Here is a 61,997-nt window from a genome sequence, read left to right on the forward strand (position 1 = left end):
AGGCCTCCTGGGGAGGATTCAAAGCTCAGATGAAGAGAAGAAAGCATGTTATGTTTGATTTATGACCGAAATTAAATGGTTAAACCCAGTAGTGCATAGGTGAAATTTCATGTTTTTTTGTTTCAGCCTTATGTCAATAAAGGCTCAGTGATTTGAAAACCACAAAAGATTTTGCATAAATGATTTCGGATTCAGATTCCTGAGAAAATTTGACCCTAAACTGATTTATTTTCAGTCCATAACCAAGAACTGGAACTTTTGCCCTTAATGTCACTAAAATGCAACTCAAACCTTGAACCTTGTCCTGTTTAACTCCAGAGGTGCACTGGCAGAGTCAAACTCAAACAGTGTTACACAAGTAAATACCATGGTTTTAATTTAACTCAGTGGTTCTCAACTGGTGGGTTGTGGCCTAAAAGTGGGTCGCAAACCTGTTTTCAGTGGGTCAGGGGCCTTTGTCTGTGCAAAAAATAATGTTAAGAAACCAATCCTGTGCTTTATTACCCCCCCCCCCCCCCCCGAAGGGGAGGTAAGGGGTATTGTTTTTGGTTTGGTTTAACACTCTAGCAGCAAAACTATTGGTTGAATTCATACCAAATTAGGTTTATAGATTGCCAGTGACCCAGAATAAATGTGATTGCATTTTGGAAAAGTAGGTCAAAGTTCTAAATTTTTATACATTTAAAAAAATGTTTTTCCCATTTACTCAGAACAGGCAATTTCACATGTCTGTAGCAGCAAAACTATTGGTTGAATTCAAATTAAATTGGGTTTGTAGATTGCCAGTGACCAAGAATAGACGTGGTTACATTTTGGGAAAAGTAGGTCAATGTTCCAATTTATTATGAATTTTTAAAAGATTTTTTTTCTCCCATTTACTTATAATGGGCGAAATTGCAAATGTCTATAAAAACATCAATTTTGTTTCAATTTACTTCAAACGTGGCACATATATAGAGGCGATTATATGCTGACATCATCACACACATAGACATGATGACATCAGCTGGATTGATGCCAAAATACGCTACAATACGTGCAAGGGGCGGGGTTTGTTGTGCCTGGCATGGAGCTGAGCACCGCCCATTCACACTCCTCAACAGTAGGTGGCGGTATTGCGCTGTATGCTAATTAACATTGGACATTTCACAGCATAAAAGAAGACCCAGAGGTTTCTATTCAGGTCAGGTATGACAGCGACTACATCAGATACGGTTTTACCTACATTGGACAAAAACCTCAGTGTGATTCATTCTTGAATAAGTGACTGAATGTGCACGTTTGGTTTTGGTTAAAATGTAACAAATTCAGTGTTAAAGGGAATATTTCCATATTTATCATCACATTAAGTTAGTCTTGTGTGTTTTCATTCTGTGATATTCTGTATGATTTCAGGTTCAAAACACCATCTTTTCATCAATTTTTAGAAGTTTGACTTTTATCAGTTTGGGTTGTGGGTTGTCATTGAGGGGTGATAGTGGGTCCTGAAGCCAGACCAGCTCAGAACCACTGATTTAACTGAATACACATCTGTAATTACAGTCAGATGTGCTCCTGTCTTAAATTTGCAACACTAGTAGGAATATTAAGTCCCACATTCACACAGGGATGTGTTTGGTTTGTTTTCCAGCTTTGGCTGCAGCAGCTGTTGCTTTTCGCTTCTATTATATTTTTAAACTTCTCATTCATGTCGGTTCTTGACTGAAGTATGTGGCTCTAGACCTGTCCATGTTTGTGATCGGTCATGTGGTGCTAACTCTGCCCTTTTTTCTTTTGTAAAATCACGATTACAGTCAGAAACCTTGAGCTGACAGAAGGAGTTCATGACCACTTTTGTAGCACTTAGTTTGTGATTGTTCGGTTTCGCCAAAAGAAGATTATAGGTCTGTTAAAGCTGCTTCATGATAGAGTCCCCAGGAAGGACAGTGACAGTTTTCATCATTTTGGCTCATAAACCACCACAGTGGATGTGAAACAAAGCAAAGTGTAGAGTGGAGGCGTTGTACACAGTCATTTATATCGAGTGGAGACTGAGGACAAAACAGGTCTACATATAGACCTCTAATCATAGAGGCTGAAACGGAACTAGCTTAAATTATGGAATTAAACTATTCTTTTTATAACTTGGTCGTTTGCAGTGAATGGCTGCCTGAAGTGTGAAACCTGGAGACCTCACCAGATGCCCAGTGTGTTCCCTGGTGATGCCCTTCCAGGCCTTTACTGCAGCTGTTTTCACTTCTATCCTTATCATGGTTTGACACAAGCGTTAAGATTTTCAAGACTTAGAAGTGCCAATTATCTGAATTCTAAGCCTCAAAAATGTATTTGATGATGTGAAGTTCATGTTATCTTCATAAAATTGCATTAACTTCTGCATTAATTTTTGGATAAACAAAACCACAAAACCAAAACAACACTGAATAGACAGACTAGCCTGATCAGAAATGAACAGTCTGTAACAATCTGCAGTGTAGAGTAGCTACTTCTACCAGTAATAGGTTCAGTTATTCATGTTTGTTTCATCTAATACGGATATATTCAAGTTCAACCAGATCCAGCTTTAAAACAGGAACGTAGCTGAAACTTGGTGAATGTCACAAAAGTCTAAAAAGTCTTAAATTTAACTTGTTCCACGCTGTAGAAACCCAGGAAATGCATCCTCCAATGATCTGGGTCAGGTGATTGACTTTGACTTCAAAGTCTTGGGTTTCTTTAGACTTTAGGTCGGTCCGATGTGTTCTGACACTTTCGGCCGTTTGTGATCAAACATCATGGCCCTGAACTCCTCACCATTCATCCGAATGCTTTTATCATCTGTTGCGTCATCAGTAAAAGGCACTGATTGGAACATTACTTCCACTGTGCTTCCACTTTTACACAGAGATCCCATAAAAAAAGGCATGATGGTGATCCTGCCTTTTTTCCACCACTGACCGATTTACACAGGAGTAACAGAGGTGAGACAGGCCGGACTTTTACACAGTGGACCTGTGTTCCAGAGTCCAAGGTTTGGGGTGACGCAGTGCAAGCGTATAGTGCGACATATAATGCCCCGTTTCCGCTACGTGGTATCGGCTCGACTCCACTTGACTCAACCTTTTTGCGTTTCCATTACGAAAAAGGTCCTGGAATCTGGTACCCGGCACTAGTTTTTTGGTATCACCTCTGCCAAGGTTCCCGGACTGGGGACCAGATACTAAAATGTGACGTGTAAACTCTGCAGACCACTGATTGGTCAGACAGTCGTCTCTGTGACCAACCGTTTTACAAATAACAGATGTGGAAGTTTACAGTAAATATAGCGGTAGGTTAATCCACACGTTGACAGCCCGCAAAACTACACCATGGTTTGTCAAGGAGGTTCGGACGTAAAAATTCAGCATGAGCTTGACAAGACAACACACAACGAGCGAGTTTATCAGCAACTCTCTCAGCAGACAACACGGAAGTAACGCGCCACATCGCTATGACGTCCAGGTACTCCTAAGTCGGTAGTATCCTGTAATGGAAATGGTCTCCAGGAATAGGACCTGGTACCAGAGTCGAGTCGAGTCGAGCCAGTTCCACATAATGGAAACACGGCATAAGTTGCACATCGGAAATACCCCGAGCATAGCGGTGTTGACTCTCGAAACAACAGTTGTTAGCATGGATAGAGTCCTCCGCCTGAAGTGACAACAGCTCGTAGATCTCGACATTTCCTAAGTTTGACACCTTTCTGGTGGCGTTGATATGTTTGTTTTCTGTACACGGCTCATTTTTAAATTCCCCCAGTGCAGGGTCGCACACGCAATATGTCATCAAAACGTCACAACTTGGTTGCGGAACTAGAGAGGTGTTCCTTTTACATAGCGTTCCAGAATCATGATCCCACCTTTATCTCGGCTCTGTTACTATCTCCAGAGGTATTACAGCAGTGGGACCAAATGATCCCACCATTTTGTTTACAAAGACATCGTTCCGGAATAATGGCAAAATATTCCCGCAACAGAAGTGCTGTGTAAAAGAGTCTAATGGTGTGGGTCTTGGTTGGTTTTGGATGATTTTGTAAGATATGCTTTACATGTCTTGATAATTCTTTTGTTTTCTGTTTTGATCTGGCCACCTATTGTGAGGAGGTTTTTCAGCAGCAAAGAAAGCCTTCTTTCATCATTCTCCATGAATGCTTTCTGTGGTCTTCCAGGCCATTTACAGTCCCTGGTCTCACCAGGATTTTTTTCTCCTTTTAAATCATGTACGAAATAGTTGATTTGGTCACAACTCATATTGCTTTCTCTTTGATGTAGTTGGATTTTTCAGCCTAATGATGGTTCGCTTCACTGGTAGTGACCGCCAGTTTGACTATTAACAACAACCAATTGCAGATGGAAACGTCCGGATTTAAATTAAATCTAGGTTTTTTTCTTTGCATATTTATAATCTAACTAATGACAGAAAAACACCTATTGTAAAATTACTTTACAAAATGGAGGTCTAAGTATAAAAACATTCGTAATTGCCTCCCAGTTTAATCAATATTTCTGACCAAGCCCATAAATTAAAGCCGACAGTCTGCACTTCATGCCCGTCTGGACTGCTTTAGCTCAAACCCACTGTAATGAATATGATGTAGACCACAGCCTACAGAGCCACAATGAGGAAAACTGCACCACTGTCCAAATACTCTTGACTGTGAAAACTCATTTATATCACAACGGTAAATACTGCTGATTTTTTAACAGAGAAAAAAAAAAAGCGTCATGATTTACAGTCGGCATGAGGAGAAGCGATGTGGGAGGTAGCACAAGCTCAAAATGTAACAGGAGTTTAACAGCAGAGAGACTCTGAACAGGGTCCAGCACTGCTGCGCAACTCGGAATCAATCTCCACTATTGGAGGGTAATTGGGTAGAAGCTCAAGGAAAAATAAGTTAGAGAAATTGGTTTTCCAGTGACGGATGACTGATGTCAGAGGCACTGATAAACAGATTGGAGAGCTCTTCAGTTTCTCTCATTGAGACATTTAAAACGCTCTGCCGCCCTCTGCTGTCAGACTTAAGTAGGTACAGTACACATCTCGCATCAAAATACTTCTACTTGTCATGGGTTTGTAAACTTAAACAATCAACCGTCGCAAATAATTTAACTGGCCCAAATTACTTGTATATACACGCAGCTGTATGAATCACCTGCTCAGTCACGTACGTAACCGATCCACACACACTCCACATTTATTGCTGAAGACCCAAGCAGCCCACTTCTTCACAGTAAGAGTTTAGCTTATAGTGTTTTTGCCTGGAGTTCTCTCAGAGGCAGCTCAAATACCAATGACTGAAAGCTGTAAACAACATCAACAAGTGGAGTTGATCGTTTCCTAAAAACTCTGCTCCGATAAAGATCATCTGCAGTTCAACTGTTTCACAGCAAAGGACACTGGCTGCTCTCTAAAGCAAAATTAAAACACATCAAAACACAAGAGTAAAACCCCACACCCTGTGAAAGTAATAATTGACCCTGACAGCTCCGCGACAGCAGAAGAATAACATGACAGTGCAATGAACTAGACCCCTTTTAGATCATTCTAGATTGTTCACAAAGAAATGAAGTTTTACATAAAAATCCACCGTTTGAGCCGTTTTTGTTGTTGGTTTTGGCGCTAACTCCTATCAGCTCTGATTACATTTTATTGCCAATTCATTACTGAAACGTGGGAAAACAGTGACCGCTAGTTACAGCTTTACAACTCAACTCCAAAAGAAAACCATAAGTGATAGGCCTTCAGATCCACATTGTTCCCAGGCAACATAAACCACTTGTTTGGAAGTCGGATCCACGATGTATTTATTACATAAAACGTCCTGTATCATGTTGATTATAGACTGTGTGTGGGGGGTTTTTTGTGGTTCAAATGGCAGAATGACTCTGAAAACAAACCCAGACCCGGTTCAGCTGACTCTCCATTAGGGATGTAACGAGTACTGGTATAATGAGTGAGTATTTAAAACGTTACTATGTTAAGTTATTTGATGGTGGGATTAAATAAGTTTTTCTTCCTCCCACTCCTTTTCGAGTGTAGATGAATGATTTTGGAATTTTGAATTTGCATGTATTCTGTAAATCCTCAAAATAAACCAGGGGTGTCAAACTCATTTTAGTTCAGGGGCCACATACAGACTAATATGTTATAAAGTGGGCCGGACCAGTAAAATAATATAAATAATAGATTAAGAACTTATAAATAATGTCAACATCAAAGTTTTCAATATGTTTTTGAGTGAAAAAAGTAAAATTCCATAATGAAAATGTTTACATCTACGAGCTCTACTTGAACATAACATGAACAAATATGAACAACCCGAAAATTCTTAAGAAAAATAAAAGTAATTTTAGCAATATTACACTTTAGTTTATCATTTATACATGTACATCATAACTTACAGATCACAGTGGATCTACAAATACACAAAACATGTAGTAACAGGCTGAATATTGGTAAAATTCTACATACTTCTGTTAAGACATTTCAGGTTATTGAAATTTTTTTGTAAAAGGCTAGTCTGTAAATGTAAACATTTTTGTGTAATTTTGCCTTTGTTACACTAAAACAAAGAGAGAAATTTGTGGGTTTCTTTATTTATAGGTTATTATGATAGTGTTTTACTGGTCTGACCCATTTTAGACTGAACTGACCTAAAATGATTTTAACACCATTGATTGCTGATATCTTCAGTGTACATTTTTGCATTTCATAAATTCACCCCACGGGCCAGATTGGACCCTTTGGTGGGCCGGTTTTGGCCCCTGGGCCGCATGTTTGACACCTGTGAAATAAACAAACGAATGAATGAATGAATGATAAACCGCAGTAAAATTCCCGATGGTTAGTATTACCGTTTCAAATTCTAATTATCATTAAAACCGTGTTTAATTACCACACTTTAAAAAACTTCCAGTGATACTGCTCACGTCTTGGAGAAGCAGCAGTACTCCAGGTACGTACACACAGTTTGCAATGTTTGGCTTCTGAAAACATGGCGGAAGGCACCCACCCTTATAGACAGCACTCTGGAGATTTTCCCCCCACTAAAAGATTTAATGTAGATAATGTCTCTGCCATATTACTTTGTTTAAAATGGTAGTGTTGCTTTTAAATGCACATTTGAATTCTAGATAAGTACATGAAACAGTGAAAGTGTTCTTTCTGTACCAGTTCTTAAATCTGTAAGCCAAGATCTAGTCTTGGGTGTAGGGATGTAACAACATGAAAATTTCATATCAGGGTTATTGTGACTAAAATTATCATGGTTATCAATATTATCACGGTATTGCTGAAATTGGCTCAAAATGTTCAAAAAGTACTGATACACACTGAAATAATTTAACCAAGTTGTGTTTTGAAAAAAAAAAAAAAAACAAAAAACAAAAACAAAATAAAATAACTGGCACAATGTACCTTCTGTTACAGAAACATTCAAATATTAACCCTTAGTGGTCTGAGCCTATTTTGTCCGTTTTTCAGTCCTTTTGATTTTGCCTTTATATACTATATAAACAAACGTTTACTATACCCATGTTTGGGATCTTTTTTTTTCAGCACAACTTCATTTATATCAACTGCCTATTTTTTTTTCACTTTAACCCACTATATCAACATAAAAATATATCAAACCCGATTTGAAAAATGTATATAATTTATTGCATAAATAACACACAGATGTTTAATGAACCTTTTCAAAGACTTGAAAAGTGAATACTGGTTCCAAATATTAGGTATATACAATTAAAAATGTAATAAATTAAAAAATATATTCAAATATTTGACATAAAAGCAGATCTTCACATAGGCGTCTTCTCCAGAAAAGTGCGGTAATCAAACACGGTTATCATGATAATTAGAATTTAAACGGTAATACTAACCGTTGGATATTTTACCGCGGTTTATCATTACACCGGTAATTGTTACATCCCTACTTGAGTGCTGAATGTAAAGAAAAGTATTCTTGATTCTCTTCTACAATTTGTATAAAGTGCAGTTACATCTTCTGGCCATAAGGTGCCATCTTTAATGCACATTTGTATGTTTGATGTTTACATGTTAATATTTGAATGTTTCTGCCAACAGACAGTGCATTGTGTGTGTTATTTTTTTTTGTTTGTTTGTTTGTTTGTTTTTTTTCAAAATAAAACTTGGTTAAATTATTCCAGTGTGTGTATCAGTACTTTTTGAACATTTTGAGCACATTTTAACAATACTGCGATAATAATGATAAGCGTGATAATTTTACACAATGACTGTATATATGAAATGTTCATATTGTGACATCTCTACTCTCCATGCTCTCACTCTCTGCCCTAACATATCACGTGCACAGTCCATTAAGCACTTTAAATCCCTTTTAAATTTGCTCTGGCTTTTAATACAAGTGTGTGCCTTTTTATTTGTTTTATCTTCTGGTTGTATTTTTAGACACTATTTTTCATATTATTGTGTATCCGTTTTATCAGTTTTAGTACATCCTATCATCTATATCTATATGTTTTTATTAGTTTGATTATATTTTTTATTTTTACTGATATATTTGGACACTTTCCATTGTTGTAAATGTGCTGTAGACCTCTCTCAGCCATATTGAGGCCAAAAAAGAAGTTCATTGCATTAATAGAAATCCATGCACATGGGCTCAATGATGTAAAAAGTCTCAAAAAATGCCTTGCTGTGCCATTTGCAAAGCCTCTTAGATATCATGATGGTTCATTTATTTAACAGCATGTACCACGTTGGCAGGGGGTAACTTTCTAAACAACTAATCCGCTCAGTGTACACAGTATCGCAGTATGCTGAGGTCATTCCTGTGTCTGTACAACCAAACACAAGCACTAGAAGGACAGTCAAGGACAGGCAGATTTGAACTGTGACTGTAGGTTGATAATTTGACAAAGCGTGGATTATCTTAACATTTATCAGAGCTGATAGGATTAATGCCAAAAACTAAAACTGTAAACCAGCCTAGTGGTGGCCAGACTGTTATCTACCTCTGTATCTTTGTGATATTCCTTGATGGAACTGTGAGTATCAACATGCACAGTTATTATTGGTGCATTCTCGTCTCTGTGAAACTGCATCCGAGTGCTGGGGGGGGGGGGTCTCAGTCCCATGAACATCACATTTACAATAATTAAAAGAAAGAGACCTGGATGAAAACAGCGCCAGATCCAGATAAGATGAGTGGAATGGAGAAACAATCGGCTAACGGCCAAGGTTTACAGGCTCCATCTGAACAATCTGCCCCTTTGTGACTGAAACAAACACAGTGGAAGGACACAAACGCAGGTGCTTAGGATGTACGAAGTGCACGGATGTTGATAGGTCTGAATGATGTGAAGTTATAGCAGATCTCTTGTTGGTTTTTTTGGGGTTGAGCAGCAGATAAGGTTATATTTCAATGATTCAAAACCAACAAAAAAAATGCCTGTAATTCATAGACAGCATGTACAGGGTGACCCAAAAAAACGGGAATTTTTGAAGTGCGTATTGGCAGACATGAGCAAGTGGCAGCACTGCGAGACAGTGACCTTGAGCAAGTAAACACACCCCCATTTTAGTAACCATTGGCAGCTGTGCGAGAATTGTTCGGTAACCGTGTGATCTCAAGATTCAGTAACGTTCCCTGGCCCCCTAGATCACCAGATTGGTGCGTTTGTGATTTTTTCTTGTGGGGCTATCTCGAGAGTAAAGTGTACACGACTCGACCAAGAACTCTGGATGAGTTAAAACAGAGAATTCAGGATGAAATTCACAGTATCCCAGCTGAGATGTTGCAGCGGTCAATGAGGAATCTCAACAGCAGATTTCAAGAATGCATTCGTACAGGGGGACGCCATCTACAGGAAGTAATTTTTAAAAAATGAAAATTCCATCATTGTTTCTTAAATGGCATGTTTTAAGGTTTCAATTACTATGAATAAAATATTTTTCTTCCATCACTCTTGGTTTTATTGGATTGTTAAAAAGTTCCCGTTTTTTTGTGTCACCCTGTATTTGAGTAATGTTTATCGTAAGATCTGCGGAAAAAAGTCAACAAAAACCTTGCTAGTATCATCATATAGATACTGCAACTGGAATTGGCCTGATAGGCATAAATCGGGCTTCTGTCGTCCTCTTCAGGAATCAGGTGTTTTACTAGGTCTAGTTTGTGCGTCTCTTGTTTCACTTTTCTGCACAGCATCGGCTTTGTACCAGACTTGCTGTTTTCCACTGCAGATATAAAAGCTGGTCATCATAGCGACAGCACACGGAACTGTCACGATGTATACGTCAATGCAATACACCGGAACAGTGCTTTATATACGCAGGAGCTTGAATATCGTTAGCCTCATAGCATATGGACAAAAGTATGGGGACATGTTGCATTCAGGTGTTTCTTTTCTAACAGGTCTGGGATACAAAACAATAATGACAAATGTCATAATATAGTTTTATATTGGAATAAATATCATATTGATTATTAATATTCATCTTACAGCTGTAGCCATGATGTGTCCTTATATTATTCTCTGTATCACAGGTGTCAAACATGCGGCCCGGGGGCCAAATCCGGCCCGCCAAAGGGTTCAGTCCGGCCCCTGGGATGAATTTGTGAAATGGAAAAATTACACTGAAGATATTAATCATTTTAGTTCAGGTTCCACATTCAGACCAATTTAATCTCAAGTGGGTCGGATCAGTAAAATACAATCAGAATAACCTATAAATACAACTCCAAATTTTTCTCTTTGTAAATGTAAACATTTTCATATCATTTTACTGTATTTACACTAAAACAAACTATCATTTCACAAACACATGAATAACCTCAACAAATATGCACATTTTGAAATGCCTGAGGTGTAATTCTAACAATATTCTGCCTGTTATTCAATGTTTTGTGTGTCTGTCGATCCACTGTGATCTGTATGTTGTAATTTACATGTTTAAATGATTAACTGAGACATAATATTGTTAAAATTGCACTTAGTTTTCTTAAGAAATTTCAGTTTGTCCATGTTATTCACATTATTTTAAAGGATAGTTGGCAGATGTGAACATTTTCATCGCATAATGTTACTTTTTTCGCTCTAAAACACAGAGGAAAGTTTGGAGTTGACATCATTTATATATTATTATTTTATTATTTCACTGGTCTGGCCCACTTCAGATCAGATTTGGCTTAATGTGGCCCCTGAACTAAAATGAGTTTGACACCCCTGCTCTATATAGTTTATAAACATCATTATTTCCTTAAAGTTTAAAAGGAGATTTTTCTTCCTCAGTGAGATGTGAAGAAAGTAAATGGTTAGTTGTGGTAGAAAATTAATATTTACAGTCAGAGCACTGAAAATTATTTAGAAATTTAGAGGTACAACATTTAAAATCATAGACATGGATTATCAAAGTTGAGAGAAATTAAGTAAAAACCATCTCAGGCATTTTGGAAGCAAAGATAATTTAACCCAAACTAACCAATGCTATGATATTTATCACAATATATTGAACAATGTTTAATGAAGTAGCTGGATTGTGCAATAATGTTATAGTGCTATCTGTTATCTTATTTTATCATGCTGTATTTTATTCTTTTAATTATTCATTGTTATCATGTTTTTTTAACTATCAATGAGAGTCTTGTGCAATATGTGTGGGTGATGTGAGTGCATCTTTGTCTGGTCTGATGCTTCTGTGTTGTTAATTGGCACCTTCACCTGTGCTCTTGGAGTCCAAGACAAACTTCCCTGAGGAACAATAAAGTGTATTGTATTGTATCATAACGTATGAAACTATATGATGACATTTGTCATTATTACCCCGCCCACAGGAGGGGAAGCAAGAGATATTGTTTTTGGTTCGGTGTGTTTGTTTGTTAACACTCTAGAAGCAAAACTATTGGTTGAATTCATACCAGATTGTGTTTATAGATTGCCAGTGACCCAGAAAAGATGTGGTTACTTTTTGAGAAAAGCAGGTCAAAGTAGAGTTGCAACAGATTAATCGACTAGGTGCTTGAAGTCAATGCAATAAGTCTCGATTCGATTAATCGACTCGAATTGATTGGAGATATTCTATAGCAGTTTTCCTGAATTGAAGCCTCTTTGTGCGTCACAATAAGCGTCCGTGTCAAACAACAGTGGAACCAATGTTCAACAGCAGAGAAATGAAGGAAACAAAGCTTTGATTCAGGAGAATTGTGGTAGAATGATTTTTTTGGATCACTTTGAGTTGATTAATCGGTTGCAGCTCTAGGTCAAAGTTCACATTTCTTACAAATTTTTAAAATCTTCTTTCTTCTCCCATTTACTTATAATGGGTGTCATTTCAAATGTGTATAAAAACATCAATTTTGTTTCAATTTACTTAAAACTTGGAACATATATAGAGGCAATTCATATGCTGACATCACCGCATGCATAGACATGATGACATCAGCTGGATCTATAACAAAATATGGTACAATATGAGCAAGGGGTGGGGTTTCTTGTGCCTGGCACCACTTGTCTATTGTTTTGTTGTTAGAAAAGTTACACCTGAATCCAACGTGTCCCAATACTTTAGTCCATATAGTGCAGGGGTATCAAACTCATTCTAGTTCAGGGGCCACATTCAGCTAAATTTGATCTGAAGTGGGCTGGACTAGTAAAATAATAACATAACAATATATAAATAATGTCAACTCCAAACTTTTCTTTATGTTTTACAGTAAAAAAAAAAAGTAAAATGACATTATGAAAATGTTTACATCTACAAACTATCCTTTCAAACAATGTGAATAACATGAACAAACTGAAAAAAAAATTGGAATTTTAACAATATTCTGCCTCAGTTTATCATTTCCACATGTACATTATAACTTATAGATTACAGTGGATCTATGGATACACAAAATATTTAGTAATGTGGAATTTTATTAAAATTGCACTTGTCTTAAGACATTTCAGCTTGTTCATATTTGCTCAGATTATTCAGATTTTTTGCGAAATTATACTTTTAGTGTAAATACATGAAAATATTTACATTTACACAGACAAAAATTTAAAGTATTTATAGTTATTATGAGATTGAATTGGTCTAAATGTGGAATCTTAACTAAAATGATTGTTAATATCGTCAGTGTAATTTTTTCATTCTATAAATTCATCCCAGGGGCCAGATTGGACCCTTTGGCGGGCCGCATTTGGCCCCCGGGCCGCATGTTTGACACTTGTGATATAGTGTATGACTTAGGCAGTTATGCTATGAGGATAAGGAAATGTAAAAATGGCTGGATTGTTCAGTCCTGCTTCATACTATGGTGATCGTGACCAATCAGCTGTCTGCAGTGTTTTGTATGACCTTTTGGTATTACTTCAGTCCATATGGAACCGTCCATCCACAATAATGGTGACCAAAACCAAGTTAAGCTGACCTGATACCATCTGATGGAAAAACTCAAGTCAATGTCAATCAGCTGTTCCTAAGATCCTCACACTCTTCAACCATTAGGATTAAAAAAATATTCAGGTTGATGGACAATAATAACTATAATGTTCCTGTGTTGTTGCTTTGGTTCTATTATGTAAAAACTAAATAATCTGTAAACACCTTCAGATCATGTGAACAGGAAGTGGTTTTAGATTTTCACATTTGCGGCATTTAAGAGGCACAAACTGGACGTAGTGTTTCACCTCTGAGGGACATTCATTCAGACTACACCTTAACCTGCGTTTGTGCACTTTCATGGCATCGGTTTCAGGACAATAAACACCCTTAAGGTACGGCATCCCTCACCTCCACCGAGAAAATATACTACGAGCAGCGAAACATGCACAGGCGTATAAATAACCATTCATTTATCGCTTCACATCCAAAACGACAACTACTCAAGCAAAATGGCGCTCTACAAAAGTCCTGCCCCATTAAAACAGCTACAAGTGATGTACTTCACAGTTCTGCAGCCATTCGCCTGATGGTGCATTGTCCATTCCAACATCACACCGACGTTCTGGACTCCAACGCTTTTCAACGAGCAACAGTCAAACAGAAATCTCAGACAAGAGATTAAAGCACTTTGCATCTGAAGACCAGAATGCATTGCAGCCAGAAGATATGTCGAGATGTTCTAGTGAAATAATTCTGGTTTAATACAACTTGGTAGAGTTCTGCACAGACGGAAACCAAACCTGTGACATAAAACTAGGATTATTTTGTTTCAGCATTTATTTCTGATGTCAGACTAATGCAGCTATTAACATATGATATGAAGCGAACCCACGCCTGAACATACTGTGATGTTTTTTTTTTTGCAACAGAACTCACTGAGGACTGCATGTGTCATAGCAGAACTCTACACATGGCTCTTATTATTAACCCTTTCATGCATAGTGGTCACTACAGTGGACAGTTACTCTACAGCTTTACTCTTGTATATTCATGGGTTTTGTTGTTTTAGTTCCATATCAGCCAACACAGTGGACACTTATGCATCATCTCATAAACTGAAATTCATACCATTACTGTAACTTTGCTGTTCTTGATTGGTTCTTGAGTGGAAATCAATTGTTAATATTTATTTTTTGCATATTATCTCCATGAAGTGAGTAATAACTAGTATTAGAATATGTTAAAATGTGAATAAAACATCAGATTAGCTGCATTAAACATGGTTTCATTTCACTGTTTTCCTATCACTTTATGATATTGGGTTTTAAATACATGTTTCTTTGCTTCAAGAATAAAATTCATGGTGTAGCTGAGTGGACATTTTCGTAACTCCATGAAAAACAGGTTGATTTTAAAAAAAAAATTCAATCACAATGTTTTGTTTTCATGCCTAAAGAGGAATAAAAACACTCAGGAAAAAAAAATCTTGATTAAGGTTCCTATAATTCATGCATGAAAGGGTTAAAGTTTTGCACAGATGTCCAATGGAAAAGCGACTAGTGACGTTCTTGACTTGGATAATTATCTTTTAAACTGACGAACATCGTATGTGTAAATAATGCAGAATTCAAACAGAATCCAGAAATATCTTGTCTTTTACCACTGATTATAACAATTTTTCCTCTGAAATGAGGTCCCACTTAAAGCAACAGGAAGGGGCGGGGCTTCAGCTGTCCATACGTATGAAGGCCCATGCTATGTGAATAAGAGCCGCATTGTAATGAACCAGAATTATCGATAAGTAACAGGACTGAGGACACTGACATGGTACACCAAAAGGGTGCGTTATGATACTTCATCACAAACTGATGAGACCTGCCATCCAAGAGAGTCTGATGTGGACCTGCCCTTCAGAATAAAAACCACATGAACCCAAAGATTACAGAATCTGTCCTGGACCCAGACCGCTACCCGCTCAGAATACCAGCATGAGTCAATTATCTGAAACATGTCATGTGAGTGTGCCGACACGTGAAGGGTAGCCCTGACCGTAGGGCAATGGCTGCAAAGTTCCCTACGTTACCGTGACAACGCAGGCCATCTCGGCTTGGAGTACGCCCACACGGGACCTGAACGGAACCGGAACTTGGCAATAAACACACCTTCGACCGCTTTCATCAGCTGAAGGTGGAGCGACGACAGGAGACGATGAGGTGTGTGAAGGGGGGGGTCGGAGTGGAGGGAGGGTCCGGATCAGGAGAGGCAGAGGGAGCTGGGGGAGGAGGTGAGGGTGCAGACGGGCGTGGGGAGACCGTAGAAGGAGGGGTCAGTGAAGGGGAAGAGGAGGAAAAGGAAGAGGAGAACCCCGAGCAGGTAGGAGGAGAGGACGGTGAGGCGGTGGGGGTGTTCCAGAGCGGTGCTGATGGCAGGGAACCCCATGTAGTTACAGAAGGAGTGGCAGAGGACCGGACCCATCAGGTGACCTGGGACAGAGGAGACACCAGTCAACACACAGGAAACCTCTGTCTGTTTGTTTAGTTTTTATCTTGAATATCAACATTTAAAACCAAAACGAGGAAAAACATGAAAATAAAAAAAAAAACCACATCCAAAAAGGAACGGGATGAAGTTCAACTTTTATACTCCCGCCCCCTTACCCCATTTTTCTTTTCATTGACCACAAAGTTCCATGTCAGCTCCCCAAAGTAAATGAACAAATCTTATACACATAAAAAAAAATTCTGACCAAGCCTGCACAAAACGCAAAAACGTTACACATATCAACAAGTGGTTCCAGCCACAACAAACCCCGCCCCTCGCATGTATTGTAGCTTATTTTGGCATCGATCCAGCTGATGTCATCATGTCTATGTCTGTGCTGATGTCAGAAAATCAATTGCCTCTATATACAGGGTGGGGAAGCAAAATTTACAATGAACATTTAGTTGTTTTTTCTCAGCAGGCACTCCGTCAATTGTTTTGAAACCAAACATATATTGATGTCATAATCATACCTAACACTATTATCCATATCTTTTCAGAAACTTTGCCCATATGAGTAATCAGGAAAGCAAACGTCAAAGAGTGTGTGATTTGCTGAATGCACTCGTCACACCAAAGGAGATTTCAAAAATAGTTGGAGTGTCCATAAAGACTGTTTATAATGGAAAAAAGAGAATGACTAGCAAAACTATTACGAGAAAGTCTGGAAGTGGAGGAAGCAACAAAAAACATACCAAAGCTTTTATTAAAGCTCTCAAATCCAAAATCCTAAAGGATCCAACCAAATCCATGAGAAAAATGGCAATTGAACTTGAGGTAGACAACAAGACCATTAGAAACGCAGTAAAATATGATTTGAAGATTTAAATTCTCATGACTTTCAATAAACTAATTGGTCATACACTGTCTTTCAATCCCTGCCTCAAAATATTGTAAATTTTGCTTCCCCACCCTGTATGTGCCAAGTTTGAAGTAAATTGAAATAAAATTGATGCTTTTATAGACATTTGAAATTTCGCCCATTATAAGTAAATGGGAGGAAAAAAAAGATTTTAAAAATTCATAAAAGCAGCACTCATTAACCCTCTGGAACAAGTATTGTGCATTCCTGTACTCTGGAGGTGTGGCTTTAGGGCACAGGTGTCAAACATGCGGCCCGGGGGCCAAAACCAGCCCGCCAAATATTTCAAGCCGGCCCGCGGGATGAATTTGTAAAGTGCAAGTTAGGGCATCAAACTCAAAAAATAATATCATAATGACAACACCAATTTTTTCTCTTTGATTTAGTGCAAAAAACAATAAATTATGAAAATGTTTACATTAACAAGCTATCCTTTTAACAATAAAATGTGAATAACCTGAACAAATATTAACAACTTGAAATGTCTAAAGAAAATTAAGTGCAATTTTAACAATATTCTGCCTGTTACTAAATGTTTATTGCCTTTGTAGATCTGATCTGTAATGCACATGTATAAATGATAAGTCGAGGCATAATATTGATAAGACTGTACTAATATTTCTTAACAAATTTCATTTTTTTTCAGCTTATTCACATCTTTTTTGTTTGGATAGTTTGTAAATGTAAATATTGGCATAATTGAATGTCATTTTTTTGCACTAAAACAATTTGAGGTTGTCATGATTTATTGGCTATCATGCTATTATTTTACTGGTCCGGCCCACTGCAGATTAAATTAGGCTGAATGTGGCCCCCGGAAGAAAATGTGTTTGACACCCCTGCTTTAGGAGGAAGTCTGAAGAAAGGGATTTGGACTTTTGAATTGTGTATGGTTCGAGCTTGTTCGAACTGTTTTTCCAGGATCTCCCACCCTACCCTTAACAAACAAACAAATCGAACCAATAACAATACCCCTTACCTCCCCTTCGGGGGTCAGGGTAATAAAAGCTCCTTACCTGTTCTGATGAAAATAAAAGCAGTGTAGGCCCCAAACACAGCTGTGTAGGAGAACTGGAACACTGGAACAGAGCAGACACACCGTTACAGAACTGAACACAGTATCATCTGAACCCACCATCAGTCAGTGAATGCAACACTTGAGTTCTAACCTGCAGAGAGGAAGATTCCCGACAGAGTGCCTTGTCTGAAACGCAGCAGCTCGATCACGTGGTGGAAGTGAGCTGCAAAGAGACGAACAGCACATCAGCAGGACTTATGTCTGGGTTTATATGAGCAGGGTTTCACTCCATTTAAAACCCAGACAGTGCTAATACCGCTTTGATTAAACGCAACATCAAATTACTCTGAGACGCACATCCGATTGGCACACGTGGTCATGTGATCTGTTTTCCCATTATGCTAGAGCTCCACTGCCTTCTAATGGACTCTAAGCAAAGCTCTGACAGCATCTAAACGACCAATTTACAACTAATCCTCGGCAGTTATTGTATTTTCCAAGCAGCCGTTGTTTGCATTCATTTGCATTTGAAATACAAATAAATCAGCTCGAGTTACAACGAGATGTGTGTGGTTATTTTCCAGCAGCCGTGCATCATCAGCATATGATTTCATGAGGGTAAACACAGCGGACTGTTGAGGATAATTTGTCACAGTATTGGATTTAATGAACCAGATCACATAAGACTGGACAGAAGGAAAACTTTCAGTCTGTTATTAAGAGATAAACATCTGATCTTATCTTAAATCAGTTAATGTTGATTCCAAATCAGAATTTCACATTAGGATTTTGAGTTATGGAAAATGTAAAAAGGTGCTAATTTTTCCAGTTTTGCACCAACGCCTTTTGCTGTGAATTCAGAATCTGAAGATAACATGAGCTAAACTGGTCAAATGTACTTTGTCCAGTGAGTCCAGAGAGAAGTAAACCTAAGTACCAGAGTCCATTCTGTCTGATGTCTGTGGCCTAAATCTGTTTGTACTTAAATGTCATTCTGCACCTTCTCAATCTGAATATTACAGCTTGTTTAGCACCTTACAGTTCTATTTTAGCACTGTACAGTTATTATCCAGATCTTTTTATACTTCTAATTCATTACATATAGTGTTTGCTCTTGTGTTGTATTTGTTTGTTTTTAACTCGTGTTTGCTGTAGTTCTATTTATATTGTATGTGTGTCATGCTGCTGCTACACTGCAAGTTCCCAGTTTGGGATAAATAAAGTGTATGTATGTATGTATGCATATATGTATGCATGTATGCATGTATATATGCATGTATGTATGTGTGCATATAAATATGTATGCATGCATGTATGTATGCATGTATCTATGTATGTATGCATGTATGTATGTATGCATGTATGAATGTATGCATGCATGTATGTATGCATGCATGTATGTATGCATGCATGTATGTATGCATGCATGTATGTATGTATGCATGTATGTATGTATGTATGTATGTATGTATGTATGTATGAATGTATGCATGCATGTATGTATGCATGTATCTATGTATGCATGTATCTATGTATGTATGTATGTATGTATGTATGTATGTATGTATGTATGCATGTATGCATGTATGCATGTATGAATGTATGTATGTATGTATGCATGTATGAATGTATGCATGTATGTATGTATGTATGTATGTATGCATGTATGTATGTATGCATGTATGTATGTATGTATCTATACATCTGTTAGTGGTGTCTCAATCTGGATTTGTTGCTTCCAATTCGACTTTTATGATTAGTTTTGCCAATACCAATCCTATACCAATACTTTTTACAATGAAATTTTGATTTAAATTTGGAGTCATTATTTACAGGTTATTATACTTTTTTTTTTTTTAATTATTTGAGATCACAATTGGGCTGAATGTGGAACCTGAACTAAAACAAGTATGACACCTTTGACTCTTAATAACTTAAATATAATGTTTGCATTTTCCAAATTCATACTGTGGGCCAAATTAGACCCTTTGGTGGGCTGGTTTTGGCTCACGAGCCATTTGTTTGCCTCTAGACAGGTCTGTCTAGGGATTATGGGCGGGGGGGGGGGGGGGGGGGGGGGGTTCTGTGCCGTACGTACCTCACAATGAGTACACGTAGTCCCTGCAACCGTACAAAGTGAAAGTGAAACTTACGCTGTACTAATTCATCCAAGTCTCCCACTGTTGTGCAGCTCATTTTCCTTTTCCCTTCCTTTGTAATCTTAAATTTGAGGGAGCAGGACATTCATTTAAGGGGGCATTACACCCCCCCCCCCCCCCCCCCCCCCGCCCCCCGAACCAGGCGCAGATCAGCCCGATTTTGTGACTAAATCTGATCCGCTATCTATCTGCTCGGCTCAAAACTGTTACAAATACTGTTTCAGACACTGTCTCTTGTTCATGTGGGCTTTGACAGTTTCTTACTGTAATAACCGTCATGTTTTGGTTCCTGCTTTCCTTCTCAGAAATATCTGAATGAAACTGTTCACAGTGGTCATCAAAAGTCAAGGTCTGAGTGGAGAAAATGAATTTTGATTCCGTAAATCAACTGTTCATTTACTTTTCATGTCCTCAACTAGTCGATCATAATGTGAAACTTTATGGAGATCAGAAACTTTTGCACCATTTGCAAGAATCACTCCCAGGCTGTTAATTCTAAAGAACTGAGCTTTGAGGGAAATACAGGTTAAGTGAGTTCTCCAATGTGAGATTGAATGAAAAGTCCATATTTATAAATTTCCATCATGTTATTCATTTACAATCCATCTGAATTTGAATAACGTTTTATACTATTTACAGAACTAAAACACTGGTGTGCTATGCTGACCAGATATGACTAGATATTGACTTGTGCATAAACCAACATCCTGACATGTTGGAGAATCTCCATTCTCAGATTTGGAATCAGGTATCGGGTATTTTTCTCTCAGTAGCCAAATCACTATTGGCCAGTATCACAGATTTCAGTCCAGTATAAGTGTAGTATTAATATACTGTATATTCTGGGTCAGTGATGCTATAAATGAATGCAGAGGAGTCTGGAGGCTGGGAGAGCTGGTTTCACACTAGAAAACATCCTGCTGACAGAGGAAACAGAAAACAAGAGCTGTAGATGCGTTATGTAATATTCATTTTTTTATAGTTTGATGCAAGAAACAAAACATTTTCATATATTTTGTAAAGTTAATAGCCCAAAGTGTCATGATCCACCACAGATGTTAGAAATAAGCCATAATGAAATATATGATGTTGACTTTGGATCACATCACCTAACGACCTAAAGGAGAGACTCAGTTAAAGCATCGAAAGATACTGAATGTTCCTTTAAGGGTTATGGTTTTAGTCAGGAAAACACACATGCTAATTACACACACCACAAAACAGACTCACATTTTCACTCATCTCCAAATTCAGCAGTCACAATCACGAAATCCGACTTCTTACCCTTTCCGCCATCACTATGACTGAGGGTACACACTCAGCGGTCCCCATACGCATACACATGCATACACACACATTCCCTTTTTACTGACCATTCAGGTTCATGCAGTGACCAGGCATAGATGGTAAAACTGGACTGTCCTCACTTCCAAGTTTAAATTTCTCATCACCTCCAGGGGGAAGGGTTATGAGCATAAAAGGTGCAGTTTGGGCCTAGTAAATGGTGGGGAGTTCGTGGAGGTTTCAGTGAGTTTCAGAAGCTTTGTGTAAGATTGTTGTGATTATTTTTGTTCTATTGAATGGAGTTAACCCTTTTAAGACTGCCATTTAACAGGCCACCTAGATGTCCTCATGTTTTCTTTGCAAAAAAGAAGTGTCAGAAAATATCTTTTTTGCCAATTATTTTGCATATTTGTTTGCAGGAACTTAAATTTCAATATCTGGCCATTAATTATTATCATTATTATTATTATTATTATTATTATAAATAATAAATGCTTAAAACAGTGTGTTTTAGTAAAAACCCTATTCACTATTCACCTAGTGTCCCTTTTCCCCACTACTGTTTCAGCCGTAGCCGCCTGGGGCCCGATGACAACAAGATCTGTGATGGACCCCCTCATGTGCCCCAACCCTACTGCATCTTTACAGACTGGAACTACAACTGCAAATGGACATCCATCAGTCCTGGTGCATCTATAGCCTGTCTGTCCATGGGAGTGGATCTCTCCTTCACTGTGGTTCTCCCTGAGGTTTCTCTTTTCCCACTGGGTTTTTGGAGTTTTTCCTTGCCAAGAATGAGGGTCTAAGGACGGGGGACGCCCGAGACATTACTCCATTTCCCTCATCTGCTGTTTATTTGACTGTTGTTTGTTTTCCTACTAATTCTGTAAAGCCCTGTGAGGCAACCTTGTTGTGATATAGGGCTCTACAAATAAAATTGAATTAAAAGATAAAAAAACAAGGCTTGAAGTTTTTAGCATATTTATTATCAGAAGCGACTGTAAATGTCCATAACGGAACTTTGTGAGATTGCAAAATAAACTTCCAAGTATTTTACTTCTGCTCAAACATATTTTTTGGTCTTGAACATTCAGTATCCATATTATGGCTTCATATTTTTTGTTATTTCCAAGCATTTTTTAGCCTGTGTGGAAGTCTCTGAAACAGTTCCTTTCTAGGGATGTAACAGATACTGGTATAACGATAAACCGCGGTAAAATTGCCAATGGTTAGTATTGTCGTTTAAATTCTAATTATCATGATAACCGTGTTTGAGTACCACACTTTTAGAGGAGAAAAGACCAATTTAAAGATCTGCTTTCATGTCAAATATTTGAGTATAATTTTAAATTATTACAATTTTAATTTTATATACCTAATATTTAGAACCAATATTCACTTTTCAAGTCTTTGAAAAGGTTTGTTAAGCATCTTTGTGTTATTTATGCAATAAATATATATATTTTTCAAATTGAATTTTTTTTTGTGTGTGTTTTTTGTCCTTTTATGTTTTTATAGTAGGTTAAAGTGAAAAAATAATAGGCAGATGATATAGATGAAGTTGTGCTGAAAAAAAAAAGATACCAAACAAGGGTATAGTAAACATTCGTTTATATAGTATATAAAGGCAAAATCAAAAGTACTGAAAAACGGACAAAATAGGCTCAGAAGGTGCACTGTACCTATTATTTTTTGTTGTTGTTGTTTTTATTTTTCAAAATACAACTTGGTTAAATTATTTCAGTGTGTGTATCAGTACTTTTTGAACATTTTGACCACAATTTCAACAATACCGCAATAATAATGATAACCGTGATCATTTTGGTCACAATAACTGATATGAAATTTTCATATCGTTACATCCCTATTCCTTTCTACTTGTAATAGACTCCCACATTGCTGCCATAAAGTGTTATAAACTGTCGGAAAGCTTGGGTTGTCAGTTTTCCAATGCTGTTTGAATTTTGTGGATAGCGCAAACAATATAGGAGTTACAGTAATTTGAAAGCTGTAAAGTCAAAAATGCAGCATCAGAGAGACTGCAGTTGTTAAAGGGTTAAAGTTGAATTCTTGTAAAATATTGTAAAAATTTGTAGACAGTATTTTTTCCCTTTTTGTTGCAGGTTTTTAAAAAGTATTCTTTTTCTTTGACACTTGTTTGCACTGGGAGGTACGTTAATAAAACACCATCACTGCAGCTGTATGACTACATCATCATTTTGGTCAGTTTTAAAGAAACCCCGCAACAGCTACGACCTTGGGGTGTGACGTGAAGCAGAACTCACCCACTCCAAAGAAAAGGGGGCAGGTGAAGATGGCAGTGAAGGGCCCGGCACACGGTACCAACATGGGTAACATGCAGGCTCTGAACACCAGCTCCTCCGTTAGCGGCGCCACCACCTGGTTCCTCAACCAGCGCATGTCACTGAAACACAGCGTCCAGAACCAGGGGTCTGCAGGAGGACACACAGAGGAGGGGGGGGGGGGGGGGGCTTCATCTCCTCTGCTTCAAACAGAATCATTCAATAGATTACTGATGCACATGAGCAGAGTGTAAGGACTAAAAAGCAGCTGCGTCTGTTTGGATTTAAAGTCAGACGTGGCTTTGATGATGAAATGAGGAAAAAGACGAGCAGTCCGGCGTGTTGGCTGCCTCACCGAAGGCCACCCTGACCCCGTCCATGAAGCTCCAAGGACAGTCCATGGCCAACTGCATGAGAGGGCCCAGAAACAGGACCTGCAGCACACAAACACACAGCTTCTATTAATTGTCATATGGTTATTTGATCCACCATGCTATAGAAAGAGTGTTTAACAAAGTCTGAAGCTGACCCTGAACTCTCCATGGCAACTGGTAATTAACCCTTTCATGCATGAATTACAAGAACCTTAGTTAAGAGTTTTTTTTCTGATTGTTTTTATTCCTCTTTTGGCATGAAAAAAACAATGCAATTGAATTTTTTTTTTTAATGAACCTATTTTTCATGGAGAAAATGTCCACTCAGCTGGACACCATGTGTTTAACCCTTTCATGCATAGTGGTCACTCCAGTGGACAGTTACTCTACAGCTTTACTCCTGTATATTCATGGGTTTTGTTGTTTTAGTTCCATATCAGCCAACACAGTGGACACTTATGCATCATCTCATAAACTGCAATTCATACCATTATTGTAACTTTGCTGTTCTTGGTTGGTTCTTGAGTGGAAATCAACTGTTAATATTTATTTTTTGCATATTATCTCCATGAAGTGAGTAATAACTAGTATTAGAATATGTTAAAATGTGAGAAAACATCAGATTAGCTGCATTAAACATGGTTTCATTTCACTGTTTTCATATTACTTTATGATATTGGGTTTTAAATACATGTTTCTTTGCTTCAAGAATAAAATTCATGGTGTAGCTGAGTGGACATTTTTGTAACTCCATGAAAAACAGGTTGATTTAAAAAGAAAAATTCAATCACTTTGTTTTTTTTCATGCCTAAAGAGGAATAAAAACACTCAGGAAAAAAAAATCTTGATTAAGGTTCTAATAATTCATGCATGAAAGGGTTAATTTTTGAAGCAAAGAAACATTACAACACATTATCAGAAGGTGATATACAATTATAAAATAAAAACATTTGTAATGCAGCTAATCTTATGTTTTCTCATATTTTATCATACTCTAATACAAGTTGTTACTCACTTCATGGAGATAATGTGCAATAAATAAATAAATAAATAAGCAACTGATTTACACTAAAACATGTTACTCCAGATCAGGTTTATCAAGAACAGAAAAGTTACAGTAATGGTATGAATTGCAGAGTATGGGATGATGCATAAGCGTCCACTGTGTTGACTAAAACAACAAAACCTGTGAACATACAACAGAACAGCTGTAGAATAGCTGTCCACTGTAGTGACCACTATGCATGAAAGGGTTAAAAAGAAAAGTTGTAATTAGGGCTGGGTATCATGGCCAATTTCCTTAATCGATTTGTGATTCATAAGGTTCGGAATCGATTGATCGCGATTCGATTCAGTATTAATTGATTGATTCACACTCATTTAGTGATACCAAAGTACAATTTTGAGCTGTAGCCTGATTATTTGACTACCACAGCCATGCGACACTTCCATACTGGTATCGATATTGACATTAGAAAGGAAATAAATATGACATTTCAGCAGTAAAAAAGTTTTTTTTAAAGACTGCCATGAATTAATAAAGGCATTTTATTTTTACACAAATCCTACAGTGTGCCTTGGATATATTTTTTGAAATCTAGCATGCTAATGCAGATTTTTTTGACTCTAAATAACCAGGCAATTTTTTGTTTGTTTCTTTTTTTTAAATGATTATTTCCTTGAAGAATTGAATCACACCAGAAATATGCCCAAACACTAAACACATTTTTATTTGATCAGAACAGGATCTCATGCTATATGACAAAATGTTCCTATGTTAAAACTTAAACTAGAAGCACTCGGAGAGCGCAGACCTCCGCCAAGGCTGATCAGTGCCCCCCCCCCCCCCCCCCCCCCCCGATCACCAACAAAATTTAATCATTTCTTCCTTATCCCATTTCCACAAACCCTGAAAATTTCATCCAAATCTGTCCATAACTTTTTGAGTTATGTTGCACACTAACAGACAGACAAACAGACAGACAAACAAACCCTGGCAAAAACATAACCTCCTTGGCGGAGGTAATTATGTTTTACATACATTACAGTTTAAGATCCTGCTCAAATGTTCATATTTTATTAGTTGATAACTAGCATCCTAACATTATTTTGTGCAATCCCAACACAGAAACTAACATCATTTAATAAAAGAGTGTTAAATAACAAATAAAATATTAACAAAAAAGAAAAAGAAAAAACAAAATGAACCTCCACAATATCTGCATTTGAATAAATACCTAAAATATCGATACAGAACTTTTTAATATCAATACAGTATTGTGAAATTAAATATAGTGATATATTGCAAAACCCATATTTTCTTACACCCTTATTGGTCACCAGTAGCTGGTTAGGTCTTTGAGGGCTAAACTCATTTCTACTGAGCAATATGATAATAAACCCTATTTACTATACGTTAACCTCTTTTCATAGTTATTTTATCATATGATTAACTTTGGACATTTTCTAGTCTACTGCATAGTAATTACTTGACCCAGACTCTGACGGTCCATGTTTATAGCATCTAAAGAGCATCATTTGACATGTTTTAACTGACATGTGGTGCTGAAGTTCTAGGAATAATTAGCCTAGATCATCATTACACTGGTCAACAACAAATTTATTGTTTAAGTTTTTTGAGCTGATTTAGGATAATTTGGTGTGCTGAATCCAAAAATCACATTAATTTTGCTCAATCAGGTCAACTTTCTGAACTATGCTACATATTGGCTTTTTAACATTTTTACTTACATTTATGGGCATTTTCACATCATATGACACAAAATTCTTTCATATTTCTTGCAATAAACGAGTTCTGAAGATTTTACTTTTGCCAATTTATGATTAATGTTTTTTTTAATATTACAGGTGAATGAAATGGCTTCGACAAGAAGATCTTGCAAAAATAAGCCTGACGTATTCTGCTACATCTGCGGTGAATACACCATTGTACCTAACAGGAATCAAGTGATCAAATGATTTTTTTTCTCTTAAAACCTATTTTGGGTGAGAACTATATAAAAAATCAACTGATAAAGTCACAAAAATGCAATTAATTTTGTGAGAAGATCAAATTTTTCAAAATCAAATTAGCAAAAAAACCTGACCTGATTGAGAAAAACAGATGTCATTTTTGGACTTAGCGGTGCAAAATGGTCCTAATTCAGTTGAAAAAACCTAGACAACTTGCAAAAAACATTTTTTTGTAACCCAGTGTAATCATTTCTTACCATGGTGAGCAGCAGAGGAAGTACAATGGCAGGAATGAGGCCCTCAAAGCGGATCCCCATGAGAGCCAGTAACGACGGAACAGTCTGACAAACACACACACACACATTAGTGAACAGTGAAATGAAGTCTCGGCAGACGGGCCAATTGAGTCCTCAGGTGTTAAGGCTAACCGTCGACAGACAGGGGTCAGTGTTTTCAGACACTCACCCTGACACCGGTGAATTCCCTCCACGCCCACACAAAGAGCGGCGACAGACCTGAGACGATCAGCACACTAGTGAAACGCCTCTTTATGACCGCGGGGTGATCCCTGACAGGAGAGCAAAGGAGAAAAACATAACAGCCTATTATTACCGCTTCAGGAGGGCAGGGACGTCAAGAACAGGACTGCAACGCCACCTGAGCAACAAGAGTCTGTGAGGTGACCAGAGCAGGTTATTAGGACCGCATAATTTGATTAAATATATAATCTGATGATGGAAAAACATGTGTCTTATGCAGGGTGTTTGCTCTTCATCCAAATGAAAATTCCAGATTTTTTCAAAACTGTGATTTTTTTCCCCCAGACCACGACTTTATGTACTTTTATATTTACGTACCAACTTTTTCAGTTGAGACTGTACCTGTTGTGTGTAGTAGAAAAGTTCATGTTAATAAATGTATGAATTAATCTCCATATCAGACAGGCCTCTTCTCTGTCTGTTTTTAAATCCCTTCTTAAAACCCATCTTTTCTCCTTGGCTTTTGAAAGCATGTGAGGTGTTTGTATTATTTTTATTCAATTGTTTTATTTGGTAGTGGTTTATTGTTCTTATTTGTTGTTTTTAATTTGTGCAGCTTTTTATGTTTTAATCTATTCTTGTATTTTATTCTTTTATTCAGGTTTTATCTATTCTTCTGTATTTTTACTTATTTGTTTATTTTTAATTTTATTTTTACAGTGGTTCTATGTCTTTCAACCTATTCTTGTATTTTACTCTGTTATTTTGTTGTTTTTTATTTATTTTTTTGTACAGCACTTTGGTCCACTGTGGTTGTTTTAACCCTTTCATATATTAATTATGAAAAAAGGTATCTTGATTTTTTTTTTTTTAATTATTGATTTTATTACTCAACATTAGGCTAAAATTGAAATGCATTTTGAATTTTTAAAACCAATGGTTTTCTTAAGAAGATATGTAATCTCCTGAGACCAAGGAAAGTACAAATTTTGGCTTTTTTTAAATCATTAAATAATTACCTGTATTGGAAACATCATGATGCACCAGTTTTTTCAGATGCATTTTTTTAAAAACATTTTTATGGAATATGCTTTGTTGTGGACAGTTTCTTTTTTAAAAAATATATACAAAGCTGTGAAACTCTAAAACCCACAGCTGGGTCATAGGACGTTAACTTTATGAAATCACAGAGCAGTAAAAATTCTAAAACTAAGATGATCCTTTTGTTCATTGTATTGTTTAGGGTCTATAGACACTGTCCCTATGTGGTTTGGAGAATATCGCCTTTAAAACCCTTTGGAAAGTGAGCTTAAACTATGTGTCCACAAATGTGGATGTCATGCATGAAAGGGTTAAGTGCTTTACAAATAAAGTTGGATTGGATTGGAATGAATGAATGCATAATTCACAGTAAATTATGTTTTACTGACAGAAACATTTTCAAAACATATGAAAATCACAAAAGTGCATGAATATCACACAAATAACTTTCACTAGAATCATTCCAGTACCGACCGATTAGTGAAATTATATCAAGTTTCTTATATGTTTCCTCATGTATTCCTTATCTTACAAGATTATGTGCCTTTGAGCAAACCCTGAGAACCTTTTTTCCATACTTAAGACTTTCACACAAAATTCTAGACTTTTCAAGGTCTGGAAAACAGTGTTTCCCATGCTTTTTATAAAATTTAAATTATACATTTACACAAACATGTACTTAGATATAAGCAACCATACAGGTACAAAACAAAACGAAAGAAAAAAACAAATTATACAACAAACTTACAAACCTATTAAACACAAAAAAAGAGAAGAAAAAAAAAAAAAAAAAAACACGACAAGATAAAAGTTAATAGCGACTCCTCTTTACAATGCTCAGGGCTGATTAAGATTCAATATAAAGTATACTAACAAATTTCTCCTTCAAAAGGACATAAGAGACAGCAGGACACTCGTTGACAGTAGAGAAAAAAGGATTCCATTGTTGATAAAACAAATTAATTTGTCCAAAATCCCATCCATTTTAAGACCAGTGCAAGCACCGTGCTTATATTATGGCTTATCATTTATGTCATTGTCTGGTGAACAAAAACTAGCAGAGAAGAAAATATTTGGTTACCTGAAATTAAAATGATAATCTCCTTCTAAAAAAAAAAAAAAAATTACAATGAATAATGCAACAGATTAAAACACAATAGAACTACTGGTAAAAGCTTTGTTTTGTTTCTGCCCAAAGTTAATGGTTATGCATTTATTCACTTACTTTATATCAATTAATTAGTAGCACTGGTTAATGGGCAAAATGCTTCCAGAATAATTTTACAAAATTCAATGAAGACAATGATGAAGGCAACCTAAGTCAAAAGTGCAAGCTGTGAGCTCTGAAGCACATACTTTCCAAAAAACTGCAGAATAGTGTTGGCTGTTCAATGGAAACTAAGCAGTTGTTTTGGCATCGGGGAAATTGGCTCCAGTAATGATTAATGACAAATATTAACATTCTCATTTGAATCATCTGAGGGAAAATGGCTATAAAAAAAACTTGCCTGGACTTTTCATATTTATTAGAGGTTTTTTTTAAAAGCACATTGACCACAAAATACAATTGAAACACTTAGATAATTAGGATTTATATGTAGCAATATAACTGAAATTATTAATACACATACACACTGTAGTATTCTTTTAACATTCATCAAACTTCAAGTGCTGCCCACACAGGTGCCTGACAAAATGATCTTACAACATTTTTACTATTGATGAAATATCAACTTAAAAAAAAAATAAAAATAAAAAATTAAGTCAGATGGCCAATATTGTAAAAAAAATAAATAAATAAAATAAAATCAATATATTGATCTACCTCTAATATTTATTTTCAGTTCTACATTTATTGCTGCAGTTTTTTATACATTACTTTAACTTCTATATAGTTCAACAGGTACCCAGTTTTTCTTAGAAAGAGTTCATTTCTATGAGTATTTACGTTTTATTCAAGGATCCAAGGAACTTTATTGTCATCCAGGCACATATTTACAAATGAGATGGCACGAGATTTGGTACTTGAGGTCCAAGATTTAGCCCAAAACAATCTATATATAAACAATAATATATACAGAAAGAAGACATTTGTATAGTAATAATAATAATAATAAGAAGAAGAAGAATAAAAAGACCTATGTATAAAAACATGTGTGTGTGTGTGCGCGTGCGTGCGTGCAAAATGCAAAGAGATGAAGTCTGATTGGCCAATGGTCTGTATTACATATAATATTGCACATAAATAAATAGTTGATTTCTGCCAGTTAATCAGTCATCATTTTTCTCCTGCTCTAAACTATCTAACCAACCTTTAAAAATCATCTGGACCTAGACTATACGTCAACTAAACTAGTCAATACCTTACAATAAAAATCAAAATACTAATGCCAAAGCTAAAATGACATTTAAAAGAGACTAAATGCAAACATTAAACCTTTATTGTCATAGAGGCACACATTTACAATTAAGATGGCAGGAAATTTGGTACTTGAGGTCCCAGATTTAGCCCAATACAATCTATATATTAACAATAACATATACATAAAAAAAAAACCTTTGTATAAAAATAATAATTTAAAAAAAAAGACCTATGTATAAAAACGCTTGTGCATGTGCAAAATGCAAAGAGATGAAGTGTGATTGGCCACTGGTCTGTATTACATATAATATTGCACATAAATATCAATAGTTGATTTCTGCCTGTTAATCAGTCATCATTTTTCTCCTGCTCTAAACCATCTAACCAACCTTTAAAAATCATCTGGACCTAGGCTATACGTCAAGTAAACTAGTCCATATCTTTCAATAAAAATCAAATACTAATGCCAAAGCTAAAATGACATTTAAAAGAGACTAAATGCAAACACTAAAAATTTAAATCGGCTAAATTTACTTAGGGGGTCAAATGAATGGCCATTTTTGTCAAAAAAAAAAAAAGTTGTAAGAAATGCATAGAACTGTGTTGAAATAATGCTAAAACATTTGTGCACAGACTATTGATATTATTTGACAGTGGAAGCTATATTTTCAGAAATATTGGATTTTGAATAGCACGTGTATGTGAAAACTTTGCTGGTGGACGGACGTGACATTACCCATGATGCTCTGGTCAGTACCAGTACTTTATTAGTAAAAAACTTATGTACTTACTATTGCTAATTCTCCTCTTATTCATAAATGTTAGTATTGTGGATCTAAAACAATAACAGCTGACACAAAAACACAAAATGTGGCAGTGGACAGATGTGACACGGTTGTTACAGATCCCATCATACTGATGCTCGGCAGCCATGTCACCGTTTCCACAAATGATCCCTGTGCAAAACTAGTATCAGAATTATTTATTGTATAGTTTATCATCATACTAAAGAGTAAATAACAAGACTGAATTGTTATTTCTTTATAAAAATGCTTATTATTAGAAAACTGTTGATTTAAAAAGTGATGTGTGGCATTCTTAATGTATGTGTTGGTGTAACATAAGCAGGATGGATCAGCACCATACTCCATATTGAACCTGTAAAAATCAAATGTGATATGTAGGATAGAATCTTGTAAGAAAAACTGGGGAATCTGAAAGAATAGAATATTTATTTTTCAGGTAAATTCAGTTCAAATATAATTTGGCCATTTGTGACATGAAAATATAGCATTAATTGAGATGAAATTGGACATTTTTGACCTGAAAACATAGTTCATATGACCATCAACATGTTGCAACAGAACTGAAGGTCAAGGTCAAGGTAAACTTTATTATCCCCGAGGGGCAATTTGTTCTACAGCCAGCAGTTTCACACGGACAACAAACCAACAATAAATACAATAAATAATCCATTAAAAACAATAGCACCAACATTACAAAGAATTATTCAGCAGAACAATGGCTGCCGGAACCAAAGAATTCCTCATCCTATTGGTCCTACATTTAGGAATACTGTATCTGCGACCTGATGGAAGCAACCTGAACACATCATAAAGGGGATGACTGGGATCATCCAGGACTGACTGAGCCTTCTTCAGAGTCCGCCTCTGGTACAACACAGTCAGATCAGTGAGTGTGGTGCCAGCAATTTTGCTGCACACTTTAGTGATGCCCTGAAACCTGTTCCTATTTTTAAGGGTAAGCAGCCCATACCAGCTGATAAAAGAAAAGGTCAACACAGACTCAATAAAACAAGAATAAAACATTTTCATAAAAGTGTTATCCACTTTGAAACTGCAAAGTTTACGGTAAAAATACATCCTCTGATGAGCCTTTTTACATACAGCATCCACCTGAGATTCAAAAGTTAGCCTGTGGTCCAGCATCATTCCGAGATATTTCTACTGCTGAACCACCTCAACAGCCTGGCCATTAATGATGACAGGAGAGAAGACTGTAGGATTCTTCCTAAAATCTACAATCAACTCTTTGGTTTTCAACACATTCACATTTAAATCCTGTAAATTTGCATAACTTGCATTTACCAACACACAGTTCCTTTGGGGATTCACTTCTATTGATTTCTTATGCACAAAGACATAAATAAGACCTCTAAGCAAATTTTAGCCGAAATATTTGTGTTCTTCATTTTTGACAGATATATTTCCTGCCTCAGCGGGTGGGTGACTTCTACTCTACTCTACTCTATTCTAGGGTTAGGGTTAGGGTTATTCTATTCTATTCTATTCTATTCTATTCTATTCTATTCTATTCTGTTCTATTCTATTCTACTCTACTCTACTCTACTCTACTCTACTCTACTCTACTCTACTCTACTCTGTTCTATTCTAGGGTTAGGGTTATTCTATTCTATTCTATTCTACTCCGTTCTATTCAGCCAACATGTTTATGTTTATGCATTTGGCAGACACTTTTTTCCAAAGTGACTTGCAGGGGAAAACCAGTCAAATCACTCTATCAATCAAATTTCATTTATATAGCACCAGATCACAACAAAAAAAGTTATCTCATGACACTTTACATACAGAGTTGGTCAAAACCAGACTCTAAGCCACAGGTGTCAAACATGCGGCCCGGGGGCCAAATCCGGCCAGCCAAAGGGTCCAGTCTGGCCCTTGGGATGAATTTGCAAAATACAAAAATTACACTGAAGATATTAACAATCCTTTTAGTTCAGGTTCCACATTCAGACCAATTCAATCTCAAGTGGGCAGGATTCAGTAAAATACTATCATAATAACATAAATAACGACAACTCCAAATGTTTCTCTTTGTAAATGTAAATATTTTCATGTATTTCCCCTAAAACAAAGTAGAATTTTGCAAAAAATGTGAATAAACTGAACAAATATGAACCTGAAATGTCTTAAGAGAAGTAAGTCCAATTTTAACAATTTTCTGTCTGTTATTAAATGTTTAGTGTGTTTGTAGATCCACTGTGATCTGTAAGTTATAATGTACATGTGGAAATGATAAACTGAGGCAGAACATTGTAAAATTCCACTTATTTTTTCAGTTTGTTCATGTTATTCACATCTTTTGAAAGGATAGTTTGTAGATATAAACCTTTTCATAATGTAAATTTACTTTTTTCGCTCTAAAACAGAGAAAAGTTTGGAGTTGACATTATTTATACAGGGTGGGGAAGCAAAATTTACAATATTTTGAGGCAGGGATTGAAAGACAGTGTATGACCAATTAGTTTATTGAAAGTCATGAGAATTTATTTGCCACAAGAAAATTGACATAATAGAAAATGTTTTTATTCTATGTGTTCTCCTTCTTTCTCAATAACTGCCTTCACACGCTTCCTGAAACTTGCGCAAGTGTTCCTCAAATATTCAGGTGACAACTTCTCCCATTCTTCTTTAATAGTATCTTCCAGACTTTCTCGTAATAGTTTTGCTCATAGTCATTCTCTTCTTTCCATTATAAACAGTCTTTATGGACACTCCAACTATTTTTGAAATCTCCTTTGGTGTGACGAGTGCATTCAGCAAATCACACACTCTTTGACGTTTGCTTTCCTGATTACTCATATGGGCAAAAGTTTCTGAAAAGGTATGGATAATAGTGTTAGGTATGATTATGACATCAATATATGTTTGGTTTCAAAACAATTGACGTAGCGCCTGCTGAGAAAAAACAACTAAATGTTCATTGTAAATTTTGCTTCCCCACCCTGTATTTTTTCAGTTTGTTCATGTTATTCACATTCACATGTTATTCAATAAGGCTTGCGGAATCAGTGGCATCTTTTAAGTCACTTCTTAAAACACACTTTTATAGACTTGCTTTTATGTGATGTTTGTCCCTTTTAATTTTTTTAATTTTTTAATTTGAATCTTATCCTGTTTGATTGTTACCTCCGCCAAGGAGGTTATGTTTTTGCCAGGGTTTGTTTGTTTGTTTGTCTGTCCGTTAGTGTGCAACATAACTCAAAAAGTTATGGACAGATTTGGATGAAATTTTCAGGGTTTGTTGGAAATGGGATAAGGAAGAAATGATTAAATTTTGGTGGTGATCGGGGGGGGGGGGGGGCCCATGGGGGGGGGGGGGGGGGGGGGGGCACTGATCAGCCTTGGCGGAGGTCTGTGCTCTCCGAGTGCTTCTAGTTGGTTCATATTCTCATACATGATGTTGTTTTATCTCACGCCTCTACTTCTGCATTGATTTAACAGCATCATGTTACATTACCCCTGCCCTCCTTATTCCGATTCATTTAATCTATTTGAAGTGTCTTGTTTCTGCATTGTTGTACACATCTCTCCTATTATGTTGCGTCTATTTTAGTGTTTTTAGTGTTTTTATTTACATCTTGTATCCTGTTGTTGTACCCTTTATTTGTTTGTCAAAGCACTTTGTAAACTTTGTTTTAAAAGGTGCTATATAAATAAAGTTATTATTATTATTATTATTATTATTATTATTATTATTATTATCTTTTGAAAGGATAGTTTGTAGATATAAACCTTTTCATAACGTAAATGTACTTTTTTTGCTCTAAAACAGAGAAGTTTGGAGTTGACATTATTTATATATTATGTTATTATTTTACTGGTTCGGCCCACTTCAGATCAAATTTAGCTGAATTTGGCCCCTGAACTAAAATGAGTTTGACATCCCTGATCTAAGCCAATTTACAGAAACCCAACAGAATCCTCAGAAGATGTCTGCTAAGGACAGAGGTCATTAATGGCCACACAGAGGCGCTATTATACAACCTGTCAACTGAAGTAGCCAGTGAAGGAAGTGCATATGTACAGATGTGATTTCTTTATCGTGTAAAACTTATGAGACCTGTATGTGACAATCCTTATAGATATAAATAGATGAACACTAGTAGCTTTTGGGAAGAGCATACACTGGTGCAATTAAACAGCAAAACGAGCATGCACATAATATTTCCGTGTGTGTGTCTGTGTGTGTTTATCATACACAACTTGCGTGGACTCACCTTGGCAGGTCACTCCTCCACACGTACAAACTTCCAACATAAGAACACGCCAGCAGCAGACAGGACAGCACAGACAGCCAGCATAAACCTTCAGGCGGTACGAAGACGCCATTTCTGTGTTTCATCTCCTCTGTCAGAAGGTCTGGAGACAAATCTTCCTCTTCTGCCATGACGACTCGAGGCCAAAATTAAACCACACAATCACTCGGAACCGGGACGGCTGCTGAACCATCTAACTGGATAAAATATCCGCCAACATGAGCTGTGAAATTATCAACACAAGTCCTCAATCAAATCCAAAGCTAATGTTGCTAGCTGCTCCGGCGCTTAATAACTACGTCATCACAAAGCTGCCTTTCTTCTTCTTCTTTGGAAATATTACAGTAGATAGTAATGTTGAGTGACCGCCATCTTGTGGCTTTAATAATAGCTTTTTTTTTTTTTTTTTTTTTTTTTTTTTTTTTTAATGACACAAAGCAAATTTACAGAACAAGAATGGGATAAATATTACAAAAGAGAAATATAGAAATACATTTGAAACATGGTGGAATGATTATTTAATCATTCCACCATCAACTATTACAACTATCAGAAACAAAAAACAAACAAAAATAATAATAATAATTTTTCGACATTTGAGGTGTGATAAAAATATTGAAGCAGAAAGAAAATTAATAATAGCTATTATACTATTGAATATTCATCTTGTCTCTTGTATTTTTTAAACAAACAAATAAATAAAAACTCATGGAAAGGTAATAATAAACAAGATAAAAGAAGTTTCTTTCAAATTAATTCATCGTTTCTATCCTTCCAAACTATTCCTGCAAAGATATAAAAAAGATATTAGTGTAAATTGCTCATTTTGTAATCAATCAGAAGAAAATGTATATCATCTGTTTTGGTCCTGTCCCTTTTCAAATATTTTCTGGCAAGATGTCTGTTTTTTTATTTGTCAAAATATAACTTCTGATTTTTCTTTTACTTATTCAAAAATATTGTTTGGTATATACTCATATCCTGCTAACAAATCAGATCAACACTACATAATCATACATACATACATGTACATAATCAGTTTAATTATATTTTTGGCAAAATACCACATTCACAAATGTAAATTCTCAAATCTCAAACCTTCTTTTTTTTAATTTTTTAAATTTGAGCTTACCCAGCATATTTCAAACATTCAATACTCTAAAAATAGAAAAGCTATCAAAACCACTGATTTATGCCACAGATTTGAACTTAGTTTAATTTGATATATTTTGTTTTGTTTTGTTTTGTTTTGTTTTGTTTTGTTTTGTTTTGTTTTGTTTTGTTTTGTTTGCATGGTTTGTCCCCTGGCTATGTTCTGTTCTGTTCATGTCTTACACTGGTCTACAAGAAAAATGCTTCCAGAATATAAGTAATGAAATTTTACCACATGAGAGTCACTGATAAAGAAAAGTCAAGTCAAAAATGCTGGTTGGCTGAACTTTCCAAGATACAGCCTTGGGTCAAAATGTGAAATTCAAGAATTAACGAGAGAATGGGTTTGACTCAAAAGGAATATTTGTCTCAGAGCTACAAGATCTACTTCAAAACACTGTCTGCACATTAGAATACATTCACTTTACAGGTTCTATTTAGTGGAAGATTTATAAAACTATTATATAAATGTACATAAACCAATATATATGTGTAATAACACTTTATCATATACCTTGAAAACATCAGCAAACCGGCACTTTTATCATTTCTTTTCCAATTAATCTTATTAAAATACGTAACATTTAGCACATTTAATCTCTGAAGTAAATCATTTCTAAAAAAAAATTGTAGACCAATGTTGTTAGTATGTTAATATTGCATTGTACTCATTATGTCATTATTGTACTTTATACAACATTAAATAAATAAATATGTTGGGGAAAAGAAAAAAAACAAAAAATTAATGGGAAGGACTCCTGCCCAGAAAAAACACCAGGGCAGTGGAGACACCCCAGTTAGCAAAGAGATACTGGGACGGATCTGGAACAGAATCACACCCCAATTCAGCCCGAAACTGTTTGGTGGATCTGGCCCAGTGTCCAAATGCACATCGGGCCAAAACAGGTACGGCTCTGTGAAACAGATCTTCTACAGAAACGGTCCAGCTCTGGCCCAGCTCCGTTCAATCACATCTAGAATATACACAAGAATCACGTTGGCCCAGATTTGTATTACGACTCTGGTCCAGATCAGCATTACAACTTTGAAAATCAGTCTTGGTTGTGTGATGGGAGGCTGTTCTGGGCTGAATCCGTAAGCCAACAGAACTCTGGAACTGCTAGAGAGAGCTGAAAGACAGATCAGATGCAGATTTGGTCCAAAGTCAGAAAACGGATGTGAGCTATAAACGGATGCAAAGGCTTTAATGCGGATCCGGGCCAAGGGTAACTGCTATCTGGGACCTGTAGGAGACTCTGTGGGACAAAGAACGCTGATCACTATCCTATTTTGTGGAGTTGTCCAGTGATCAAACCATTTTGGGAACAGCTGTGTGAACATTTAAATAACATTTTTACTGAAAAAAATCCTTGTAAATGTGAAGCCCTGTATTTAGGAGATATTTCATATGACGACTGGACTCTGAAAGATAAAAAAAAATTGTTGTTAATGCTTTTAGCAGCGAGTAAAAAGACTATCAACAGGAAATGGTTAAAGCCTGAAGCACCCACAACGGAAGAATGGATCAATACAGGACATTTATATTCTGGAGAAGGAGACATTTTGTTTTAAGGGTCAAAAATAATGTTTTTTCACTGTTTGGTCAAAATGGACAAACTATGTTAAATTTGTAATGGATGTGAAATGAATACATCACTGATCTGAATACATTTATATGACATACATTTCTGTTTAGGTTAATGTAAACATACACACCTTAATGTGTCTAATCTTGTTGATGTAGTAGTGGATTAAGCCCTCTCCTTCAGCCCATTTTTCTTACTTTATTTATTTTATTTGTTCTATATTTGACTAAAAATCTTGGATTAGCATCTTCTTTCCATTTGACGTGTGGAAATTGAATTGTACCAGTAAGGGAAGTTTTGTAATCATTGCTTTTCCAAATAAACAAAAAAAACTTCATGGGAAGGAATGCTTCTGGGACCAAAAGAGAGTTTGTTCGAGGTACTCTTTGGAAAAAGGGATTCATAAAGTAGATAACAAACTGGAAGAAAATTCCAAGGCACTCTCTTTGAACATTAAAATGTCTTTATTACCATGACATGGTCATATCTAGACCTGAAGGACTAGCTTTCTTCCAGTTTGTTATAAACAAATAAATAAATATATATTGTATTTTAACACATTAAGGCTAAAGCAATATGATTTTCTTTTTCAGCCAATATTTTACCAATTATTGATGATGAGCAACAAAGTTGTTGTAGCAATATCAATATTTGGAATCAAGATAAGATATTCCTTTATTAGATTTACAGCAGCAATAGTAAAGCACAAACAAAGCACACAAGAGCAAAAAAGAGCAAAATCAAAAATAAAGACAAATGAAAAAAGCTATAAATACTATTTACAGCTGTGCACATGCTGACCACAGGCTGGGTAGAGGAGATACTCATACACCTGTATACACTCATATCTATGCACATAGTTTTATATTTATGTCTATCTATCTATCTATCTATCTATCTATCTATCTATCTATCTATCTATCTATCTATCTATCTATCTATCTATCTATCTATCTATCTATCTATCTATCTATCTATCTATCTATCTATCTACACTGTAAAAAATGACTGTAGAATTAACACCAAAAGTTGTAAAATTGCAACATAAAAAAACTGTAAGTGACAATACAATGCAAAGTTGTTTATTTGAAAAGATTTTTGTGTTAAAGATTAAATCAAATATAGCTGTAGTTTTTACAGGAAGAGTATGTGAACAAAACCAGATTTGTATGTAGAAATGATGTATTTCTATTGTTTTCAGAAAATAAAACTGTAAATTGAAAAAACAATGTGGTGTTGTTTAAACTGCAAGACCATAATGTTGAAATAATGGCATATTTTATATATACTAGTCAACATTTGCTAGGGATCAGTTTTAAATTTGCACAGTAATTGATGTTGTATAATATTTTGGGTGACTTCATATATTATGTGTGTACTTTGGCTAGTCATGTAAAGAAAAATGGACCAAAAGGTAAAAAAAACATAAATTTTTATTGCACTTTCAGACAAAAGGGTGATACAACCCTAGAAATTAGAGTTCACAACAATTACTCTTCCAATTTTGTTTTCACTGAAACCACTCAGAATGTTCTGAAACACATACGGTGTGATGTCAATAATGTGTGTGGCCACCATCTGCATCCGCAGGCTGTACTCCACTGGGAAAATAAACTGTCAAGTTTCCAGAATTACACCCCTGAATATAGCAAAGTTATAGTCCTGATCCCTAGCAAATATATATAAGTTATTAAAAAAAGTAGACATTTAACAATGCAACATTTTAAATTTGTAAATTAATGGGTCGGTAGAGTTGGTAGAGCGGCTCGTCCAACAACCAAAGGGTTGGTGGTTCGAATCTTGGCTCCGACTGTCCATATGTCCAAGTGTCCATGGAAGACACTGAACCCTAAACTGCTCCCAGTTGGACCTGGTGGTTTTGGAAAGTGCTTTGGACACCATGAAGGTGTAGAAAATGTGCTAAATAAGTGCAGTCCATTTATCATTTAAATCTATGTGTTTAAAATGTTAAATGTACATGTTACTCTGTAAATATGTTTACAGTTGGATGTGTTTTTACAGTACTGTTCTGGAACCCACAGCTGCCAGTTTTTTTCTGTAAAAACAACAGGATTTTTTTTATTTATTTTTTTTTTACAGTCTATCTATCTATCTATCTATCTATCTATCTATCTATCTATCTATCTATCTATCTATCTATCTATCTATCTATCTATCTATCTATCTATCTATCTATCTATCTATCTATCAACAAATTGTGAAGGTGAGTAAAAAAACAAACAAAATAAAACAAACAAACAAAAATAAACCTTGATGAAATGATGTCACCACAAAAGCATAAACAAAAAGACAATAAACTATGGAAGATGCGTGAAGACACAAACGCGTGCGTCTTATTGTCAGAAGGTTTTCACTAGTGGAGGGAGAGAGAGAGAGAGGGAGAGAGGGAGGGAGGGAGGGAGGGATGTAGGCGTGCCATCGGGGCTGTCTGCTCTTATATCCGGGAGGAATGAACGTGTCTCAGTCTTCAACGTAACGTGAACGGAGGAAAGGCGATGCTCCCGCTCCTCAGCCCCTGCACCTCCTCATCCTCCTCTTCCTCTTCGCTCCTTTTCTTCGTCTTTTACGCGTCCCAGTCCGTAACGGGGGACTGACACAACCCTCACTCACACACCCAGAGGAAGGATTACAAACACATCCGAGCCGGTTCCGGACCTCCATTGGCAAACATCAGCGGGTACGGGCCTGTTTATGTGCTTTTTTTTTTTCTTCTTCCAATCATCTGGTTTTTATTCTAGAGCAGCTTCATCCGCAAAACAGAGCAGGTGGCAGGACGCGCCAGCTGGCCTATGCGCTCTGCTTTATTGCGCTTCTCCTGGATGTGATGGAGGTTAAAGTCAGCTTTTAATTTTTGGTGGAATCGTTGACTTTATGTGTATTCAAGCTGACACCAAGTAAAATTTATTGGTAAGTAACGTCCAACTGATGGAAGTATGGCGAATGGAGGCTTTTACGCGTCCCTTCTTTTATTATTTACATCACTGCTGCTGGTGGTGCTGATGCTGGTGCTGATGCTGATGCTGCTGTGGACGTATGGTAGATATGTGTGTGTTTGTGCGTAAGGAGGGTGTGTGTGTGTGTGTGTGTGTGTGTGTGTGTGTGTGTGTGTGTGTGTGTGTGTGTGTGTGTGTTGATGTCTCCCCCTTATAGCTCATGTAGTGTGTGTTGTCTGTGCGGTGGAAGGTGGAATCCCCTGTGGATAAACCCAGCCTGTGCGCGTTAAAAAAATGGCACAATGAGCTGTTTGTGTCGCCAAATAAAATAAAAAAAAAAAACAAAAAAAAAAAACACCGGAAACAGAGGCCTTTCTGTCTTTTTTTTTTTTTTTTTTTTTTGTGGATCCCTCTCATCACAGCCAAATGTGGTCAGGTTACTACATCATCATGTCTTGATACAGAGAAGTACGCGTCATCCACAAAAGCATGGCCCTGGGAAAACGCAATCCGCTGCAATCCGCACAAACAGAACAGGAAGAAGAAAAAGCTCCACAGAGGAGATAGAGGCCATGTTTTTATCATCCTGGAGCAAAAAAAAATCAAGCATTTCTAGTAATGCATAATGAATAGCACCAAATTATATTTAACTGCTTCTGGGGTGCAAACCAGAGGATTTTTTTTTTTTTTTTTTTTTTTTTTGGTGGAACACTTCTAGAAAAAGGCTGATACTTGTGTGTTGGTGCTGTTTGTGTTCTAGTTTGCTGAGTAATAAGACATCTGTAGCTCAGAGGAGAGGGACATGATGCCTCGTAGAGCTTTTGTAGTGTGTTTTGACTGTGTGTTGGCCACTTGCACCCATGAATATGATGCAGTTTAGGAGGTGATATGCAAAAGCTTCATGGTGTCAGTGAGAAAACTGTAAAAATGGAGTGATTTAGAAGTGTGGATGTGCAGAATCCAGCTGTATGAATGTTCTGTTCTTGGTTATGTAACAGTGATATAGTACGCTATGTTCATACAATATAGTATTATACTGGATAGATGAAAAAAAAATGAAGAAAAATTTAAAAAAGAAACTTATTATTGCGTCTTATTTCAAGTAAAATCATCTGCCAGTGCAGTTTCTCAAAATAAGAAAATATTATCTACACTGTAAAATATGGCAAGTTGATCTTACTTAACCCTCTGGTATCCCGTCCACCAAGGCCCTTACTAAGCACCAAGTGTGCCTTTTTGGCACACTTGTGGAATAATGTCAGAAAAATTTTTTATATAGTTTGTTTTTAATTCTTTTACACTTTTTTCTATTTCATCAACTTGAGCTGTAAGTAAAAATACCAAATACTCAATAATTATCACATTTTTTAACCCTTTAAATGCCGTGTTTGTAATGTAAACAAACCATTTTTTTGATAAAAACATATTTTTTTCAGTGTACTACAGAAAAACTGGATCACATTTGAATTTTGCAGCCTGGCATATGTCAGTGATTAACTCCAACACTGGTTAATTTGCATTATTATTTTTGGCGCCAGTTTATTAATGATAACGCCTCAGGGTCCCCCCAGAAAAGCTAGGGGAGGTGTATGGATGGATGGATGGATGGATGGATGGACACAGCATTTCATTCAAACTAAATGACATGAATATACATCACTAAATGTACAATAACATGAGTCAAACTTTATTAGCTTGACTCGTCTGCAAATATTATTTATGTCTGACTCACATCAGATAGAGTTTGGTTGGCAGTAGAAAACAACTCCCATGATCCCACACTTCCACTCCCATGCACCATTTGTTATTGTTTTCGTTGAATCAGCCATTTAATTGGCGTTGGAAGTGACAGGGAGTAATGGACGATCTACGAGCAACTATATTCATCCTACTAGAACCAACGTGTCTGGAGCAGCTTGTTTTCTACAAAACACACATCACAATACAGATAAACAAAAAACAAACAAAAAACTAAATTAAAAAAATTTAATTTTAATTTAATTAAAAAACTACATTAAGCTGCAGGTACATGTGATAACAGCAGAAAAAAAATGAAGTGGAAAAAAGCTTTAAAAAAGGCAGAAAAATAATAATTATGTCCCCATTGTAATTAGATCTGATTATGCAAAACTGGAAGATGAAACAGACTGTTTTTTGTTTTGTTTTGTTCGCTTTTTATTGATTTCCAATAGACAAACATACATAATACATCAACACATAGCACACTAATTGCACAATAAAATGCAAATTAAACTCACTGCGCGCGCGCACACACACACGCACAAACTAAGAGAAAAATAAAATTTAAAAAATTATTTAAAAAAAGTTACTACTTGCTACTACTACTAATAATAATAATATAATAAAAAAACTACTACTACTACTAATAATAATAATATAATAAAAAAAACTACTACTACTACTACTACTAATAATAATAATAATAATAATAGCACACACAACACATAAATAATGATAATAATGATAATAATGATAATAATAATAATAATAATAATAATAATGGCAATATTAATAATAACAATACTACTACTACTACTACTACTACTACTACTACTACTATTACTACTACAACTACTACTACTACTATTACTACTACTACTACTACTACTACTACTAATACTAATACTACTACTACTACTACTACTAATAATAATAATAATAATAATAATAATAATAATAATAATAGCACACACAACACATAAATAATGATAATAATGATAATAATGATAATAATAATAATAATAATAATAATAATAATAATAATAATAATAATAATAATAATAATAATAATGGCAATATTAATAATAACAATACTACTACTACTACTACTACTACTACTACTACTACTATTACTACTACAACTACTACTACTACTATTACTACTACTACTACTAATACTAATACTACTACTACTACTAATACTAATACTACTACTACTACTACTACTACTACTACTAATAATAATAATAATAATAATAATAATAATAATAATAATAATAATAGCACACACAACACAGAAAGAAAAAAAAAAGGGGGAGCTGTCACACTCTTTACAGATGAGTATAATTTAATGTTTCTTGAGAAAGTCCGTTTCAGAAATGGACTTTCAGAAACAGACTAGTTAACAAATGTAGAAGGTCTCAGGACTAACAGACCCCCATGGGAGGTCCTCATGAGACCACTACTATGAGCTGTAACAACATGTTTGTTGGTTTGACACCTGTGCAGGTGAGCACAGCCCCATCCAGTGGGATCAGGCAGATCCAATCACCTTCAGCCTCATGATGTAATGACTAAAAAAATAGTAAATTCATGATAAGTGCAATCTCTCTGTATCATATATTAATTGTGAATGTTTCTTTAGTCATTCCATCCCAGTGCTGTTCTATTTTATGTACTTGATTTTAGTCAATAATGTACATCAGAACATTGCATAACAGACTGATCTCAATAAATGAATGTCATGCCAGTTCTTATCGCATTTGGTGTGCCATATGTACGCATTTTTGACCTTTCGTGTGTTATTCAGCGTCATTTGATCAATTTACGCCAACATCTCCAGATCACATAACCCTAACCCTCAGTGTGCAGTATTTGACGCATCAATCCAGGTCGGACAGGGGGTTAATAACGGCAAGAACATACATGCGGAAAACTTCTAATGTGTTCAGATACCGCGCTAATGAAAAGTGGCGTGTTTATGTGAGTCATGATACCACGTTGGTTATAATGAGATGATGTCGCACAGATATGATGTATGGTTTTAGTAAAGAAGGCTAGTTTTCAAGTTTTGTCCTGAGTTCCTGTAGGCAGAATATAATTTACAAAAATCCGACATCTTCAATAACAGTGAACCACCCTTTTAAACCTATCGTATCTAATATTCCTACATTAATTATGTACAAACAATTATGCATATTTTCCATATTTTGATCACCTGTGTACAAGCAAGGTTATTATCGTTAACGAAAACGAACGAAATGACGAAAACTAAAATTGAAAAAACATTTTCGTTAACTGAAATAAATAAAAACTCTAATTAAAAGAAAAAAACGATAACTAACTGAAACTGTATCGTGAGCTTACAAAACTAACTAAAACGTATAAAAATTATGGATACAATTCCCTTCGTTTTCGTCTTTGTCAATGTCGGATTGATATGAAATTAATTTATTTCGCTCCAGCAGTTTGAGCTGGTGACACCATACGACACTACACAGTCTGTCATGTCTGGTCACTGGTGGTTTCCAGTCGTCTTCTGGTCCCCACTCTACCTGGAACATACAGACTGAAGGTGGGACACAGCAGCACAGTCCTGTCTGGGGTTTACTGTAGTGATACATGGGTCAGGTTTTTATTTTTTATTTTTTTTTTTTTTGGCGTACCGTGTGTGTGCGCGTGAGTGACAGAGACCGAGCAGAGCTAAGGGACAGAGTCAAACAGGACTAGCATCCAGGTTAAAACTGGACAGTTTATCACCATGAAAAGGCCTTCCAAGCCCTGAACTGCACAGTTTAGAAGAGGAGAAAAGAGGAGGATGAAAACTAATCCAATTACAGAGGTATGGAACCTGTTAGAATGTTAAAAAACGTTTGATGTTACTAGCTACAGCTAGCTGAACTGAACTGAAGCAAAGTTAGCTAATAATGGAACTGGAGATGATTAAGAGATGAGATATCTGCTAAGGTGTGGTTTACTGACGAGGAACTGGGTTATAGATGTTTATAAGTGGTTTATATATGTTTCTGTCTGCTTTAACTGCTGGTTAGCTGGTTATATATGTTTCTATCTGCTTTAACTGCTGGTTAGCTGGTTTATATATGTTCCTATCTGCTTTAACTGCTGGTTAGCTGGTTATATATGTTTCTATCTGCTTTAACTGCTGGTTAGCTGGTTATATATGTTCCTATCTGCTTTAACTGCTGGTTAGCTGGTTATATATGTTTCTATCTGCTTTAACTGCTGGTTAGCTGGTTTATATATGTTCCTATCTGCTTTAACTGCTGGTTAGCTGGTTATATATGTTTCTATCTGCTTTAACTGCTGGTTAGCTGGTTTATATACTGTATGTTTCTATCTGCTTTAACTGCTGGTTAGCTGGTTATATATGTTTCTATCTGCTTTAACTGCTGGCTGCTTTGTGCATCTCCTCTCATGCTTTGCACATCTTCGCATTGTTTCACGTAAGTGACGTTGTGTATGGATTGCACCCCCCCCAACCTGCTATAGGGAATTTATACATTGTACAGTACATTATGTCTCTGCTCAGTCCATGAGCCGCCCTAACCCGACCCCCAAATAAAGTGTCCAGGGTAGCCCATATCCGCGCCTCACTAATTTCTTTGAATAGGATGATGAGGAAGATAAAATATATGAAATAACTAAAACTAATACTAAAACTAAATTAAACTAAAACTAAGCATTCAGAAAAAAACGATAACTAATAAAAACTAACAAACCTGCTCTAAAAACTAATTAAAACTAACTGAATAAGAGAAATAAAAGTCAAAACTAATTAAAACCAAACTATAATTAAAAATCCAAAACTATTATAACCTTGTGTACAAGGGATGTAACGACATGAAAATTTCATATCACGGTTACTGTGACTAAAATTATCACGGTATTGTTGAAATTGTGCTCAAAATGATCAAAAAGTACTGACACACACACTGAAATAATTTAACCAAGTTGTAAAAAATAAATAAATAAATAAAATAAATAATTGGCACAATGTACCTTCTGTTGCAGAAACATTCAAATATTAACCCTTAGTGGTCTGAGCCTATTTTGGCTGTTTTTCAGTCCTTTTGATTTTGCCTTTATATACTATAAACAAATGTTTACTATACCCATGTTTGGTATCTTTTTTTTTTTCAGCACAACTTTATTCATATCATCTGTCTATTTTTTTATTTTAACCTACTATACAAACACAAAAGGACAAAAACACTAAAAAAAAAAAAAGTAAAATCCGATTTGAAAAATGTATATAATTTATTGCATAAATAACACACAGATGCTTAACGAACCTTTTCAAAGACTTTAAAAGTGAATATCGGTTCCAAATATGAGTTATATACAATTAAAATTGTAATAAATTAAAACTATACTCAAATATTTGACATAAAAGCAGATTTTTACATAGGCGTTTTCTCCCTTAAAAGTGCGGTAATCAAACACGGTTATCATGATAATTAGAATTTAAACGGTAAAACTAACCATCTGCAATTTTACCGCGGTTTATCATTATACCGGTAATCGTTACATCCCTAATGTGTACGTTCTTTGATCAAATGTTGTCAAAAGAGAAATCAGTGATTTTATTCAACATAACATGCATGTTAACAGTAATGTAAAAGATGAATCTTTTGCTGAATAACATGAACATCACTAAATATAATGTGGATAAAATTCAAATGCATTATACCATCTGTCTACAGAATCTTCAACAGTGGTGGTGAAAACAACAACTCCCATGATCCCATGCTACTACAGTTTCATCTACAAAAGCCTTTTTTTAAAATATTTTGACTGAAACCCTGAGACTGGATGGAAACTAACCAACTCATGGACATGGCGTATTTATAATTAGAGCACCATGCAGTTAAGATTTTACACCGAGAATGAGCATGAAGGACGCTATAAAAAGCCCACGTACTATATTTTTAGTACTTTACTATGAAATGCTGACTCAGTAATCCTTGAAATGTGAATTCTCTCCAGTAAGTAGTGCAGTATAAGATTCTGTTCTGCAATAGCAATGCAATATTTATTCATTATTTATCAAAAATAAATGCAGTATTTTCATATAGACTTGGCTCGTAGGTATACATACTGTTACATACACATACGTACTGTTCTTATAGGCAGTACATACTGTTAATATTACTCATACTGTAAATATATGTACATACTTTGATTCATGGTTAATATTGTTCATATTGTTCATAGATAAACTGTACATACTATCACATACTGTTAATACTGGAAATGTGTGTTTCATACTTTGTCCAGTTTTATTTTTTAGTCTACTGAGCTCTATTCTTATGTTACTTTGTTTTCTATGTTCTTATCTTATTTTCAGTTTTTGTAATTTTATTATCGTTCTATTCTTATTTCTGTAGTACTGGTGTTTTGTTAATATTGCTGCAATGACTGGAGTAGCACAATGACAATAAAGGCTATTCTATTCTATAATAATAATAATAATAATAATAATAATAATAATAATAATAATAATGAATTGCATAATTATAATTCTATTCTATTCTATTCTATAATAATAATAATAATAATAATAATAATAATAATAATGATAAATTGCAGCATTATTATTCTATTCTATTCTATTCTATTCTATTCTATTCTCTATCATGGGTCTCCAACTCATTTTAGTTCTGGGGCCACATAGTTCATTCAAATTTGCTCTGAAGTGGGCCAGACCAGTAAAATAATAACATAATAATATATAAATAATCAACTCCAAAGTTTCCTTACATGATGAAAATGTTTACATCTACAAACTATCCTCTAAAATTTTGTCTTGAAATTTCTGAAGAAAAATAAGTACAATTTTAACAACAGTACACCTCAGTTTATCATTTCCACATGTTCATTAAAATTTACAGATCACAGTGGAGCTACAAATACACAAAACATTTAGGAACAGGCAGAATATTGGTAAAATTATACTCTTCTGAAGGCATTTCAGGTTATACACTTTTTTTGTGAAATGATGGTTTGTTTTAGTGTAAATACAGGAAAATTACATGAAAATGTTGACATCTACAGAGAAAAAATTGGAGTTGTGAGTATTTCTAGGTTATTATGATAGTATTTTACCAACTGACCCACTTGAGACTGAATTGGTCTGTATGTGGAACCTGAACTAAAATGATTGTTAATATCTTCAGTGGGGATGGGAGTCGAGAACCGCTTCTTTTTGAGAACCGGTTCCCAGTAGCTCAATTCCTTGGAATCGTTTGCCTGCCTGCTTAACGATTCTGCTATTCGATTCTGCCTTTGTTGTGCATGCGTGATGACGTCACAAGTATGCTGCATTGTTTTGGTTTAGAACGTAGCCAACATGGCACTGAGGCAGAAACGCTCCAAAGTATGGTTGTAATGATATGAAAAATTCATATTCATGGTTATTGTGACCAAAATTATCACGGTTATCATTATTATTGTGGTATTGTTGAAAGTGTGCTCAAAATGTTCAAAAAGTACTAATACACACACTGAAATAATTTAACCAAGTGTTATTTTGAAAAAAAAAAAACAAAAAAAAAACAAAAAAACAAGCAAAATAATTGGCACAATATACCTTCTGTAGGCAGAAACATTCAAGTATTAACCCTTACTGGTCTGAGACTATTTTGTCCATTTTTCAGTCCTTTTGATTTTGCCTTTATATACTATATAAACAAATGTTTACCGTACCCATGTTTGGGATCTTTTTTTCTATCTCATCTGTCTATTATTTTTTTCACTTTAACCTACTATATCAACACAAAAGGACAAAAAACACACAAAATATATAAAATCCGATTTGAAAAATGTATATAATTTATTGCATAAATAACACACAGATGCTTAACGAACCTTTTCAAAGACTTTAAAAGTGAATATTGGTTCCAAATATTAGGTATATAAAATTAAAATTGTAATAAATTAAAACTATACTCAAATATTTGACGTAAAAGTAGATCTTTACATAAGCGTTTTCTCCAGAAAAGTGCAGTAATCAAACACGGTTATCATGATAATTAGAATTTAAATGGTAATACCAACCGTTGGCAATTTTACTGCGGTTTATTGTTATACCGGTAATTGTTACATCTGTACTCCAAAGTATGGCTATATTTCACCTAAAAAGTTGACAGCACGTCCACTGGTAACACTGTCAAAGCTTCCATTTCCTCAAGGGGAAATCCCTCCAATCTGCTCAAACATTTGTGCACAGCATGAAATTAATTTGCAGGAATGTCACATGTTTGATACACAACTTAGCGACGCTTGTGAGTCTAGCAGCAGAGCAAACACCAGGCTGTCATCCAGACCTGGTTGTATGGGGGCAACAAATGTTCTGCCCCTTCAAATAAAAGTTTCTGAAGGTAGGGGAAAGGAAAATGAGGTGCACAACAGCGGCAGAAATAGAGGAATTAGTGAAGCATCTTAAGTTTCACTGTCACTGTATGGTGCCCCCCCCCCCCCACAGTGCATGTTATATTTTTTGTGCAGAGATGGAAATATACAAGACACTTAATGCAAACACACCCGTTTGTCACCCAATGAGAATCGATAAGAGAATCAATAAGGAACTGGATCAATAAGCAAAACTGATAATGGAATCGGAATCGTTAAATTCTTACCGATTCCCATCCCTAATCTTTGCATTTCACAAATTCATCCCACGGGCTGGACTGGACCCTTTGGTCGGCCACATTTGGTCCCCGGGCCGCATGTTTGAGACCCCTGATTCATATCAGCTCACAAATCAGACTTAGGACATGCATGTGACCAACCAGGGTGCAATTTACTGAGGGGGTGGAAAGGGTCAACCCCCCCCTCTGGTTTTTACATCCCTACGTCTGCTCAGTGAATTTTATCCTCGGAGGAGGGGGGCAACCAACCATTGTAAATAACATGCAGGTTGTGACAGTTTTCTTACACCTATATCCTACATTACTAACACTAACGTTCACCTGAACCGAACTGTCGGCAGTCTGAGAATTCGCGAACATCCCCATGCACTGGGGTGCTGTAAAGGGGGGGGGGGTAAACATGACAGATTCATGGGGCCCAGCATTTGTAGGGGGGCCATAGAGCAGTGGAGGGGGTCCAGTGGATACAGGTTAGAAGTTGTGAAAATTTCGTGTAAGATCCGCTGTATAATAGAGGAAAAGAACCCGAGAGCTGGACGTTGAAAGTATGTAAAGTTTCAGGGCACACTGTAGGATTTGTGTTAAAATAAAATGCCTTTATTACTCCATGCCAACCTTTTAAAATACAGCCAACACGTTGCGACCTGTGGTCTTCATCAGGGCTTTTTTCACCAGTGAGTTACACACCTTCATACAATCACTTTAAAGTGATTGTGAGTTACACACCCTCCGAGGCCACCATTCCAAGGCACACCTCCTACAACAATGTTTTTCAACCTTGGGGTCGGGACCCCACATGGGGTCACCTGGAATTTCTAGTAATTGATAAAAATACCAAAAAAAACCTTACTAATAAAATATATGTTGAGTTGACAGAGACAATCACAATCCATAAAAGACATGACAAACTGTGAAGCTGAAACCGAAGCACTGTGGTTCTGTTTATCTGTCAAATGTTCATTGTGGCCAGTATGTATATATTGATTCAAAATTCCTTAATTGTTCGGTAATTCATTGTCAGCCTTGTAAATCCAAGCTGGACTGACTGTACATATCCTGACCAAGGAAAATAAAATTCTCATTTTGTGCAGTAATCTACACCTGGCTTTACTGCCTCCGTCCATAATAAATGTCGTCTAAAATTAACGTTTATTTGCAACATAGTAAAGCAAACTATTACATGATCAAAAACAAATTAATTTTAGCAAAAAATTTCTCTGTTTTGAATGTCTGGGGTCGCCAGAAATTTCTGATGTTAAAATGGGGTCACAAGCCAAAAAAAGGTTGGAAACCACTGTCCTACAGTGTGCCTTGGAATATTTTTTGAAATCTCGCATGCTAATGCAGATTTTTTCGACTGTAAATAGTAAGACACACCACAAGTTTCCAAAGAGCACCTGTGGATAATCATCAAGATGACCCAGCAGCACTTCCACTCTGTTGGTTTGTGTAAAGTTTCAGTTTGTTTCACGCCAGCGTTAGTTACATTACTTATGGACCCCACGTATATACATTTACATTTACATTTATGCATTTGGCAGACACTTTTTTCCAAAGTGACTTACAGGGGAAAACCAAAAAAAAAAAGTAATAAAATAAAATAAAATACAAGAATAGATTAAAGCGATAAAGCAGCTATACAATTAAAAACAGTGTCGTACAGAACATTAAAAAGCAAAATTCTAGATTAAAATACAAGAATAGATTAAGAAGACATTAAAACAGCTGTACAATTAAAAACAGTGAAATAGAAATACCAAGTAAGACAACAGAATAACCATAATAATACATTTAAAATGGAATGTTTGAAAGTGCTAGGACAGGAGGTGTACATATACATAGGGAGGGATGGATGGATGGATAGATGATAGATGGATGGATGGATGGATGGATGGATGGATGGATGGATGGATAGATAGATAGATAGATAGATAGATAGATAGATAGATAGATAGATAGATAGATAGATAGATAGATGGATGGATGGATGGATGGATGGATGGATGGATGGATGGATGGATGGATGGATGGAGGGAGGGAGGGAAGGGAGGGAGGGATGGAGAGAGAGAGAGAGAGAGAGAGAGAGGGAGGGAGGGATAGAGAGAGAGAGAGAGAGAGAGGGATGGATGGATGGATGGAGGGAGGGAGGGAGGGATGGATGGATAGAGAGAGAGAGAGGGATGGATGGAGGGAGGGAGGGAGGGATGGATGGATGGATGGATGGATGGATAGATAGATAGATAGATAGATAGATAGATAGATAGATAGATAGATAGATAGATAGATAGATAGATAGATAGATAGATAGATAGATAGATAGATAGATAGATTCAAGTCACTCTATCCCACCCTACATATGACCAAATGTATATAGGCTTAAATATACAGTGTATATATGTATATGTACAGTGTCTGTGCTTTATTAGTACATTTAACATGGCTGAAATTCCACACATCTGTCGAGTCACTTTTATTACATGACATTTCTCCCCTTTTCCCACTGAGCTACAGGGCGAGAACAGGCTAACTCTATAGATAGTAAAGGCCGTATGCGCTTCAGTCAGTTGATAGTGGGAGTGACCTTCATAGAGTCCTGCTGTGGGTGGCGTGTTGCTTTCCACTCCGCTGTTTGTGTCTCCCGTCGCTTGTGTTTTGAAGTGCAGCGACTGGTGCTTAATGAGAAAATAGACAAACAAAGGTGACAGGCTCCAATATCCTCGTCTCCGCTAACAGGTTGGGGTCTGTCTGCCGGCGGGGTCACGTGACCTGCGTTCTTTGATATTTAAATGGTTCTAGTGAATGCTAGGTGCGTTCTCTTTTCATGTCTCAGGCTCGGCTCCGTGTTTTCTCACTCTTTATCCCGTATTTCTGATCGCCTTAGTGCAGGGGTGTCAAACTCACATGCAGCCTAATATGATCTGAAGTGGGCCGGAACCAGTAACATAATCTAAATCAGGGGTCGGCAACCTGCGGCTCCGGAAAAATAGGCTTTAAGACTAAATTCAATGATGAATAAAATTAATTTTTCAATAAGTACCTCATGAATTTGGTGTTTTGGTATTAGTACTTCATATACAGGGTGGGAAAGCAAAATTCACAATGAACATTTAGTTGTTTTTTCTCAGCAGGCACTACGTCAATTGTTTTGAAACCAAACATATACTGATGTCATAATCATACCTAACACTATTATCCATACCTTTTCAGAAACTTTTGCCCATATGAGTAATCAGGAAAGCAAACGTCAAAGAGTGTGTGATTTACTGAATGCACTCATCACACCAAAGGAGATTTCAAAATAGTTGGAGTGTCCATAAAGACTGTTTATAATGGAAAAAAGAGAATGACTATGAGCAAAACTATTACGAGAAAGTCTGGAAGTGGAGGAAGCAACAAAAAACGTACCAAAGCTTGTATTAAAGCTCTCAAATCCAAAATCCTAAAGGATCCAACCAAATCCATGAGAAAAATGGTAATTGAACTTGAGGTAGACAACAAGACTGTTAGAAATGCAGTAAAATATGATTTGAAGTTAAACTCTTACACAAGAACACCAAAACACTTGTTGACAACAGCAACAAATCCAACTTTAACAATTTTTGGGAATCATGTTTATGGCTGCCTTCTAGCCCAGATCTAAACCCTCTGGATTATGCAATTTGGGGCATTTTAGAACATGCTACCAATGGAACATCACACAGCAATGTCGACTTTCTTAAAGATACTATTAAAGAAGAATGGGAGAAGTTGTCACCCGAATATTTGAGGAACACTTGCGCAAGTTTCAGGAAGCGTGTGAAGGCAGTTATTGAGAAAGAAGGAGGACACATAGAATAAAAACATTTTCTATTATGTACATTTCTTGTGGCAAATAAATTCTCATGACTTTCAATAAACTAATTGGTCATACACTGTCTTTCAGTCCCTGCCTCAAAATATTGTAAATTTTGCTTCCCCACCCTGTACTATTAGCACAAATACTACATTTGGAGTAATCATACTCAAAAATCCCTTCCAAGCTACAACAGTGTTTGTTTTCATCTGAAATAGGCCTTTAAGACTAAATTCAGTGATGAATAAAATAGATTTTTCCAATAGTACCTTGTGAATTTGGTGTTTTTGGTATTAGTACTTCATAGACTATTAGCACAAATACTATGAGCTACTTTTACTGTGTACTTTTAGAGTAATCATACTCCAGAATCCAAAGGTTAAAAAAAAGGATTAAAACTTTTAAAAGTTTATAAGCTCTGTTATTTTTTTGCAGCTCCAGACTATTTTTTTTTTGGCAGAAGAGGGGGGCAAAATGGCTCTTTTGATAATAAAGGCTGCAGACCCCTGATCTAAATAATAGGATAAGAACTGATAAATAACGTCAACTCCAATGTTTTCTCTATGTTTTGAGTGAAAAAAAGCAAAATTCCTTGAGGAAAATGTTTATATGTACGAACTGCACTGAGCATAACATGAACAAATATGAACAACCTGGAAGTTCTTAAGAAAAATAATGGCAATTTTTAACAATATTACGCCATTAGTTTTATCATTTATACATGGCATTATAACTTACAGATCACAGTGGATCTACAAATACACAAATATTTAATAACAGGCAGAATATTGATAAGATTCCACATACTTCAGACATTTTTGTTCAGGTAATTCACTTTTTTTGAAAGGCTAGTCTGTAATGTAAACATTTGTGTAATTTTACTGTTTTTACACTAAAACAAAGTGGGGAAAAAATGGTTGTCATTATTTAATTTTTTTTTTTTTTTATGATAGTATTTACTGATCTGACCCACTTTAGATTGAACTGACCTAAAATAAATTTTACATTCTTGATTGTTAATATTTTCAGTGTAATTTTTGCTTTTCAAAAATTCATCCACGGGCCAGACTGGACCCTTTGGTGGGCTGGATTGGCCCCCGGGCCGCATGTTTGACACCTGTGCCTTAGTGCATCCCAGACAGGAGGGCCATTAGGAGCAGACGGGACACTCGTACATCACTGCTGTTAGCTACATCTGAGCCGGGTTTATGACGCCGAACACAAAGTCCCATCAAATGAGCATCATAATAAACCTATTACAGTTTAACTCTCATGGGTCATATGATGTAATTTTACTGACATCATGACATGCTTTTAAAGGAACGTTGTTGTTATTGTTGTTGTGTGGTTTTGTGGCGGTGTGTTGTTCATTAAGCATCCACCTGTACCTTTCCCTTAGGGAGGAAGTTTTCCTCCTTGTCGCCGCCTTCTCCCTGTAGGACTGAGATTACCGTATGTGATTTCCAAAGAGCCATGAGGTCAGAGCACTGCTGATAAACTGTACTTGCACATTAAAGCTTGTGTAAATTTGTGTTCTGAGTTTGTTAAACTGTAGAAAACTGTCTCATCTGACAGACTTAGAGGGATGATTTCCAAATTAAATAACCTTTCCTCACTGATTTATCACCATTTATTTTATCTATTGATATCATACGCTGCATTTGCGTTTTTCATTGAATATCATGTTATGTAATTGAATGTTGTAAGTTGCTGCTAGCTGTGAAATTTCCCCACAGTGGGATAAATAAAGTCATATCTTATCTTATCTTATCTTATCTTATTTTATCTTATCTTAAGTTAACTTAACTTATTCTTATCTTATCTTATTCTTATCCTATCTTATTTTTATCTGATTTTTATTCTTATCTTATTCTTATCTTATCCTATCTTATCTTATTCTTATCTTATCTTAAGTTAACTTAACTTTTTCTTATTTATTCTTATCCTTATCTTATTCTTATCCTATCTTATTTTTATCTAATTCTTATTCTTATCTTATCTTATCTTATCTTATCTTATCTTATCTTATCTTATCTTATCTTATCCTATCTTATCTTATTCTTATTTTTATTATCTTATCTTATTTGTATCTTATCTTATTCTTAGCTTATCTTATTCTTATCTCATCCTATCTTATCTTATCATATCTTAACTTATCTTATCATATCATATCTTATTCTTATCTTATTCTTAGCTAATCTTATTTTTTATCTTATCTAATCCTATCTTATCTTATTCTTAGCTTATCTTATTCTTATCTATCCTATCGTATCTTATCTTATCATATCTTATCTTATATCATATCTTATTCTTATCTTATTTGTAACTTATCTATTCTTAGCTTATCTTATTTTATCTTATCCTATCTATCTTATCTTATTTTATTAGCTTATTTGTATCTTATCTTATTCTTAGTTTATCTTATTCTTATCTCATCCTATCTTATCATATCTTAACTTATCTTATGGTATCTTATTCTCATCTTATCCTTTCTTATCTTATTCTCGTTTTATTATCTTATCTTATCTTATCTTATCTTATCTTATCTTATTCTTATCTTATCTTATCTTATCTTATCTTATCTTATCTTATCTTATCTTATCAGGTGTTTTCCTTTATTTAATTCACTGGTCATGTCAATGTTCATAAAAGCTCTGAGTAAATCCAAAGGTTATTATATCAAAACACAGAAAACTGCAGTAAAAAAAGACCTTTTCAGCAAAAAACAAGCACCTCCATCCACTGTCATTTCACAAACTCTATTGGTTTTACTGGTGAATCAATGTTACAGAAGATGACGATGTTTCCACTTTCACTGTGGAGCCTCTGAACGTCCAAAAAAAAAGAAACATATTATGCTGCTGAAAAGCAAAGAAACTGCATTTTACCTGAATTATTTCAACGGTATTGATAGGATTAGTGGTTGAAAAGTCATTAAACCTTTCAGATCAGTAGATGTGTTTGGTCACCAGTGGCTCTTTAGGTCTTTGAGGGTAAAGAAAAAAACACAGCCAGTATATAAAACTGTCAAAATCATGAAAAATAAGCACTATTCTGTGTTGTGTATTCATAAACGTCCTGAAACCATTGTCTAGTCATGGGAAAAGTACAGCCTCTTCACCTGAAAAAGTGGATGTTTCTTCTGGCAGTTTTATTGGACTCCAGTTCAGAGCAGAGAATACTTTATCCAAGAATCAGCACTGTTCCTCTAGGTGTGCACCGGTTTCATTTTAAAAGAGTGTTTTATATCTATCTGCATTAGGTTTTCAGCAGAGTTTCAGAAAGTCCAAATATTCTATCACACCTGAAACACATCAGAATCAGAATACTTCAGTAATCCCAGGGGGAAATAATTACCTTTTGGTTCGGTTTTCTTTGTCTCTTTGATGTGTAACACTCTAGCAACAAAACTATTTTTCAAATCTTTTTTTTTCTCCTCCATTTACTTATAATGGACAAAATTTCAAAATGTCTGTAGCAGCAAAACTATTGCTTGAATTCATACCAAATTTGGTTTCTTAATATGCTAGTGACTCAATATAAATGGCATTACATTGTGGGAAAACTAGATCAAAAGTAGTATTTTTTATGAATTTTTACTCTTTTTTTTTCCTTCATTTACGTATAACAGCAAAATTCAAATGTCTGTAGCAACAAAACTATTGGTTTTACTCATACCAAATTTGGTTTATAGATTGCCAGTGGCCCAGAATATATGTGGTTACATTTTGGAAAAAGTAGGTCAAAGTTCAAATTTTTATGAATTTTTTAAAATCTTTTTTTCCCCATTTACGTATAATGGGCGAATTTCACAGGTCTGTAGCAGCAAAAATTATGGGGTTTTACTCAAACCAAATTGGGTTTATAGACTGCCATTGACATTAGAATATGTGTGGTTACATTTTGGCAAAAGTAGGGTCAAAATTAAAATTTTTTATGAATTTTTAAATTCTTTATTTGTCCCATTTACTTATAATGGGTGAAATTTCAAATGTTTATAAAAACATCAAGTTTGTTTCAATTCATGTGTTCTCTGTTTAGATAGATATAACCTTTGAATTTACGTCGAGAGGTTTTATGAACTTCTACATTAGTCCTTTAGTGTTTCATCAGAGAAACAAGAAAAGCAGAAAGGGGGGCGCTGAGAACCGAAATGGGGGGTTAGTCTGTATAAGTATCAATATCAAGCAGCGTGGTATGCCCCCACTTGCTCCCTCCACAACAAGGTACATCATGGCACCCTTTTTGGTGGTAACATCTGTTGTGTTTACAACCCCCCCCCATCGCAAGGGGGTGCTACCTATTGTAATAGATATATTAGCTCCATCAGACCTGCCCCCCCCCGCTTCAGAAAGGGGATTGTACACGACAATGATGACGTAAGGGGGTGCCATTCCCTACAGAGTGCTATCACAGCTGCCCACTGACCCCCCCCCCCCCCCAAAAAAAAAAAAAAAAAAACAATTCGCTGGGGCGTAAAGGGGCGTTTGTTCAAAAAAAAACACTGGTCTGATCAGTGAGAGTAAATTAAGTAAATACCACATTTTCACTGAAAACTGTAAACTGCAGGCATAATATCATAATAAATGGTGACGGATCATTAGGAAAGAGTGGATCTGGAGGAAAAATCCTGTTGAAGTCACTGTAAAAATAGGGTTTAAAGCTATTTGACCTGTTGGTTGTGGTATGTATGTCTATATACTAACCTACGACGTCTATACATTACGCTGCTTTTACGTCCACATTACTATTGAAGTCCATGACACGACATTTGATATTACGCTGAAATGTTATGCTAATGAAGTCTTTGTCGAAGCCCCTGTCGCTGATATTGACATATTCAGACCAGTCCTTTTCTAATGCTGGTGTTGGATTCTCAGATGTCTACAAAGGTCAATATGCTCTCTGTCAGGTGTTTGAGTGTTTAGCTAGCTTCCAGCCATTTGACTTCCCTGTGAACTTTTCTAATGTGTTGAGCTGCTGAATCTAGATGGATCTTGAAAACAGTACCATCCCTACTTCCACAGCGACATAATGACATACTGATTCAAGAGTCTTTATTGTCTGTCAACACTGGTATGATGAGTAAAATTACGATGCACAGGTTCAATAGTGAAATGAAATGAACATTTAACCCATAACGAACCCAGTGCTACTTTTATGGTAGTTCCCAAATGATTTTTTCTTTCTCTATAGCATAGGTGTCAAACATACAGGCCAAAGGGTCCAGTCCGGCCCATAGGATGAATTTATGAAATGCAAAAATGACACTCAAGATGATTAACAGTCAATTGTTTTACTTTAGGGGCCATAAAAAACCCTACTTTTAGTCTCAAGTTGGGTCAGATCAGTAAAATACTACCATAAAAACTTACAATAATGACAATTCCAAATGTGTCCTCTGTTTTAGTGTAAAAAAAAAAAAGTGAAATTATATGAAAATGTGTAAATTTACAAACAGCCTTTCACAAAAATATGAAAAACTAGAAATGTATTAAGAGAAATAAGTGCAATTTTACTAATATTCTGCCAGTTACTAAATATTTTGTAAATTGCAGATCCATTGTGATCTGTAAGTTGTAATGCACATTTACAAATGATAAACAATATAGTTGAAATTGCTATTATTTTTAAAAATAAATTTCAGTTTTTTCATGGTTGTTCATGTTATTCACATTTTTAAAAGGACAGTTTATAGATGTAAATGTTTCCATAATGTAATTTTGCTTTTTTTCACTATAAAACACATGGAAATGTTTGGAGTTGGCATTATTTATATATTACTATGTTATTAATTCACTGGTACGGCCCACTTCATATCATATGGGGTGAATGTGGCCCCTGGACTAAAATGAGTTTGACACCCTTGCTCTATAGTTAACATTTCCTAAGTGACGTATCATCATTATTAAAAAATAATCCTCTGTATTTTGCATTTTTCCAGTATAATCATGTATTTTCCAATATTTAATTCACTGATCATGTATATGTTCATAACACCTCAGATTAAAGTTGAGGGTTATTACATGAAAAACAGAGAAAACTGAAGAAAAAGTGACTTTTTCAGCAAAGGATATCAATCAACAACTTCTGTCATTGATCCAACTCCATGGGTTTACTGGTGAATCTATGTTGTAGAAGATGACAGTGTTTCCACGGTAACTGCGGAGCCTATGAACGTCCAAATGGGTCATATGTGATTCCCATGAAAAGATGACAAACTGCATTTTACACCAATTATTACATGTATGATAGGATTAGTGGATCAACAGGTATTAAACAGTTTACATCAGTAGATGGTTTTGGTCGATGGTAGATGTTTGAGTCTTTACAGAAAAAAAAAGAAAAAAGAAAACAGAGCAGCCACACATTTAAAATAGAAATGGAAACAGAGCAAAGTACAGATAAAAAATAAATAAATAAATAAATATAATAATAATAATAATAATAATAATAATAATAATAATAATAATAGTGCTGTTAAACAATTACAGTTTTTAATCAGATTAATCACAGGGTTTCTGTGGATTAATTTCGATTCACGATTAATTATCATTCATTTTTAATCTATATTAATCGCGTTTCATTTTGCATGACCAAAAGACTCAAGAAAGCTGTCGCAAGCTGGGGAACGCATTAGCTGAAATGCTAGCAGATTCCCCGACTAATGTATGCTTCTCGTAAATGTGGTATTTTAAACTGGAAGTGCTTCGGTTGAAAAGAAAACTCCTTCCTGCAGAGGTGTATAATATTTTATGTCAGTTGACTGTTCCGTCTGGGTTTTTATGTCCTCATATTTCCATCCAGAGGACCAACGTACTGTTTAGCGTCTTCCATCTTTATGGGTTGGTTCTGCTGCACATGTGTGATGCTAACTCCACTTGGACAAACTGACCCAAATGCGCTAGCAGCAGAGGTGGCAAAAGTACTCACCTTCGTACTTAAGTAGAAGTACAGCTACTTGTGTGAAAAAATATTCTGTCCTAATTGTAGAAGTACTGATTCAACTCCTTATTTAAGTAAAAGTAAAAAAGTACAACTTCTCAATTTTAATAAAGTACAAAAGTAAGTCAAGGCAAGTTTATTTGTATAGCACGTTTCAGCAACAAGGCAATTCAAGGTGCTTCACACACAGGACGTTGAAAAAAGAAACACATTTAAAACATTATAAAAGAAACGTGTAAAAGGTGATTAAAAACAGCAAGTAAGAAAACGACAC

At 35.7% G+C, this 61,997-nt stretch overlaps 1 protein-coding gene across 1 annotated transcript; it reads right to left on the reverse strand.

The window, feature by feature from the left end:
• Positions 1-15,050: 15,050 nt before the first annotated feature.
• rce1a (Ras converting CAAX endopeptidase 1a) lies at positions 15,051-36,128 on the reverse strand. The gene is made up of 8 exons (XM_030161496.1): positions 35,806-36,128; positions 27,348-27,450; positions 27,140-27,223; positions 23,891-23,969; positions 23,518-23,685; positions 17,941-18,012; positions 17,788-17,850; positions 15,051-15,851 (listed from the first exon to the last, which is right to left on the reverse strand). Exons 1-8 carry the CDS (start codon positions 35,973-35,975, stop codon positions 15,622-15,624), a joined length of 969 nt encoding a protein of 322 aa, XP_030017356.1. The 5' UTR covers positions 35,976-36,128; the 3' UTR covers positions 15,051-15,621.
• Between the last annotated feature and the right edge of the window lie 25,869 nt (positions 36,129-61,997).

This window comes from Sphaeramia orbicularis, chromosome 18 (assembly GCF_902148855.1).
Source record: "Sphaeramia orbicularis chromosome 18, fSphaOr1.1, whole genome shotgun sequence".
NCBI lineage: Eukaryota > Metazoa > Chordata > Actinopteri > Kurtiformes > Apogonidae > Sphaeramia > Sphaeramia orbicularis.

Coding starts and splice junctions, on each gene's coding strand:
- rce1a (XM_030161496.1), bottom strand. CDS start 35,975: ATGGCAGAAGAGGAAGATTTGTCTCCAGACCTTCTGACAGAGGAGATG. Junction 23,970..27,139: donor TTCCTCTGCTGCTCACCATG/GTAAGAAATGAT, acceptor TGTGTGCTGCAG/GTCCTGTTTCTGGGCCCTCT. Junction 15,852..17,787: donor TTTTATTTTCATCAGAACAG/GTAAGGAGCTTT, acceptor CCTCTGTCCCAG/GTCACCTGATGGGTCCGGTC.